We start from the raw sequence: 72,089 nt of genomic DNA, 5'->3' as shown, positions 1-72,089 counted from the left end.
TTGGAGAAGAGATAACTTATCGGTTTTAGTAGCAGATTTGCAAACAGGGATTTTAATTCCTCTTCATCCCGAATCTTACTATCGATGATTCTGCTATGATAACTGAGGCTATGAAACTTAGTCACACAAAGAAATTTCTCCTTTTGAGCTTCCCTGAGGCATAGGTCTCTGAAGAGATCATGGATGGTGCAAGTTTTGATTTTGTTTCTAGACCCGTAATCATGAACCTGAATCATATTTCTATCTATTAGATCTTTTAAATTATCCTCTGCACTCTCCTCCAAACTTCTAGATCCTATTGGTTTAAGAATCCCCTCTGCCACCCATAATTTCACCAGCCTTGAAATTTTAATCTTATGATCTTCCGGAAATATGGCCAAATAAAGGAAACATGGTTTTAGATGAACAGGTAAGTGTCTATAACTTAAAGATAGTATATGAAAACAGAGCTCACCACTTCCTGTATCTAATGCTTCATATGTATGATTAGCGACATACACCCAATATTCAATTGTTCGACTAAACTTTGCAACAAGTCCACTAACAGCAACAATGGCTAGAGGAAGTCCTCCACAATTTCTCGCAATTGTCTTTGCTACTTGTTCTAACTCAGGAGGGCAACTTTCTTTTCCAAACACCTTGTCACAAAACAAAGCCCAACTTTGATCCTCGTCTAGAAAATGTAGTCGATGAAGGATACACGAGTTAAAACTATCAGCCACATTCGATAGTCTCGTTGTGACCATGACTCGACTACCATTGCCATTATCCGGAAAAAACCTCTTCATGACATACCAAACCTCGATACTCCACATGTCATCCATTACGATGAAATACCTTCTACCAAACAAACATCTATGCAGACGTAATCCTAATTCGTCATCATTGTTTTGAGTCTTTTCCTCATCTTCCCCTACATGAACTCCGATATTTTTTAGTAGGCCTAAAAGGATTTCGTGCACCCTATATTGCTGAGATATTGTAACCCAAGCACGACGATCAAAGCGCTTCACAATCAAAGGATTGTCAAAAACATTTTTGGCGAGGGTAGTTTTGCCGATGCCTCCCATCCCAAGGATGGAGAGAAACTGGAGATTTGATGGGTCCCCAGTGAGTGTGTCCATTATTTGAATCAAATCTTCATCAAATCCCACCATAGTATTCTTGTTAATGGAAGCACCTCGTATGAAAGAACCAGCAGTCCCATCTTTTCTTGGCTGCTGCAAGATTTCGATCAATTCATGATCAGTTTCCTTAATCTTCATCACATCTTTCTTCAGAGAACCGAATTCTTCTATTACTGTCTGCAAATCTTGACACAAGAGATCAGTGGAGCTGCTCCTTTCACTTCCATCTTCAGAATCTTCAAGAATTTGATCCACCACACGACTTTCGATTATATTTTCTGCTGCATGTGCTGAGCTTACAATTTTTGCCTCCAGTGCCTGAATTTCATCCCCCCTTGTCAGCGAAAATTCCTCCAAAAATTCTTGCAGGAAAGTTATATTTTCAAGCAGAGAATCGATCTGGGCTTTCTCAAGAACACCCCCTTGGCGCGGTGGGTGTTGCAATAAGTGATCAAGAATATTTCCGAGGGAGAGAAGAGATGCATAAGCTGCCATTGTTGATTTGAGGTTCCAAAATCAATCAATCTGTGATTTCTTTGTATTAGCATTGACTTTATGGCGTTGACATTTTAATTATATTTTTATATTTCTTTCTGACAATTTGTACGGCTTTTGAATTGAATAAAACGAAATCTAAAACAAATTTCAAACACATTGAAAGTGGCCACCAGCTTGTCTAAAAATAATATAAAAAGACTTGTGGTATTTGACACGCTAGCAAATTTTTTATTTTTTTTAAGTTCAATTTTTGAAGGGTAAATTTGTTTCAAAATCTCTAAATTTAAACTCAATTTTACATTCCTTTTTTTTCAGAAAAAATTTGTGTTCAAATCCTGACCCACAAAAAATTTATGCACTTCTTGGGTCCGCATGTTTTTTTCGGACGAAAATCGATATAAAACATTGATAATATGATACTAATATATGATATTTGAATACTCATTATTTAAGATCTGATACTAATATATTATATATGATTTTTTAACAGTCAAACATGTATGCAAATATTGGTATAATAACACATTGGTCTTTTTTGGATGAACATTGGTACAAAATATTGAAAATATTTAGGGAAACTTGCTTTTTTTGGCATGTATGTTGGTCACTTTGCGATTTTAGTCCTTTATATTTTCAAATTTCAGTTTTAGTCCGCTATCTTTATTTTTTTTTTGGCAATTTTAGTTCTTTTCCCGACATGGCGCTGACGTGGCAGCAATTCAGTGCTGATGTGGAGCTGACGTGTACAGTGCCACGTAAGCATTTTCGAATAAAAAAGACCGAAATTGCCAAAAATCAAAACATGCAGGACTAAACTGTAATGAAAAAACATAGAGGACCAAAATCACAAAGTAACAAACATACATGACTAAATTTGCAATTTTTTCAAATATTTATTAATATATAATATTTGAGTACTAAATATTTTAAATCTCATACTAATATATGATTTTTTAGTACCCAAACATGTGTTATAAATTTTTAAATTTTATACTCAAATATTATCTTTTGTACCCGATTTAAAATAGTTAGTGGTGAAATATCATGTTTGTATCCATTTTAACCGGTAAATGATCTTCTATCGTGGTCCCTTTTATTTGATCTCAAAATCTTCCAAGTCTCATGGCCCGAGGTTCTCACCACTTACATATACACACATTTAAATTGTGAATTTCCCCAAATGGTTTTTAACTTCTGATATCCAAAACATATACATATCATACATTTCTTCAGGATGAATAAGATTTAAAATTTTTCAAATCAATACTTAATTTTTAGCAACATATTTGATGTTGATAACAAACAACGAGAACGAAAAAAAAATGGAAAATAGCATCATACGTATCGTCTTTATATTTTTCACAATGTTTTTAATTTTATTAGATAATTACAAGCAAAAATATTTTTTTCCTTTGTGTCCATGTATTAATACAAATTTGAAAATGTTATCTATAACACATGAATATAATACAAATCTGATTATTTTTTATATGATACTTCCTATTTTCACGGCCAAATAAAAGTAATTTTAAAGGACTTTTTTGTTATTTATCAATTTGAATTAAATAAAATATTACGCAAATAGTCGGTAATTATCATAACGTAAGGATCGGTTTATTAGTGTGAGGACTCGGGCACTAATCTCTCAAATCATAACGGTTAATTCAAGATCAAATAATAACATTTAATCTAATAACATGAAATAAGATCAAGCAATCAAAGACCTAAAACAATAAAAAAATATTATAAAAAAATTTGACCTGCGCGCGCAGGGGTTATCACCCCTCGCGCGTGCGCAGCTCAATGGGGCAGCAGCCCCCAAGGCCTATCCTGCGCGCGCGCGCGAGCAGGGGCTCGCTCATGCGTAGGCCAGACGTCCAGAAAAAAAAATAAACAGCCTAGATTGCTGTTGTCCAAGCCCTTCCAATCCATTTTTTCACATCTAAATAAGTTATGTCAATGCTACATAATCATATTCAAAAGAATAAGAACAAGTTCATGACATCTCCTCTAAGATAATATCAAAGCTAATGGCATAAGTAATGCAAGCATCTTCATAACCAAGAGAGCATGATGCTACAACAAGATAAGTTCCATTTATTCATATAAACCAACTCAAGTTTACATGTAGAATCTACAAAAGTGACTCAACTAAATTTCAATTGTAGCAACAATATAAACATCTAGATTAAAGTCTAGTCTCAAGCCTTTAATACAAACATCAAAACATGAAAGGATAAACTAAACCAATGAATTCAACATAACAACATTGGATTCCAACTCTAACATGCTTGACATTACACAAGAACATAAACTTCTTCTATCACCCGAGTCTCCACTCTAATATCTCAATCTCTCGCTTCCTTGCCAAGTCTGACTCGTTTACTCTTCAACCTGATGCAATGCACACATACAAGCAAAAAACATCCGGATAACTCATGTGAGAATAAATCTCAGTATGAAAGACATCTATATAAACCAAGTAGATATAACTCAAACAAGTAATCTACTATCACAATCATCATTTCCTTATACCCTTACCTGTTGAATATATTTCAAAGAAAATTCATTCAATAACATAAAGACTCAAAGACAAGTCGAGGGTTAAAGGATTCAAGTCTCACATAATCGATATTTTTTAAAAAAATCATCTCGTTGGGATCCCAGGAATATAATAAGGCCCAAAATCAAGCCTCCCACCTACGCTCCCGCTCGAGGTGGTAACAATCTCGTATTCCCTGGACTGTGAACACTATACTGAGAACCGTGACAAAAAGAAATCAAGTCAGATCTCTAGCCTCTCATATCCAAGTTCACCACGTCCAATAATTTCTTTTCGATTCTGTTTTCAAGGTTTCGAAAGAATTGTGGCTCAAGAAGTTTACTCTCAACTCTATCACCAATCTACCACAACTCAACAACTCAAATAAATTATCAACCATAAATCTCAACAAGTAATCATATTTAAATCAAACAACTCATATATCAACCAATCAAATCAACTAAGTCAAGTAATTCATATAGATCATATAAGAGTAAGTAAAACACCTAATCATGCATGTATGTGATTTAATAAACTCGAAAACCACCACGTTCTCGAGTTATTCTACATGTCGAGGTTAATGTCGAATCATACCTTTATCTCAATTTCAATCTCTGAACTCTAGTAACTCTTGATCAAACACAAGCTGTCAAAATTCTGCTCTTAAATCAAAATCTGCTCATATCCCTCTTGATAGTCCAAGCTCCAAGTTGATGCCACTTTGATCCAAATATTCAAATCAACTTGAACTCATCGACTTCGACGTCGATAATCGTCAACTCCCAACTTAAATAAAGTTATATAATTCATATCATAAGCTTTCAATCTCATAAAAGCGTAAACAACTTCAAGACTTGATCAATCAACCATAATTTAAACCGGCGGCGTAACTGTTCGAATTTTACAATTCCAAAGGCTTAAACATCATTCATACAACATTCTAAATCACATATCATCATCAACTTAACAACTAATCTTGAAAATGGCACCCCCTTATTTTCAGAATTTCATATCAATTCACAATCATCAACCGACAGCATAACGGACCGAAACCGGTAATTCCAAAAACATTAACATCAATATTTCTATCATATACAACTCATAATATATTCAATCCATCTGCCCAATTTCGAAAATACCATCTCCAATATTTCAGAATTCTCGAAAATCTTGCAAAAATTGTAAACATTTCCAAACAACGATCTTTTCTCAATCCGTCTTAGATATGCTATCGTCGTATATACTAGAACACATTTATACAATCAAATCTTAATTCTAAAAACATCTTAAAATTCAAACACGGTAGAATTTAGCCAAACTTACGTCAAAGTGTAGCACTCAAAGCAAATATACGATCAATTTGAAATTCTACCGGCCGGATAGAGTTTAATCGGAGTTAGAATGAAGAAATTGATTTATTTCTTCTTTGTTTCTTCTTCTCGATTATCTACTGTGGAATGAATACAAAACTTGATATATCATGCATATATGGCCACGTATGGTTTCCCCACTTGCACTACCAATTTTTCACTTTGGTCCATAAATCTCTCAATAATTGCAAATCAATCCTTACTCCATTTTTGGCTTCCAATCAAATCCTTTTAATTCCAAACTCAACATTTAAATCTTAAATCCCATAAATAATCAATTCAAATATTTTATTATTTTATTTTAAGAATCACGGAATTTAATTCTCAAAATCCGTAAATTTTCAAATTAAATACTTTCGGCTCGGAAATTACATCTCTAATTTCCATAATTTCTAAATTGAATATTTTCCAAATACGAAATTTAAATCTATAATTCCGTAATTAATATTCATATTTTCAGGGTCTTACAATTTCTCCCCTCTAAGGGATGATTTCGTCCTCGAAATCGCATTCAATCGTACTACTGAATGTCGTAGACTGTAAAGTTGACTGAAGTATTCAATCGTACTACTGAATCTCGTAGACTGTAAAGTTGTCTGAAGTAATTCTTACTTCAATTCTAAGAGCTTTAGATATATTTTCTGATATCCATTCTTCTTCTTCTTTCTGATCAAATCTGTATCGATTATTCATCAAATCATAATGAAATTTCTTTCTGAATCGGAGATTGCTCCGGAAGAACATTTCTCACTTAACATTCTGTTCAAGCTTCAAACTCTGACTCTGTATAATCTTTTTTGTTCAAATTCGGTACGGATCAATCTTTATATTCTCTGTATTTTATCAAGCCACATCTGATCTGATCGCCGATACTTTTGCAATATCGTATAATCACAAAGAAACTTTTGCTTTTCTTCTCATTTCTTAATCAAAAACACGATCTCGATATCAATCGAATAACTGTTACAGGAATTGCAATAAACATGTGGCAAAAATCTATCAGTTAGCATCGAATCAGATACTATAGTTCTGAGCATTTCCTCAAATCTGGATAGTCACCTCAGACAATCCATCGATCAAAGGGTGGCATAATGCAATCATATACAACAAAACACTCAGAACTTCTGAAAATCGACGCCACAATCTTCCAACTAAATCTAAAGTCTCTATCTCGACAATAACTCTCAACAATTCCTGTAATTTCATCATATCACCATCTTCTTATTATCTAGAAACTTATATCAATATTACAGCTAAAATCTATTTCAATACAAATCGCAAATTCATGACGATTTGAGTACTTTCGAACTAAAATCTGTCGAAAAATTATTCTTGTTTTCAACTTTAGAGTTGCTAAATTGATTCATAGATCACTCAGTCTCTTCTTTTCTGCTTCTATTACTAGAAACATAGGTATCGAAAACTCAATTCTGTCATATCTTCTTCTATTTTCTTTTGCCAATACCTATTTCCAAGTAATTCATACAACATTTCCAAACAACTGAATGGATATATTGTGAGGCCTCGATTCTAATCTTCTATTCTTAAGATAATATAAACAATTATCAAGCACCATCTATAAGATAAGGCAACAAGAAGAAATAAATTTTTTTTTTGAATGAACAGTACTGCGCTCAATCCTATAAAAGTCTAGGATCGAGCGCACCACAATTTAAAACTCTCTGCCGAAAAATGCATGGTGCCGCGCTCGATCCGGCAAAAGGCCAGGATCAAGCACACCATTTTATGAAACTCTCTGCCTCAGAAATCACAGGGGCCGCGCTCGATCCTGCAATAACCTAGGATCGAGCGCACCCCCCTTGCCCAGAAAAATTCAGAAACATGGAATGCCTTTCCTTCAAACTCAATCCAACAATTATTATAACAACATGCATCAATCCAAATTCAAACATAATCTAGACTACTCGATAAAACACGATACAACCAAGGTTCGAGTCCAGTAATTACTTCAAAACATAACTAGGTTCGCATGCATTACAAAAAAACAAAAGTTCGAATACATTCGACTCCTAATAACCAAGCCTCACTTCTAACTTCAAATCCCAGTCTATCCTCGTTGTCTCTGATTGGTTCCAGCCCCACCTGTTGCCAATAACACATACAAAACAAAGCAACAACCGGATAAACCGGTGAGAACGATATTCCCAGTAAAAATAACATATCAATTAATACAACAATAAACATGCTTTCAAGACAACAACGTAATCAATAACAATGTAATGAAATGCATGTCTTTAAACCGGGATATCAATAACGAGGTGGTGCCACGTATCCCACTCCTCTAGAGTTTGAGCAACAATAATGAGTATGCTAGCACTAGGCGAAACGACTACGACCTAGGCCACTCAATCATAGTTCCCAAACGTCTAAACAAAAAGGGCGGTTCTGCCCGCTGAAATCAACGTAGGCTCAAGATGAATGCATAACAGAAACATAAACATAAGCCACATAATCAAAAGAAAAATCAATCAACCAGACACAAGTTCCTCATGCTAGAACAAGTGTAGATGCAATATGTGATTTGAAAGGGAAACTCGAGAACCAACTGTCCCGAGTATGCTATCCCGTTACGATGACTCTTTTACCTTTCAATGCCGTAGATCCAACTCCGGATAAGCTACAAAAAATATTGTAGAAAAAGACTAAACAATCTAAACAACAAATGCGGTTAAAGGTAATTCTCTTTACCGTTCTTTGTCCAATATCTTGACGATCAAAAGCTGTTAACACCAGGCTTGACAACTCCAAACGAATCTGTATGAAGGTAAGAGTTGATCAACAACAATGATCACTCACAAGCCAAAGCTTCAATCAATACAAAAACGGTTTGAAATTCCAAAATTCAAACCGACGGCATAACGGCTATAACTGAACAAACCGGCAACGCAGACAGCAGTTCAATACTCATATCAGCCCAATTCAATGCTAATACAACAACAAAATCTCAAACCCAACAAATCACAAAAACCATATTTTCGAAAATAGCTTCCAAAAATCATAACAATTCCGAACGTCGCTCTATTTCAAAACCGACAGATAATAAACGATCAGAACTCCGCCAAGAACAACATACTCGAATCTAAATTGATTCTAACAACATACAAAAACTAGAATGTATCTGATCGTAGAAAACCTACGATAGAACAAAGCTCTCGCAGCCGTGATCGCTAATCTGCCTTCAGAAATAAATTCCAACGGCCGGATCGAGCTCGGACTGAAATCCCAAAGCTTGGAGAGGGTTTGGGGCATCTTCAATGGAGGATCTCGGTTTGGGGGAGGAAGGAGAAGACTTAGAATAGTCAACACAAGTGTATATAATATATAAAATCCAATATTTGCGTTTTAGTCCCTGAAATTTCCAAAATTTGCAAAATGGACCCTGATCAAAATCAAGTCGGCTCGTGAACTCTGCAATCTCCGATTAACTCAAATAAACTCATTTAAGATAAAAACGGGGCGTTACAATTCTCCCCCACTAAAAAGAGATTTCGTCCTCGAAATCAACAAGAACCACAACTCATAAGATAGAATAAAGAACTAAAGACAGTAAGAATAACTCACGTCATCCGAATAACTCCGGAAATTGATGTCTCATGTTAGATTATGTCTCCCAAGTCGCTTCCTCGACTCCGTGTCAGCTCCACTGTACTTTCACTAACGGAATCAACTTGGTTCTGAGTTGCTTCTCTTTCCGATTAAGGATCTGAATCGGTCGCTCAAAATAGCTCAGAGTCTCGTCTAACTCGGCTTTGTCAGGCTGAAGGATATGAGAAGGATCTGGATGATACTTTCGCAGCATAGAGACGTGAAAAACGTCGTGAATACCAAATAAATATGGAGGAAGTGCAAGTCTGTAGGCAAGATCGTCTATCTTCTCGAGAATCTCGTACGGCCCGATGAATCTCGGAGATAACTTCACTCTCTTACCGAATCTGACAGTGCCTTTCAAAGGAGAAATCTTAAAGAAAACACGGTCTCCATACTCGAAACTCAGAGTTCTACGTCTGAAATTTGCATACTTTGCCTGTCTATCTTGAGCTGACTTCATTCTGGTCTGAATGATCTTAACCTGCTCTGCCATATCTCTAAGCATCTCCGGTCCCAAATCTGGTGACTCGGACAAGTCATCCCAAAACAACGGAGATCGGAATTTCTTACCATACAATGCCTTAAAAGTAGCCATATCGATACTCGCTTGGAAGTTGTTGTTGTAAGAAAACTCAACAAGAGGCAAAGAATCCTGCCAACTAGTGCCAAAGTCTAGCACTACCGCTCGCAGCATATCCTCTAACGTCTTGATAGTCCGCTCTGACTGTCCATCGGACTGAGGGTGATAAGTTGTACTCAGATGCAATCGAGTACCAAGTGCCTCCTGAAAACTATTCCAGAAGTGCGAAGTGAATCTAGGGTCTCTATCTGAAACAATCGACTTTGGCACCCCATGCAATCTCACAACATTGCTAACATATAACTCAGCCATCTGGTCATGACGATACGTCATCCTGTACGGAATGAAACAAGCAGACTTCGTCAATCAATCGATCACTACCCAAATAGCATCGCATCCTCTAACGGATCGTGGTAGCTTCGTGACGAAATCCATAGAAATGTGATCCCATTTCCATTCAGGAACAGATAGAATGTGCAACAGACCTCCTGGTCTCTTCCGCTCTGCTTTCACTTGCTGACAATTCAAATACTGAGATACAAACCTCGCAATGTCGCTCTTCATTTTCTTCCACCAGAACTGGTTCTTCAGATCGTTGTACATATTACGACCTTCAGGATGAATACTAAACCGACTGCAATGAGCCTCTCAGAGAATATGTTGTCTCAACTCCAAAATATCAGGCACAACAATACGGTTATTCACAAACAAAACATCATCTCTAACCTGGAATTCAAACTGATGTCCCGATCTGACTTTCTCTACTGAAACCTGAATGCTCGGCTCAGATTTCTGTGCTTCTCTGATCGCAACAAACAACTCTGGCTTGGCTTGAATAGCAAACACTCTGATAGTATCCCTATCTGTTTTAAACTATAAAACAGAAGTGCAACAATCATCGATCAACTGAGAAACACCGATAGTAGAAAGATAAAAAGAACAAAGCTTTCGGCTCAAAGCATCTGCAACTGCATTTGACTTCCCCGAATAATACTTGATTTCACAGTCGAAATCCTTCAACAGATCTAACCATCTTATCTGTCTCATATTCAGCTCTGCCTGTGAAAACAAGTACTTAAGACTCTTATGATCAGAAAAGATCTCGAAAGACTCACCATAAAGGTAGTGACGCCAGATCTTCAGAGCAAATACAATCGCAGCTAGTTCAAGATCATGAACCGGGTAACGAGTCTCGTGTGGTTTCAGCTGCCTTGATGCATACGCTATCACATGCTTATGCTGCATAAGAACGCAACCTAAGCCTCGGTTAGAAGCATCACAATAGACTGTGAAACCTCCAGTACCTTTTGGAATAGAAAGAATTGGAGCACTGGTCAGTCTCCTCTTCAGATCAATAAAGCTCGCCTCACACTCTGCAGTCCAAGTAAAAGGCGCATTATTCTGAGTCAGCTGGGTAATTGGCTTGGAATTAGACGAGAAACCCTCGATGAATCGGCGATAATAACCCGCTAAACCCATGGAGCTTTGGATTTCAGGTACTGATGTCGGTCTAGGTCAATTCATAACCGCTTCAATCTTGCTGGGATTGACAGAAATCCATCTTCAGAAATAATGTGGCCGAGAAAGACGACTCGATCCAACCAGAATTCACACTTAGACAACTTGGCAAACAACTGTTCAACTCGCAAAATCTGCAATACAGTCCTCAAGTGCTCTGTATGGTCAATACGGTTCTTAGAGTAGATAAGAATATCATCGATAAAGATAATGAAAAACTCATCTAAATAGCGCTGGAAAACACGGTTCATCAAACCCATAAAAACCGCTGGAGCGTTAGTCAAACCGAACGGCATGACTATAAACTCAAAATGATCATACCTCGTTCTGAATGCGGTCTTAGGAACATCTTCCTCTCGCACCCTCAACTGGTGATAACCTGACCTCAGATCAATCTTCGAATAGACCGAAGAACCCTGTAGCTGATAAAAAAAGGTCATCTATTCTGGGTAAAGGATACATGTTCTTAACTATAGCCTGATTCATTTGACGGTAGTCAATACAGAGCCGCATAAAACCATCTTTCTTCCGAACGAATAGAACAGAAGCACCCCAAGGCAATACACTAGGTCTGATGTATCCCTTGGCAATCAAATCCTCAAGTTGTTCCTTCAACTCTCTCAGTTCAATAAGTGCCATACGATAAGGAGCTTTTGAAATAGGTTGAGTTCCTGGCACTAAGTCAATACTGAATTCGACTTCTCGAATAGGTGGCAATCCAGGAACATCTTCCGGGAATACATCAGCAAATTCTCTAACCACTGGTAAATCTACCAAAGCTGGGCTAGATTTCAGTACATCAACTGCATAGACCAAAAATCCTTCTGCACCTCTCTGTAGCAAACGAGTCATAGATAACACTGAAATCAAATAAATTCTAGATCGAGAACCCTTACCAAAGAATTTCCACTCGTCTGCCATTTCATGTCTGAACCTGACAACTTTCTGAAAACAATCGACTGTTGCCCTGTACTTGGTCAAAGCATCTATACCGATAATACAATCAAAATCTGACAGTCCAAGCACAATACAGTCGAATTCTAACAGATTCCCCTCAAAACAGAGTTCACAGTTCTTGACTAATTTGACAGAAACAATTCCTCCACCCAAAGGTGAAGTAACAGCTACTACAGTAGGTAACAAATCAGTAGGCAAAGCATGAAATAACACAAATTTCTCAGAGATAAAGGAATTGAAAGCACCTGTATCTATCAAAACATGGGCAGAATAACCGAAAATCGAACAGTTACCTGCTATAACATCGTCTGGTGCTTCCTGAGCCTGATCTTCTGTCAGAGCAAAGACACGTGCTTGCTGTTTCGGAGGCTGGTTCGCACTAGAGTTACCTCCTTTTTTGTTCTGCTGCTGAGGCTGGAAAGAGTGAACTGCAGGAGACTGCCTCTCAGCCTGAGCTGTAGGTCGAGATGAACTCCCACTCTGAGCTCGATCTCTAAAACGCTGAGGGCACACCTTAGAGAAGTTTATCGGTTGCTTACAGGTGTTAAAGTTCCCAAAGACTCCCACACACTGATCTAGTGAGTGTCTACCTCCACATTTGCTGCAATACAAGGATGATGATCCAGAACTCTGTCCTGAACCGAACTGTTTGGAACCACTGGAACTAGAAGAACTGTTCCCCTGCCTCTTGAACTGTTTACCTCTTGCTTTATACTGATCCTTTATGTTTCCCCCACTGCTTCCACCTTCATACCTCTGCTGCTGGTTCTGATTCTGAGGTGGTTGATTTTGATACTGAGATGGTTGATTCTGATACTGCCTCTGTTGATGAGGTGCCACCTGATTACCTCTCTGCCTCCACAAGCCTGCTTCTGCTCCCTTTGCGTGATTCATGACATCCGCAAAGTTGTTAGGCCTGTTGGTGTTTACCAACGTGAAGACGTCGGGGTTTAAACCATTGATGAACTGATCTGCCTTATCTTCTTCATCTCCGACAATTAGCGGTGCAAAACGCAACAGACTATAAATTTTAGCTACGTACTCTTCAATGTTCAGATTCCCTTGCCTCAGATTGGCAAACTCTGCTCCCTTATCTTTGCAATACGAGATAGGGAAAAACTGCTTAAAAAACTCAGATTTAAAAAGAGTCTAAGTAACTACCGTACCTCTACCCTCCAATGATTTCTTCGTCATGATCCACCAGCTCTTAGCAACCCCACGAAGATGATGAATGACTAACCTGATTCGTCGGTCATCGGTGTAGTCAATGGAATCGAACAACTGATCAATATCATCCAACCAACTCTCACAGTCAACTGGATTTTTTGAACCCATCAACAACGGCGGATTGAACGATTGAAACCTCTTCAGCAAGGTTTCCATAGGCGTCGATGTAGCATCCATCTCAACTGTTTCAGTACTAGCTTGCTCAGTTGTAGGAATAACTGGCGGTGTGTTTCTGTTTATCACTCGACGAGGACCCATCTGATAATCAAAGGTTAGGACACGAGATATCTCAATTGCTACAATCAGTGCCCTTACAACCGCTTGGAATAACGGATACCAGTCGATAACAGAAACAGTTATATCTCAAGTAGATCATGCTTTATAAATTAAATCACAAAACCATTTAATTCAATAATTCTCAATAATAAAGCATGCTCGCATGGAATTAAGTATACAGTTAAATAATTCAAACACATGCGAGGAGCCAATACACGCAGACTCGATCTACCCCGCTCACTCTAGTTCAACCAAGAATCTTAACTCTCTGATACCACTTAATGTGAGGCCTCGATTCTAATCTTATATTCTTAAGATAATATAAACAATTATCAAGCACCATCTATAAGATAAGGAAACAAAAAGAAATAAAAAAAAATTTGAATGAACAGTACTGCGCTCGATCCTATAAAAGTCTAGGATCGAGCGCACCACAATTTAAAACTCTCTACCGAGAAAATTCAGGGTGCCGCGCTCGATTCGGCAAAAGGCCAGGATCAAGCGCACCATTTTATGAAACTCTCTGCCTCAGAAATCACAGGGTCCGCGCTCGATCCTGCAATAACATAGGATCGAGCGCACCCCCCTTGCCCAGAAAAATTCAGAAACATGGAATGCCTTTCCTTCAAACTCAATCCAACAATTATTATAACAACATGCATCAATCCAAATTCAAACATAATCTAGACTACTCGATACAACACGATACAACCAAGGTTCGAGTCCAGTATTTACTTCAAGACATAACTAGGTTCGCATGCATTACAAAACAACAAAAGTTCGAACACATTCGACTCCTAAAAACCAAGCCTCACTTCTAACTTCAAATCCCAGTCTATCCTCGTTGTCTCTGACTGGTTCCAACCCCACCTGTTGCCAATAACACATACAAAATAAAGCAACAACCGGATAAACCGGTGAGAACGATATTCCCAGTAAAAACAACATATCAAGTAATACAACAATAAACATGCTTTCAAGACAACAACGTAATCAATAACAATGTAATGAAATTCATGTCTTTAAACCGGGATATCAATATGATAAACGAGGGATTGCTGCTGTGCTTTTGGGATCCCGAGGATGAGATCACGTAACGACTCACCGACTCTCCCAATCGAGGTGGTGCCACGTATCCCACTCCTCTAGAGTTTGAGCAACTATAATGAGTATGTTAGCACTAGGCGAAACGACTACGACCTAGGCCACTCAATCATAGTTCCCAAACATCTAAACAAAAAGGGCGGTTCTGCCCGCTGAAATCAACGTAGGCTCAAGATGAATGCATAACATAAACATAAACATAAGCCACATAATCAAAAGCAAAATCAATCAACCAGACACAAGTTCCTCATGCTAGAACAAGTATAGATGCAATATGTGATTTGAAAGGGAACTCGAGAACCAACTGTCCCGAGTATTCTATCCCGCTACGATGAATGCTTTTACCTTTCAATGTCGTAGATCCAACTCCGGATAAGCTACAACAAAAGATTGTATCAAAGACTAAACAATCTAAACAACAACTGCGGTTCAAGGTAATTATCTTTACCGTTCTTTGTCCAATCTATTGACGATCAAAAGCTGTTAACACCAGGCTTGACAACTCCAAACGAATCTGTACGAAGGCAAGAGTTGATCAACAACAATGATCACTCACAAGCCAAAGCTTCAATCAATACAAAAACGGTTCGAAATTCCAAAACTCAAACCGACGGCATAACGGCTATAACTGAACAAACCGGCAACGCAGACAACAGTTCAATACTCATATCAACCCAATTCAATGCTAATACAACAACAAAATCTCAAACCCAACAAATCACAAAAACCATATTTTCGAAAATAGCTTCCAAAAATCATAACAATTCCGAACGTCGCTCTATTTCAAAACCGACAGATAATAAACGATCAGAACTCCGTCAAGAACAACATACTCGAATCTAAATCGATTCTAACAACATCCAAAAACTAGAATGTATCTGAGCGTAGAAAACTTACAATAGAACGAAGCTCTCGCAGTCGTGATCGCTAATCTGCCTTCAGAAATAAATTCCAACGGCCGGATCGAGCTCGGACTGAAATCCCAAAGCTTGAAGAGGGTTTGGGGCGTCTTCAATGGAGGATCTCGGTTTGGGGGAGGAATGAGAAGACTTAGAATAGTCAACACAAGTTTAGATAATATATATAATCCAATATTTGCGTTTTAGTCCCTGAAATTTCCAAAATTTGCAAAATGGACCCTGATCAAAATCAAGTCGGCTCGTGAACTCTGCAATACCAAATTAACTCAAATAAACTCATTTAAGATAAAAACGGGGTGTTACATATATAACCTATTGTATTGTGCCTTTTCCAGAATGTGATATCTCATGTCTAGATTATCTGGCACAATCAAACGAATATTCATCTCAAAATCCATTATCTCTGATCTGCTATCTTGTTTTATATCTCAATCTATCATTCTCAACCAAATTCTAATCGCTTGATTTAGTCTCAATGTTGCTTTAATCTTTCCAAACTAATCTAACGTAGTTTGGATTGCAACAATCCTGATTATTTGAGTATCTTGTCTAGAAACTCAAGTACAAAACAAAGTCTTTAATCAGTCGATGAAGCATTCTTCTAATTTCTTCTTTCTACTCCTCAAGTTCTTGAAAAATAATACAATCAATCCAAAATTCTTACTGGTACTCTGAATCCAAATTTCTATCAGTTACGAGTCAAAATCATCAAAATATATTGAATGTATATACGAAATGATAAATGACTCTTGAAATTCATAATCAAAGAAACTCACTCAAGTAAAGGTCATCCAAAGAGCAAATATTCTGAATGACAAAATCTGCTAAGTGAAAACAACTCACTTGCATCTCGACTTAAAGCGAGTGAATTAAAATCAGACTCTATCAAGGAATAAGAGCCAATCAAAATCAATAGAGGTCAAATACAAAACCTCATAATCGATATCAAGAAATTCAAGAGTCATGATCTTATGATATAATAGATTCAGCAAAATCAAAGAGAAGACTCAACTGTAACTTATTTTCGTACTTATCTTATCAGATCTCTAAACTCTTCCCAAATAATCATGATTGATTCATAAACTTATTCAACACCCAAAATAAAGCGGAACCTGAATTTGGGAACTCGTACTATATTTCAAGTAACACAATCAACTTCAATTCAATCTTATTTCTTTCAAACTAAAATTCAGCTTTTCAGATTCAATTACTGATATCTTCTTTCATAGCCGTTTACCAAGGTTAGCACATAGCAATTACAGCATATAAAGGCTCAACATACAAATAATGTAACATAATCAATTACTCAACTATATCTGTATGCAATGCACCCAAATTCATAAATATGCAGGCAGATTAATCAAATCTTATAATTACATGTAGTCTCGTCATCTGGTGCAGTTTGAGCTCAGTCATCTGTAGATGCTTGTTGCTTAGGAGATGGATCTTCATTCTGATTTCCTCTCAATCCCCATGGATTAGGACATACTCTAGAAAAATGTCCCACTTGATAGCAACGATGACACTTTCCTAAAGTTCCTCGGCATTCATCGCTAGCATGTTTTCCTCCACAATGAGTACAATATTCACCGGCATATTCTGCTTTCTGACCCAGACCAAGTTGCTTCGGTCTGATAGAGCTAGAAGAGCTACTCCCAGACTTCTTGAACTGTTGCCTCAAATGCTTTAACCTCTCTTCACTTCCACTAACACTACCTCCTGCCTCATATCTTCTCTGTGATGACAAATGTGACTGAGATTGCGGTTGTTCGAAATGCTGAGGCACGATTGAACTTTCCTTCTGTCTTATAAAATCGGCTTCAACTCTTTTAGCCCTGTCAATAGCATCAGCCAATTTATTCGGTCTCCCCACATCTATCCAAGCATAAATTTCCGGATTCAGTCCATTGATAAACAAATTCGTTTGGACTTCTTCATCCTTATTCACGTGAGGAACAAATCGGAGCAAGTTGGAGAATTTAGCAACATACCCGTCGATAGTCATATTTCCTTGTTGCAAGTTAACAAATTCTACTGCTCTATCTTCTCTATATGATTTCAGAAGAAATCGTTGACAAAATTCAGTCTTAAATACCTGCCAAGAAATTACTATACCTTAGTTTTCCAGACATTGCTTCGTCGCAAACCACCAGCATCTTGCTAAATATTGCAGTTGGTATACGACTAGCTTGATTCTTCGTTCATCAGATTATTCTAAAGATTCAAACAATTGATCAAGATCTTCTAACCAACTTTCACAAGCAATGACATCTTCAATACCTTTCAAAGTTGGTGGATTATACATCTGAAATCGTTCAAATAGCACCTCCATCGGTGTGAGTGTAGCATCCATCGATTATGATATCTTACTACAATACTGATATGTTCAGTCGAAAGTAATTACTTCACTTGCGGAGTACTGTTCGGTTCAATCCAGGGTGCTTACATCACCCAATTAACCTGACTTACTTTAAAATAAGATTCCTTAGCAACACATATATTAAACTATTCAAATCATTAAAAATAATATAATCTCATTCTTTGCCATATTACACATGCTTACAACTCTTCATGCTATTCAAAGAAACATGCTTACTAGGAATTCAAAAATTCATGTGAATTTACATAATCAGGTAAACATGTAAGAATATAAGCATATAGTTTCTTCAATCAGTAAGTCATGCTCGCATACAATATATCCAAGTACGTAAAGCATCAATAATGCAATACTAAAAATGCATGCGACTCGATCTACCCCGCTCAACGTCTAACTCAGTTCAGGAAACTTACGCTCTGATACCACCTGTTGTGAGGACTCGGGCACTAATCTCTCAAATCATAGTGGTTAATTCAAGATCAAATAATAACATTTAATCCAATAACATGAAATAAGATCAAGCAATCAAAGGCCTAAAAAATATTTTTTTAAAAAAAAATTTGACCTGCGCGCGCGCGGGTATCACCCCTCGCGCGTGCGCAGCAGCCCCCAAGGCCTGGCCTACGCGCGCGCGAGTAAGGGCTCTTTCGTGCGCAGACCAGATGTCCAGACAAAAAAATAAACAGCCTAGATTGCTGCTGTCCAAGCCATTCCAATCCATTTTTGCACATCTAAACAAGTTATGCCAATGCTACATAATCCTATTCAAAAGAATAAGAACAAGTTCATGTCATCTCCTCTAAGATAATATCAAAGCTAATGACATAAGTAATGCAAGCATCTTCATAACCAAGAGAACATGATGCTACAACAAGATAAGTTCCATTTATTCATATAAACCAACTCAAGTTTACATGTAGAATCTACAAAAGTGACTCAACTAAATTTCAATTGTAGCAACAATATAAACATCTAGATTAAAGTCTAGTCTCAAGCCTTTAATACAAACATCAAAACATGAAAGGATAAACTAAACCAATGAATTCAACATAACAACATTGGATTTCAACTCTAACATGCTTGACATTACACAAGAACATAAACTTTTATTTTTTTAAAGTTAAATTTTGGAAGGGTAAATTTGTTTCAAAATCTCTAAATTTAAACTCAATTTTACATTCCTTTTTTTCAGAAAAAATTTGTGTTCAAATCCTGACCCACAAAAAATTTATGCACTTCTTGAGTCCGCATGTTTTTTTCGGACAAAAATCGATACAAAACATTGATAATATGATACTAATATATGATATTTGAATACTCATTATTTAAGATTTGATACTAATATATTATATATGATTTTTTAACAGTCAAACATGTATGCAAATATTGGTATAATAACACATTGGTCTTTTTTGGATGAACATTGGTACAAAATATTGAAAATATTTAGGGAAACTTGCTTTTTTGGTCATGTATGTTTGTCACTTTGCGATTTTAGTCCTTTATATTTTCAAATTTGAGTTTTAGTACGCTATCTTTATTTTTTTTTGGTAATTTTAGTTCTTTTCCCGACGTGGCGCTGGCGTGGCAGCAATTCAGTGCTGATGTGGAGCTGACGTGTACAGTGCCACGTAAACATTTTCGAATAAAAAAGACCAAAATTGCCAAAAATCAAAACATGCAGGACTAAAATTGGAATGAAAAAACATAGAGGACCAAAATCGCAAAGTAACAAACATACATGACTAAATTTGCAATTTTTCCAAATATTTATTAATATATAATATTTGAGTACTAAATATTTTAAATCTCATACTAATATATGATTTTTTAGTACCCAAACATGTGTTATAAAATTTTAAATTTTATACTCAAAATATTATCTTTTGTACCCGATTTAAACTAGTTAGTGGTGAAATATCATGTTTGTATCGATTTTAACCGGTAAATGATCTTCTATCGTGGTCCCTTTTATTTGATCTCAAAATCTTCCAAGTCTCATGGCCCGAGGTTCTCACCACTTACATATACACACATTTAAATTGTGAATTTCCCCAAATGGTTTTTAACTTCTGATATCCAAAACATATACATATCATACATTTCTTCAGGATGAATAAGATTTAAAAATTTTCAAATCAATACTTAATTTTTAGCAACATATTTGATGTTGATAACAAACAACGAGAACAAAAAAAATGGAAAATAGCATCATACGTATCGCCTTTATATTTTTCACAATGTTTTTAATTTTATTAGATAATTACAAGCAAAAATATTTTTTTCCTTTGTGTCCATGTATTAATACAAATTTGAAAATGTTATCTATAACACATGAATATAATACAAATATGATTATTTTTTATATGATACTTCCTATTTTCACGGCCAAATAAAAGTAATTTTAAAGGACTTTTTTTTTATTTATCAATTTGAATTAAATAAAATATTACACAAATAGTCGGTAATTATCATAACGTAAGGATCGGTTTATTAGTGTGAGGACTCGGGCACTAATCTCTCAAATCATAACGGTTAATTCAAGATCAAATAATAACATTTAATCCAATAACATGAAATAAGATGAAGCAATCAAAGGCCTAAAAAAATTATAAAAAAATTATAAAAAAATTTGACATGCGCGCGCAGGGGTTATCACCCCTCGCGCGTGCGCAGCTCAATGGGGCAGCAGCCCCCAAGGCCTGTCCTGCACGCGCGCGCGAGCAGGGGCTCGCCCATGCGTAGACCAGACGTCCAGAAAAAAAATAAACAGCCTAGATTGCTGCTGTCCAAGCCCTTCCAATCCATTTTTGCACATCTAAACAAGTTATGTCAATGCTACATAATCATATTCAAAAGAATAAGAACAAGTTCATGACATCTCCTCTAAGATAATATCAAAGCTAATGGCATAAGTAATGCAAGCATCTTCATAACCAAGAGAGCATGATGCTACAACAAGATAAGTTCCATTTATTCATATAAACCAACTCAAGTTTACATGTAGAATCTACAAAAGTGACTCAACTAAATTTCAATTGTAGCAACAATATAAACATCTAGATTAAAGTCTAGTCTCAAGCCTTTAATACAAACATCAAAACATGAAAGGATAAACTAAACCAATGAATTCAACATAACAACATTGGATTCCAACTCTAACATGCTTGACATTACACAAGAACATAAACTTCTTCTATCACCCGAGTCTCCACTCTAATATCTCAATCTCTCGCTTCCTTGCCAAGTCTGACTCGTTTACTCTTCAACCTGATGCAATGCACACATACAAGCAAAAAACATCCGGATAACTCCGGTGAGAATAAATCTCAGTATGAAAGACATCTATATAAACCAAGTAGATATAACTCAAACAAGTAATCTACTATCACAATCATAATTTCCTTATACCCTTACCTGTCGAATATATTTCAAAGAAAATTCATTCAATAACATAAAGACTCAAAGACAAGTCGAGGGTTAAAGGATTCAAGTCTCACAGAATCGATATTTTTTAAAAAAATCATCTCGTTGGGATCCCAGGAATATAATAAGGCCCAAAATCAAGCCTCCCACCTACGCTCCCGCTCGAGGTGGTAACAATCTCGTATTCCCTGGACTGTGAACACTATACTGAGAACCGTGACAAAAAGAAATCAAGTCAGATCTCTAGCCTCTCATATACAAGTTCACCGGAGTTATCCGCAGTGAGAATAAATCTCAGTATGAAAGACATCTATATAAACCAAGTAGATATAACTCAAACAAGTAATCTACTATCACAATCATAATTTCCTTATACCCTTACCTGTCGAATATATTTCAAAGAAAATTCATTCAATAACATAAAGACTCAAAGACAAGTCGAGGGTTAAAGGATTCAAGTCTCACAGAATCGATATTTTTTTTAAAAATCATCTCGTTGGGATCCCAGGAATATAATAAGGCCCAAAATCAAGCCTCCCACCTACGCTCCCGCTCGAGGTGGTAACAATCTCGTATTTCCTGGACTGTGAACACTATACTGAGAACCGTGACAAAAATAAATCAAGTCAGATCTCTAGCCTCTCATATACAAGTTCACCACGTCCAATAATTTCTTTTCGATTCTGTTTTCAAGGTTTCGAAAGAATTGTGGCTCAAGAAGTTTACTCTCAACTCTATCACCAATCTACCACAACTCAACAAATCAAATAAATTATCAACCATCAATCTCAACAAGTAATCATATTTAAATCAAACAACTCATATATCAACCAATCAAATCAACTAAGTCAAGTAATTCATATAGATCATATACGAGTAAGTAAAACACCTAATCATGCATGTATGTGATTTAATAAACTAGAAAACCACCACGTTCTCGAATTATTCTACCTGTCGAGGTTAATGTCGAATCATACCTTTATCTCAATTTCAATCTCTGAACTCTAGTAACTCTTGATCAAACACAAGCTGTCAAAATTCTGCTCTTAAATCAAAAACTGCTCATATCCCTCTTGATAGTCCAAGCTCCAAGTTGATGCCACTTTGATCCAAATATTCAAATCAACTTGAAATCATCGACTTCGACGTCGATAATCGTCAACTCCCAACTTAAATAAAGTTATATAATTCCTAACATAAGCTTTCAATCTCATAAAAGCGTAAACAACTTCAAGACTTGATCAATCAACCATAATTTAAATCGGCGGAGTAACTGTTCGAATTTGACAATTCCAAAGGCTTAAACATCATTCATACAACATTCTAAATCACATATCATCATCAACTTAACAGCTAAATCTCGAAAATGGCAGCCCCTTATTTTCAGAATTTCATATCAATTAACAATTATCAACCGGCAGCATAACGGACCGAAACGAGTAATTCCAAAAACATTAACATCAATATTTCTATCATATACAACTCATAATATATTCAATCCATCAGCCCAATTTCGAAAATACCACCTCCAATATTTCAAAATTCTCGAAAATCTTGCAAAAATTGTAAACATTTTCAAACGACGATCTTTTCTCAATCCGTGCTATCGTCGTATTACTAGAACACGTTTATACAATAAAATCTTAATTCTAACAACATCTTAAAATTCAAACAAGGTAGAATTTAGCCAAACTTACGTCAAAGTGTAGCACTCAAAGCCGTGATCGCAAATATACGATCAATTTGAAATTCTACCGGACGAATCGAGTTTAATCGGAGTTAAAATGAAGAATTCGATTTCTTTCTTCTTTGTTTCTTCTTCTCGATTATCTACTGTGGAATGAATACAAAACTTGATATATCATGCATATATGGCCACGTATGGTTTCCCCACTTGCACTACCAATTTTGCACTTTGGTCCATAAATCTTTCAATAATTGCAAATCAATCCTTACTCCATTTTTGGCTTCCAATCAAATCCTTTTAATTCATACTCAACATTTAAATCTTAAATCCCATAAATAATCATAATGATACTAAATAAATAATAATTTTAAAAAATATAATTAATTATATAATTAATTTAAAAGCGAAAAAAAAACAAAAAATAGGGGGGAGGTTGCACATGGGGACGTGCAAAAATTGCAAGTCCCCGTGTGGATTGCATTAGTGTAATACCCATGAGGTAGGGTTTAACCTCTCCTTGTTAATATTATTATTTTGTGGATTTTCAATTGAACTTTACGTGCAATGAACATGAAGCATGGAATGTTGAATCCTAATCCGATAATCAGCAGTTAAGCAGCCATGAGTGTCATCCAACTGAAGAGAAGTGAATTTGAGAGAAAATAAAAGATATACTTGTGCACAACAATTAACACATCGAAACAATAACAATTATATTTCTTAATCTTACATGTGCTTAGCGCTGACGAAAAATACCAAAATATGAAATATCGTCATACCGCATATATTGTACCGAAAAAAATTGTATATATCGAAAATTTCGGTACGATATGATATCGTACCGAAATTTTTGGTATCGGTATAAGATTTGGAAAATATCGGTATTTTCGGTATACCAAAATACCGAAAAAAATATTATAATAAAATATATTTTAATTATATATATAAAAAATGTAATAAACTATGTTTTAATTATAGAGTTTTTAAAAAAAATATCGGTATAGACGGTATCATACTGATACCGTATCAAATTTCAGTATACTGAAATTTTTCGGTAAAACGATATGGATTTATGACATATCGAAATTTCGGTATACCGACATTTTCCGTATGATATCCGTATCGTTTTTTGGTACCGAAATTTTCGATACGATATGTAGTATTCGTTGAAAATACCGATATACCGTACCGAACCACCTCTACATGTGCTAAAACTTAAGTAAATTGATGATCACAGATTCTGTCAACCACAAAGGTACCAACTACCAAGACTCGTTGTAATGGTCGTGGACACTATTGTTCCAGATATATAAATTAATTAATATATATAAAATCATAATTAAACTACAAGTTCGTCCACGTTAAATGAAAACGTTTGATATTAGTTTTAAATAAACGGGCTAATTGCATTCACATCCCATGTGAAAAGTCTAAAAGACATAAAACTCTTTTTGTAAAATTAATAGCATGCTAGACCCTATGTTTTAAAAAAATTAGCATAAAAACCCCTATGAGAGGGTATAAATGTGCCCGAGTTTGTATAACATATGGGTGAAATGTGCTACATTTTAAAAAACTGAGGGATACATTAGCCTATTAATATTTGGGGAAATTGCATATATTACCCTTGTGAAATCCCGAGTTTGCTGATAACCCCCTATGAAAGTTTTTTAAGCTAATAACCCCCTATGATTCTAAATATTTAGCAAGCAAACCTTTACAACTAAAAAATGACGAAAATACCCCCACTTAAAAAAATGATTAAGTTAATTTTTTTTATAATTTTATATTTAATTGAATAAAATAATCAAATTTTAGTTAAATAACTATGAAACTTATATATAATAATTTTATATTAATATTTTCATTTTTTTAAGCAGGGGTATTTTCGTCATTTTTTCATTATTTTTAGCTAAAAAGGGTGTGCATGATACATAGAGATAATTGCTCCAACCACCCCTATGAAAATACGCATGAGCTAATACATCCCTGTGTAACGAGTTTGAACATTTAAGCCCTTATGTTATAATTTTTTTTTGCATGAAAGTCCCTATCCGTACAAGAAAATAACACCAAATACCCCCGTGAAATTGTTGAAGAGCTAATAACACCCTGTGTAATGGATTTTGAGCAAATGAATCCCTGTGTTATATTTTTTAGCTCACTCTCCCTAAAATATATTTTTGTCTAAAATATATATTAAAATACAAAAATATACCTCCATTTAAAAATAATACTCTATCATTTTGTCAATTATATTGATATATTATATATTTCGATCCATCAAATTTGTTGTGCAAAGAATTATTTATTTTTTTTATCACTTAAAATCGTACAAATCTCAATCGATTAAATTGAATTCTTATGTAATGATTGTATTATATTATCTTATATTGGCTACATGAAAAAATGTGATTATTTAAAAAAACTAAAATGATATATAAAAAAAAATTTCTTAAAATTTTTTGGCACAAATTTTCTTAAAATTTAAATGCCATGCATTTAATTTTCACAAATAATTTGAGTGTAGGATAAAAAAAATTCACAATGAAAAACTTTTTATTTTTATTCATTTTCATAGGTAAAATAGATTAAATATATTTTTTAGTGAAAAAAAATTATCAAACATCTATTTTTTGTGTTATTATTTTTAAATTATCTAAAAATTATGTTTCGACAAAATATTATTTTTTCGGTGAAATTTTTTATATATCATTTTAGTTTTTTTTAAATAATCATAATTTTTTTATGTAGCTAATATAAGATAATATAATATATTCATAACATAAGAATTCAATTAAATCGATTAATATTTGTACGATTTTAAGTGATAAAAATAAATGAATAAATCCTTGCACAACAAATTTAATAGATGAAAATATATAATATATCAATTGACAAAATGATAGAGTATTATTTTTAAATTGAGGTATTTTTTGTTTTTTAATATATATTTTAGACAAAAAATATATATTTTAGGGAGAGTGAGCTAAAAAAAATATAACACATGAGTTCATTTGCTCAAATCCATTACACAGAGGGTTATTAGCTCTTTGATAATTTCACGGGGTATTTGGTGTTATTTTCTCATGATACATATATAGAATCACAGGGGGTTATTAGCTTAAAAAAACTTTCATACGGGGTTATCAGCAAACCCGGGATTTCACAAGGGTAATATACGCAATTTTCCCTTAATATTTCTTAGAGAGTTTTATGTCTTTTAGACTTTTCATATGGGGTGTGAATGCAATTAGCCATAAATAAACCTACACATTAGTTGAGTAAAATTTGTGAACGTAAATTTCTTCTAATACTATAACCGGGAACTAAAAAAATTGAAATAAAATAGAATTATTTCAATTATTTATTAAATAAAATATAATATTATATACATTTAAAAAATGAAATATACATGAAATACTCAAATTGATCTCTAATTATTTTCTAAATAATAACTCATATTTTATAAATAATAATACAATAAACTTTGATATAAACCATAAAATAATATAAGAAAAAAGAGAACTGTTCACTCGCCCATTGATTCAAACAAATTGACCCAATCCATTCTATCACTTAACCGTCCAATCTCTCTCGTCCCCTATCCTCAAAACATACATATATATCGTAGAGGGAAAAAATTAGGGAAGCCGTTTCTCTTCGATTTCTCCTGAAAAACCGACCCGTTCTTATAAAAACATCCGATTCTCCATTATAAAGGCGTTTTTGCTCACATAATGCCGACACAAAGCGCTGTTGTAACAGAGGATTACCACTGTTTTCTCGACTATATTTAAATATGATTAAAAAATAACATTTGTATGTAACATACAATATTAAATATTATATGGTTTTATATACACGCAATACGTGTGTGCGATTATACTAGTATTTATAATAGATTACACTACTGTATGTGAAAACTCACCGCCGCCCCTTTTAAGAATACGAAGCTGAAGATCATAATTTCCAAGGTTTCGTTGTTCCTCTTGTATCTTCTGTGCAGAAGAATTGGCTGATTCACTACAGACTGCTAATGAAATGGATCGAAGTGTTTGTATTTCTCCGATACCAAATGGGATTTCCTTTAAGCGTCTAAGAAACCCGAGTTGAAGTTTCTCCAGGCGAGGGAAGTGAAAGCTGTCTGCTGTCCACTCCACAAGCTCTGTATCATCAATTCGTAAGCACTTCAATTCAAGAAATTCTCCTTCCACAGGATTCCATTCACACGGCCCTAGGACTGAATTATACCGCAAGTTGAGAACTTCAAGATGAGGCAATGAGCCAGCCACCTTCAAATCTTCCCAACACACTCTGCACCTTTCCAAAGTCAACTTCTTGAGCGATTGTGGCAATCTGATTTGCACCACATTCACGTAACTATCCAAGACAAGTGATTCCAGATTATGTAACTTGGAAATATTGTAAACATTTTCACCGTAATCCCTGGTAAATTCCCCCAAGTAAGTAGTTCCCAGTTTTCTCAAGTTTGGGATTCTATGAACCACCTCATCGGTACAGCTGAAATTGCTTATCTGATAGAGTGTTTGCAGGTTTTTCAGAACGATAATATCTCGCCTGCCCTTTTTGCTCGGAGGATCAGGCAAATGAAACTCTCCTTCCATTTCTAGATGCCTGAGTTGTGGCATTTCCCATATTTCACCTGGTAGATTCATTGGCCACGCACTTGCAGAACCACCGATGGTAATAGTCTGCAGATTCCATAGTAGGGATAGAGATTCTAAAGTATTCGACATATTTGGATAAGATGGAGCCTTGAAATCAATGTATCTCGAGTTAACTAGTTGTTGAATTTCTTTGCAGGAATAGATACCATTGATGCAGAGTACTCTTAGCAGTCTAAAACAAACAGACAGCTTTATAGATGTGGACTTCAATTCACAACATATTAATGAACGGGTAGATGATACCGAATTCATTGCATCAAAGACCTGTTGTTGAAGTTCCTCTTCATCGGAGCTTCGCTGAATAATAAGCCGCCGCTGATTATTGATGCTTCTGGGATGACTGTTTAGGCTATGGATCATAGAGACACACAGAAATTTCTCCTTTCGAGCTTCCCTGAGGCATAGGTCTCTTAAGAGATCATGGATGGTGCAAGTTTTGATTTTCTTTCTAGACCCATAATCATTAACCTGAATCAGATTTCTATCTATCAAATCTTTTAAATTTTCCTCTGCAATTTCCTCCAAATTTCTGGATCCCATCGGTTTAAGAATCCCCTCTGCTACCCATAGTTTAACAAGCCTTGAAATTCTAATCTCACAGTCTTCCGGAAATATCGACAAATAAAGGAAACATGGTTTTAGATGAATAGGTAAGAACTTATAACTTAAAGATAATATGTCAAAACAGATCTCATCACCTCCCATATTTAACGCCGCATATGTATCATTAGCAACATAATCCCAGTATTCAAACGTTCGACTAGACTTTGCAAGAAGTCCACCAATCGCAACAATGGCGAGGGGAAGCCCTCTACAATTTCTCACAATTGTCTTCCCTGCTTCTTCCAACTCAGGAGGGCAACTTTCTTTTCCAAACACCTTGTCACAAAACAAAGCCCAACTTTGATCTCCGTCTAGAAAATGTAGTTGATGAGGTGCACACGAGCGAAAATCATCGGCCACATTTGTTAGTCTCGTAGTGACCATGACTCGACTACCATTGTTATTATCCGGAAAAAACCTCTTTATGCCATCCCAAACCTCGATAGTCCACATGTCATCCATAACAATGAAATATCTTCTATCAAACAAACTTCTATGCATACGTAATCCTAATTCATCATCATCATCATCTCGAGTGATTTCTTCATCTCCTCCTGCAAGAAATCCAATATTTTTTAATAGGCCTACAAGGATTTCATGGACACTGTATTGTTGAGATATTGTAACCAAAGCACGACGATCAAAGTGCTGCACAATAAGTGGATTGTCGAAAACATTTTTGGCGAGGGTAGTCTTGCCGATGCCACCCATCCCGACGAGGGGGAGAATTTGGAGATTTGATTCGTCCCCAGTGAGCATCTCCATTAATTGAATCAAATCTTCATCAAATCCCACCATAGTATTCTTGCTTCTGGATGTACCTCGTACGAAAGAACCAGAAGTCGCATCTTTTGTTGGCTGCTGCACGACTTTTTTCCCTTGAATTTCCTTGATCTTCATCACATCTTTCTTCATAGAATCGAATTCTTCTATTACTTTATCTAAATCTTGACTGAACTCAGTGGAGCTCCTCAATGTTTTCTTTGAAAAAAGGTTGAAATGAGTAAATATCCCTCTCCTTTGGGCTTTAGAAATTGCAAGAATTTGATCCACCACACGGCTTTCGATGATATCTTCTGCTGCATATGCTGATCTTGATATTTTTTCCTCCAATGCCTGAATCTCGACCCAACTTGTCAGCGAATATTCTTCAAGAAAATCTTGCAGGAAAGTGATAATTTGAAGCAAAGAATGGATCTGGGCTTTGTGAAGAACAGCCATTTGGCGCGGTGGGTGTTGCAGTAACTGGTCAAGAATATGTCCGAGGGACAGAAGAGATGCATAAGCTGCTGCCATTGTTGTTTCTCAGTGCCCAAAATCAAACCATGATTTGTGTATCAGCGTTACCAAAAAGTTCAAAACATCAAAAGATGCTATAAAAAAAAAACATGGAAAGTGGCCACCAGCTTGTCGAAAAATAATTATGAAAGGCTTGTAGTATTTGACACCTCACGATAATTTTTTTAAGATTAAATTATTACAACATGATAAGATTCTTAAAAGGTTTGTTCAAGGGCATGTCGTACTTGAGCAGTAGTTGAGCTGAGTCCGACGATTCAGGGCGCATACTCTAAAGCTGTGTTATGTATATTAGCTATGATGAGCATTTGATTATACTTATAATTTTATAAATTTTATGTTTACTTATTTTTTTTATGACACCGCATATTATTAACTCACAAAGCTCATACATATTTACATAATTTAAACTTTTAAACTTATAATTTATTACAAATAAAAGTTGTTATTAATAATTATTTTTAACCAATATTCTTTCCAAATGAGAAAAATTACATTAATATCCTTGACTTTCCAAAAAAATATTATATGAAAACCCATTTTAAAAAAAATGACAAAACATGAATAAAAATTCAAATAATTTAAAATATTATTTAATACATTTCATTTGGTTTTCAAATTTCTGTGTAGACAAGATCCAAATTCACCATCATTCTTTAAGTTAATTTCTAGAATTATCAAAATGAATTGGGTTTGTTGGGTTGATCCGTAAGCGGGGTCGGTCTGTCCCCTGGTTGTCCCTTTCCATCCACCTCACATAAAATAGATGGGTTTGATTGATGTTTTTTCAACCTTCTTAGAAAACAGTCTGACCCAGGTAGCCCCGCCTAATGGTTGGTTGTGCGCGGTTTGTGGTTCGACCAACACTACTTATAATCTGTTTTGACACTTTTAGCTACAGTAATTTATTCACTTTCCCTTTCCAGAACTCCGACATCTTTTAATCGGCCTACATCTTTTAATCGGCTTTTAATCGGCCTAAAGTATTTCGTGCACACTAACCCCAAGCATGAAAATCAAAGTGCTGCACAATTGACGGATGTCCGAAAACTTTCTTGCGAGGTTATAATAGATTAAATCTTAAATTCATACGTAAATTGCATTTGAATTCATGAATTTTAAATTTATGAATTTCGATTATAATTTATTATTTACAATGCAATAAATCTTAAATTTAAACTTAACTTATGTAACGCCCAAAATTTTTTAAATGATCTCATAAATCACATGATAATTAATTTATTTTTTAACCAATTTATTTTGACTAAAATTTAATAAAGGATTTTAATTATCTACTTGCGACGGACGTAGTTTTAATGATTTCCAGAGAATGATTTCGAGGTGATTTCTCAAGGAGAATATCCGAGCATGATAGAGATAATGTATGATTTTTTATGAGGTAATTTTTAAAAAGATGATCAACTCCCTTTGTTTTGAGGAAAATAAATATTATAGAAATGATTATTGGTTTCTACTCTTTCATTTTCAAAACTCACCTTTAAATAAACTTTTTTAACACTTTTAATTAACTTTTAAATTAAAAAACAAAAAGAAAGAATAATTTTTCTCTCCACTTAGAAACGCAATAGCAAAAAGAGAAAAAAAAAAAAGAGTATAAAAGATAACCTTCAACAACTATATCCACAGACATGACTCAAATTTGGAGATTGATTTAAGGAACAATCAGTGCAACATATAAATGCTCTACATGGCATGCTCAAGAATGTGGCCAATGTTATGACAAAGAGATGCCAATGTAATGGAAAGCTTGGCAAGGTTCAATCATCGACGAAATTGACCCACCACACTATATCTAAAAGAAAACTTTTACAATAATATGACTACATACTGAGTTTACTCTCTCTTCATTGTCTTTTCGGCCCACAAGGAAACCAAATCGTTCTTCATCTTCCAAGGGATTAAGGAACATATCATAAATTACGTGATAATGAGACGATTGAAATAGGAAATAATCAAATTTCGACTAAACCTGCAGTGTAACCTCTGTATCGATGTATAACAAAATTTTAGTAGAGCAAGATCCACATGGAAGAACAATTGATGCTGGTAAAGATCCTAGTGTCTGTAAGGATATTTTACTATCATTCCTAAAAAATGTAAGTCCCATTTCTTCCAACTCCAAAGAATCGACCAAGAAACAATCACCGCACCTGCAATGGTAGGAGAATTCAAAACAATCACCAGCATCTTCAACAGTCATGTCCTGTAACCTGAGATCATCAGTTGTTGCAGAATTCTGTCTCAGTATTTGCAGATGACTGTCATAAAGTGCACGAGATCTTGGATCACTGAGGATCTCCCATGCTCTTTGCACCTATAAAAACTCATTTTCAGATCCATGTTTGTGATTGGATGTTTCTGAGGTCATCTGTAGTTGTTTATCAGGATGACAGTTGATGATGGTCGTTCGGTAAGTTTTACGGATTTCTTCATAGCTAGCATCTTCCTTCACACCCATAGTTTCATAGTGGGTTTTCTGGCTGAACTTGGTTCTAAGTAGCATGACTGACCAGTGATTGGATCCAAAACTTCACTCTATAAGAACAAAGAAAATCAGTTAGAAATATCCACCAATATGATGATCCAGGTACAAAACACGGATTCGAGTAATGAATGAACGATCAACCTACACACACTATAATTGCCTGGGATAAATATTTAATCAACAAAGAAAATGGATGTACATGGAACAAAATTGATTGAATTTACTTTGTTCTCGCAATTCAATAGGTTAACCTGGATCGAAGTCTCATTTAACCACAACACTAATGATCATGGTTTCACTGTTGGCTCAGCCCACTCAACATAGACATACGAGTTAGAACCTAGAACATTGAACACTTGGAGCCAAGCTTTGGTTTTGGACAAAGTGTAATAAAGAGAATGTTAGGGCCCTGATCACTGGGCTCCACCGGCAATTATCATTTCCAGTCAACATTCAGTACATATAACTTCCAAACAATTCAAATATAAAATCCTTTGATAAAAAATACCTCAATCATAATTCTGAAATTTCTGAAAATTGACCATAAATTTCAGAACTATTATATACAAATTTTAAGGCATTCCAATACCTAAATATCCAATAATTCAACTCAAAAATTCTAAAATCCTCATATATATTCTGAAAATTCGAAATAAATTCCAGAAAAATAAGAAACTCGATTGATACCTCCAATCCGCTCAAATATAGCACCTTAATCAACATTTAAACATATATCAATCATATGATTTCGAATTAACCAAAAGCCCCAAATACGAAACCCTAATTTTCGAATTATATATGAAAACAAACTCCAAACTACCAAACAACTTCGACCCAAGGCTGAACAACGGTCGGCGAAGGCAAAATGGGCGGCGAAAAGACGGCTGCCGCAAAATGGGGTCGACGGGCGGCTCTCAAAACTAAGAAAAATGGGTAGTGAAAGGTATCCCTAGTCGACAGGATTCCGCATCAATGCTCAAATAAGATTTTCAAGCGGCGAGGCAGCTTAAATCGGAGCTCAAAGTTTCGAAATGATGAAGGATAAAGTGAAAAGATGGTGCGGCGGAGAGAGACAAAAGTTTGCTCAATACATGTGAGTCTCAACAGTTTCGAAATAAGTTTTTTTTTTTTTTTTTTAGAAGAAACCAAATATATTACTCCCGAATGTCAGAAATTATTTCGACTTTTAAGCCGCTGATGGGGAACCATTGCTGGAGGCGATAGTCTATGCTGCCCTTCGGGGGCAGTGCCCGAAGGAATTTGATGTGCAAAGGAGCCCGGGACCGTCAGATTGTCATTTGATGTGCAAAGGAGCCCGGGACCGTCAGATTGCCCTTCGGGCACTGCCCCGAAGGGCGGCATAGACTATCGCCCAAACGGGAATTAAATATTACTGAGCTGCTGCTCGATCTCGAACAACGATGATGCAAAGTGGATGCCAGCAAATATGAAGAAATCACATATTTGATTTTGGGCACTGAGAAATCAGATATCGGCAATGGCAGCTTTTGCATCTCTTCTCTCTCTCGGACATGTTCTTGACCACTTACTGCAACACCCGCCGCGCCAAATGGCTGTTCTTGACAAAGCCCAGATCCATTCTCTGCTTCAAAATATCACTTTCCTGCAAGATTTTCTTGAAGATTTTTCTCTGATCAGGGGGGACGAGATTCGGGCATTTGAGGAAAAAATCGCAACATCAGCATATGCAGCACAAGATATCATCGAAGGTCGTGTGGTGGATCAAATTCTCGAAGATTCTGCAGCCGCAAGTGAGAGGAGCTCCACTCTGTTCTGTCAAGATTTGCATAAAGTGATAGAAGAAATTGCTTCGATGAAGAAAGATGTGATGAAGATTAAGGAAACTGAAGGGAATAAATTCGGGCAGCAGCCAAGAAAACATGCGACTGCTGGTGCTTTCCTACGAGGTGCTTCCCATAGCAAGAATACTATGGTGGGATTTCATGACGATTTGATTCAAATAATGGACACACTCACTGAGAACGAATCAAATCTCCATATTCTCCCCATCGTTGGGATGGGTGGCAGCGGCAAGACTACCCTCGCGAAAAATGTTTTCGACAATCCATTGATTGTGCAGCACTTTGATCTTAAAGCTTGGGTTACCATATCGCAACAGTATAGTGTGCAAGAAACACTTTTTGGCCTATTAAAAGAGATTGGAGTTTTTGCAGGAGAAGGTGAGGAAAATACTCAAAAGAATGCTGCTGAATTAGGATTATGCCTACATAGAAGTTTGTTTGATAGAAGATATTTGATTGTAATGGATGACATGTGGAGTATCGAGGCTTGGGATGGCATAAAGAGGTTTTTTCCAGATAATAACAATGGCTGTCGAGTCATGGTCACCACGAGACTATCAAATGTGGCTGATCATTTTCGCTCGTGTACCCCGCATCAACTACATTTTCTAGACCATGATCAAAGTTGGGCTTTGTTTTGTGACAAGGTGTTTGGAAAAGAGAGCTGCCCTCCTCACTTGGAGGAAGTAGGAAATACAATTGTTAGAAATTGTAGAGGACTACCTCTAGCCATTGTTGCTATTAGTGGACTTCTTGCAAAGTCTAGTCCAACACTTGAATATTGGGATTATGTTGCTAATGATACATATGCGGCGTTAAATATGGGAGGTGATGGGCTCTGTCTTGAGATATTATATCTAAGTTACAAGCACTTACCTGTTCATCTAAAACCATGTTTCCTGTACATGGCGATATTTCCTGAAGATCGTCCGATTGGAATTTCCAGGCTTGTTAAACTATGGGTAGCGGAGGGAATTCTTAAACCGATAATCTCTAGAAGTTTGGAGGAAGTTGCAGAGGATAATTTAAAAGATCTAGTAGATAGAAATCTCATTCAGGTTCGTCGTTACGGGTCTAGTAACAAAATCAAAAGTTGCACCATCCATGATCTCGTAAGTGACCTATGCCTCAGGGAAGCTCAAAAGGAGAAATTTCTTTGTGTGACTAAGTTCCATAGCCTCAATTATCATAGCAGAGTCATCGATAGGGAGCGTCGGCTTAATATTCAACGAAGCTGTGACCGAGAGGACTTAAAATCAATGTCACTGCTGAAAGTACTGAAAATCTCTGATGAAGAAATTGTGAGATTAATTAAATCTAGATACGTTGATTTCAGTTGTCTTATGTTTGAGAATCTGTTGAATATGTTAGAATCACTGTCCACATTATGGAATTTGCAGACCATTAACATTACCGGTTACAGTTTGAGTGGGATAAATCTACCGTCTGAAATATGGGGAATGCCACAACTCAGGCATCTTAAAGTGGAAGATGGAGACTTTTATTTGCCTGATCCTCCGAGCACCAACAGCGAAAATGGCGGGGGAAATATTGTCGTTATGAAAAACCTGCAATCAGTCTATAAGATAAGGAATTTTAGGTGTACAGACGAGGTTCTTTGTAGAGTCCCAAACTTAAAAAGACTGGGAATTACTTACAGGCTATTCCCTAGTGGCCTTGGATGGGATTACTTTGAAGTTTACAATCTTTTCCATCTCCGCAATCTCGTATCGCTATCCTTAAACTGTGACAAGAAGTTGAGTTTGGAAAATCTCCAGTTTCCACATTCGCTCAAGAAGTTGACCTTGAGAAAGTGCGGAGTGTGTTGGGAAGATCTGACGGTGGTTGGCTCACTGCCTCATCTTGAAGTTCTCAATTTGTTGGATGAAGCAGTTAAAGGGCGTGAATGGAATCCTTTGGAAGGACAATTCCTTGAATTGAAGTCCTTACAAATTGAATATTCAGATGTTGTGGAGTGGATAGCAGACAGCTCTCACTTCCCATGCCTTGAGATTCTTCTACTTGGGTTTCTTGGAGACTTGAAGGAAATCCCATATGGTATCGGAGAAATACCAACACTTCGATTGATTTCATTGATAGAGTGTAGTGATTCAGCCAATTCTTCTGCAAAGAAGATGGAAGAGGAACAACAAAACCTTGGAAATTATGACCTTCGTGTTCGTGCTTTAAATCTTGGACTAGGATATGGTGGGTGCAATGAGTAATTTTGAATCAAATTGATGATTAATTACAGGCATTCCGAGGATGGCATTCCCATGAAGTTAACAAACTTGTCCATTGACGTGATCTTGAATCACTTTTCTAGAAGTCGGAGAAATTCTTGAACTATGTTTGCTGCATGATCTGAAAGCATAAATCTTTCATTTATTTACTTTACCACTGCTTGCTGCGGAATCACCTTCGATTATAACTGGAGGCAAATTTCGCAAACTTAATGGTTCCTTTTATGATAAAAAATAAGCTGCTTTGATCATAAATTTGATATGGGTAGATATTTCTGTAGATGAGAGACATTCATTCAGGCAGAGTTTGTAGCTAATCTTTGTGGGGTGTTGCAATAATTAAATGGATGATAATCATATTTCATTTTACTATCAACAAACTTATTTGTTGGGCATTTTCCTTTCCACATTATGGTGATTGTCTGCAAATCAGGTTTCTCAGTTTCATTACATTCGGTACGACGTTATACATCAAGAGCACGTGTTTCGCACGTTACATGGCTTATTTTTTTGGTCAATTAGTTGTATAATTGGATTAAAAATGATATTCGTATTAAAATAATAACATATGTTAATTCGAGAGTCTATAGTTTAAAAACATGAATATGTCATGAGCAAAAAATAAAATCAAACACTTTAGAAAAAAAATTGACACCTTGGGTACATATATTGGTCTATAGATGATAACAGAAAGAGATGGATGAATATAATTTAGAGCATTTACTCAATTTCAAATGGGTAATGTCGTTGATAATTCAAAACATATGATAAAATTATAATAATTAATATTTAAATATAATTATATATGAAATTAACGTTCATGATCAACAAATTAAAGGATGTTGTTGCTCAGACGCAGGACAGAAGATAAACGATGGAATATATGAATAAAGATGTAAACGAACCAAGTATTACGTGAAAACAATTTTAATGTTCGAGTTGGATCCTACGCTAATTTAACCACAACACTAATGATTATGGTTTCACTGTTGGCTCAGCCCACTCAACATCGGCATATGAGTTAGAACCTAGAACAATGAACACTTGGGGGCCAAGGTTTTGTTTTAGACAAAAAGTAAGAAAGAGAATGTGAGCGCCCAGATTTATATTTAATTAGCATCCAGTCAAGATTAATTAGTGTAAACAGCAAAAACGAATTAAAAATTTGTTTTAGGGTCTACCGAAAATTCGACATGAACTAGGACAAACCCGGGGAAATCAACAACTCAAAGAACAATAATTTACTCGGAAACAGTACTAAGCACATGCAAGCTGGGAAGACTTAAACACACCAACAAACAAGTTTCAAACATCATAAAAATATCGATATATGTGCACGGGGCATATCCCCGGGAAATAAAAAGACTACAAAATAACATCATAGCATCTGGGAACTCGATGAAGACAACTCGATTCACTCACTGGGCACTGGGCTCCACTGGCAATTATCATTTCCAGTCAACATTCAATACATACAACTTCCAAACAATTTAAATATACAATTCTAGGTCGAAAATACGCCAATCATAATTCTGAAATTTCCGCAAAAAATCCCATAAATTCCAGAACTATTATATACAAATTGTAAGGTATTCCAATACCCAAATATCCAATAATTCAACTCAAAAAATCTAAAATCCTCGTATATATTCTGAAAATTCGAAATAAATTCCAGAAAAATAAGAAATTTGATGGATCCCTCCAATCGACTCAAATATAACCCTTATAACCAACAATTAAACATATATTAATCATATAATTTCGAATTAACCAAAAGACTCAAATACAAAACCCTAATTTTCGAATTATACCTTCTAACAAGCTCCAAACGACCAAACAACTCCCACCCAAGGCTGAACGAGGGTAGGCGACGGCAAAAGGGGCGGCGAAAAGACGGCTGCCGCAAAATGGGTTCGACGGGCGGCTCTCAAAACTAATAAAAATGGGTAGTGCAAGGTAGCCCTCGTCGAGAAGATTCCGAATCTATACTCAAAAAAAAGTTTTTCAAGCGGCCAGGCAGCGTAAATCGGAGCTCAAAGTTTCGACATGGTGAAGAGGAAGTGAAATTATATAAAATTATATATGTTATACAGTCTACAATCATATATTTCCCAATACATACATATATCTAACAATACCTCGAAATTGGCTTCAAAAAAAAAACAACAACAACAAACAAACAAACCTCGAAATTATTATTAAATTTTTACCAAATAATTGAGTAATTCGGATCGAGCCATCACAGAAAACCCCGTGCACCACCACGTATACGAAGCTGAAGGTCGTAATTTCCAAGGCTTTGTTGTTCCTCTTGTATCTTCTCTGCAGAAGAATTCGCTGAATCACAACAGTACGTTAATGAAATTGTTCCAAGTGTTGGTATTTCTCCAATACCAAGTGGGATTTCCTCCAAGTCTGTAAGATTCACAAGTTCCAGTTTCTCAAGGCTTGGGAAGTGAGAGCTGTCTGCTATCCACTCCGCAACATGTGAATGTTCAATTCTCAATGACTTCAATTCAAGGAAGTGTCCTTCCTTCCACAGGATTCCATTCACGCCCTTTGACTGCATATTTCAACAAATTGAGAACTTCGAGATGAGGCAGTGACCCAACTACCGTCAAATCTTCCCAAGGCACTTGGCAGTTTTGCAAAGTCAACTTCTTGAACGAACGTGGAAAGCAGAGATTTTGCGGTACATTATGGACACTGTCCAAGTAAAGTGATTCGAGATTACTCAAATGGGCAAGATTGTCATAATACTCCCATCCAATGCCACTGGAGAATCGCCTGCGAGTAATTCCCAGTTTTTTTAAGTTTGGGATTCTACGAACGATCTCATCCGTACACCTGAAATTCCTTATCATATAGAGTGTTTGCCGGTTTTTCAGAACAATAATATCTCCCCTGCCATTTTTGCCGTTGGTGCTCGGAGGATCAGGCAAATAAAAGTCTCCGTCTTCCTTTTTTAGATGCCTGAGTTGTGGCATTTCCCATATTTCAGTCGGTAGATTTACTGGCGTAATACTCCAAGTACCCGCTAAGGTAACAGTCTGCAGATTCCATAGTAGGGTTAGAGATTCTAAATTATTCAACAGATGTCGAAACAATCGAGTCTCAAAATGGATGCATCTCATGTTAACTAGTCGTAGAATTTCTTCGTGGGAGTAGGTACCATCTATGCAGAGTACACTTAGCAGTTTAAAACAAACAGGCAGCTTTATAGGTTCGTATTCTGAATTACAACATATCAATGAACGGGTACATGATGCTAAATTCATGGCATCAAAGACCCGTTGTTGACACTCTTCTCCTTTGGAGCTTCGCTGAATAACAACACGACGCATATTATTGATGCTTCTGGGATGACGGTTGAGGCTATGGATCGGAGTTACACAGAAAATTTTCCTTTTGAGCTTCCTTGAGGCAAAGGTCTCTTAAGAGATCATGGATGGTGCAAGTTTTGATTTTGTTTCTAGACCCGTAATCATGGACCTGAATCTGTTAGATCTTTTAAATTATCCTCTCCAATTTCCTCCAAACTTCTGTATCTCATCGGTTTAAGAATCCCCTCCGCCATCCATAGTTGAACGAGCTTTGAAATTCTAATCTTACGGTCTTCTGGAAACATTGCCATATAAAGGAAACATGCTTATAACTTAAAGATAAAATCTTGAAACAGTCCCCCTCACCTCCCATATTCAGTGCCGCATTAGTGTTATCAGCAACATACTTCCAATATTCAACCGTTCGGCTGGACTTTGCAAGAAGTCCACTGATGGCAACAATGGCTAGAGGAAGTCCTCTACAATTTCTCACAATTGTCTTTCCCACTTCCTCTAACTCAGGAGGGCAACATCCTTTTCCAAACACTTTGTCATGAAACAAAGTCCAACTTTTATCATCGTCTAGAAAATGTAGCTCTTGAGGCGTACATGAACAAAAACTATCAGCCACGTTTGATATATATATACTAGGTACGGGTCACCTCATTTCATGAGGTGTATACCCAGATTTATATAATGTATGAGAAGAAATGTTTTCAAATAAAAAAATATATATCTTCATGTATTGGATCCATGGTTCGCAATCGCGATCGCAAAAAACGTTCGTTCCAATTCCATTGACATTTCGCGGAATGAACGTAGTTAGCGTTGCAAGATATTTTAATAATAAAAATAAAAATAATTATATAATTTGAAATATTTTTAATTAAAAAAAATTGAAAAAAATACATTAAACATTCCGCGACGACCGCGAAAACCATTTTCCGTTCCCGACATCTGCAAAATCGCCGATATTTAAAAATATAACAGTGTTATATTACACAACCGTTTTAACCTAGAACTTTGTCGTGACATCTTTCGTTCCCGTTTCGGCCGTTTCGGCCGTTCCGTTCCTGTTTTTGCAAACCATGATTGGATCGAATCGGATAACCATGTTTGACAAATTGAATCGTGAGTAATAAGACAAGTCTAATAAAAGATTTGTAAATAAATGTACAACTTTTGGTGAAATCTGAACACATTATCATTAAAATATGTGTTATGATAAATAAAAAATTTAAGAACATATTATCTTCTCATAATTTCTATTGAACTTCCTTTTATATTGAAATATAAAATTTGTCTTTATCCCAAATAAAAATATCAAATTTACTTACTGTAAAAATTTACCCATAAATCTCTGGGATGTGAGTGACCAAAACCATAAACTAAAATATCTCGAGATATTATTTTGATCAAAACACCACTCCGATGAATTTATTGTATATCAGCTTTGACTTGCACCTTCGAAGATTTTTTGAATTCCTGGATTTGGTTCAGCTATATCCATGTCATCTGCGTGAAGCCGCAATCAAGAATCAAAACAAGCTGAAATGGGGGAAAAAGACACAAATGGGAAAAAAAAGACACAAACACTCAGAGAGGAAGGGACAAGCAGAGAAACTATAAAATGGCATGCGGGGCAATTCTAACACAGTAGACTGAAAAAAAAAGTGTACTGGCTTTGGCGCTTTCATGGAACAATCTAAAGAACCAGTGAATGGATATATCCCGGTGGCATCTGGCTGCATTTTTTGTATTTGGGTATTTAACGTAATCAAATGGCAGGCTACAGGATGGTACGAAGAATCCCAATACAGTACTTGCATCTTAAAAAAGTGGGAAAGTTTCAAATTTAAACTCACGAAGAGAAAATGGACAAAAGATTTCAAACTGAAATATAATGCAAAGTCAGGGAGTGAAGTTAAAACTACTGAAGTAGGTAGTGATTCAAGAAAGTATCTTGCACAACACCGCAGCCTCACCCATACCAAGGGAGTCCTTGAAGAACTCCACAATTTGATCATAAGAAGCAAGCATACCCATGTTAAGTGTCATAACATTTACCACCGTACATCCAGCACCTTTCTAGAAAGCTAAAACTCCTTCGTTAGCACTAATACGATAAAGGGCGTGGAATGCATTAGTTTTCATGATAAGCTAAGAAATCAAGGAAACGAGAAAATAAATTGAGTGTTGGAATTCGAAATATGGTAGTAGCGCTAAGCAGGGATTTTTAGAACAATGCCAATAAATGAACCTGTCACGACCGAGTCGAAAAACTCAACTTTTATAATAATCGCCCTTTGCTAAAACAAAACACGAGAACACATTTTTTAAGTAGGTAATTAGACATCCAAATAAATTTAACAGAAGAAAATACCCTCGTCCGCTGGAGAAATAAAGTAATAAGAAAAATTCTAATCATTTCATAAGTTTAAAAAGATCATAATTTTGTGTGAATTACATTACTCAAAAACTTTCAAAATGCAAAACAAAGATGCAGAATTCAAAGTTGTTAAAAAACATAGACACGTGGTCAAAATTATTTTTTTTTAATATATTTGAAACAACTTAGCACCATTTTTCAAACACTATAAAGAAACATGTAAAGTCAATTAGAGAGACAGCCTCTTCCACTGTGCACACCCACAACGATGACAGAGCAATCAAGATTAAATCTGCATTTCCATGCAACCTAAATGAGAAAGGTCACTGTTCCACTATACACATCCAGAAAAATAAAACACAAGGAAATCAAGATCAAATCTTTACAATATGAAATTTGCTCATTTTCATTTTAAGTCTTAGATTGAGGTGACCCATACAAAAGTACAAAGATATAAAGATTTAAGGAGTTCAAAAGCATAATCTAATTATTTTTTTTAAAAAAAGAATGTAGTTACTTATATATTATACTGTCAAATCTTCATCATTAACTAATGATGTTTAATAATGAATATAGTTATAAATAAATGAAGCCACACTAACATAAATTCAAATACACGTCAGAGTATTCTTTAATGCAATCGGAGAAAGAAAACCAACGATGGCACAAAGTATCCACAATGTTTGACTAATTTCACATTCGTTGGTCTCAAATCTTTTGAAAGGAAAATAGATGTTGAACAGAAATCTGAGTAGTTAGAAAATTATTTTAAATAAATTTTGAAAATAAAGTACTACATCTGAATCGTTTACCTTAAAATATGCATAAATGAAAACAAGGGTTTCCAGATATTTCAGAAAATAAAAGCCCCAAAATTGACCAACCTAGTGGAAGAAGGATCAAAGACGGTGTGGCAGCTTGTTGTTTCAGAAAATAGAAGCCCCAAAATTGATAAACCTAGTAGAAGAAGGATCGAAGTCGAGAACCAGTGTAGATTTTTGAAGACCAGATCTAAGCAGACAGAGTAGAGACGAACGAGAGAAACGGTAATCTATCAATCCCCTTCGGGATAATTGCATTTTGACCCCTTGTGAAACGTCAAAAAAGCTGAAAACCCCCCGTGAAAAATAAATAAGCTAAATACACCCTATGTTATTAAACAAGTTACACACGTGCCCCATCTTAATATTTTAGTTTATTTAATTATATATAATTTGGTGAAGACTATTTTGCCCTTCAAATGATAATACCCTCACAACTGTTAAACGTAATCCTTCATAAACCCTATTCTTCAAATCTTCGCGATCTTTGACCACTTTCTTGCAGAAACCCTATTCTTCAAATCAATTTCCCATTTCTATTTCTTTCACGCTGTATGGATCTTTCAATTAATTTCGATGTATGGCATGGAGGTACGTTTCAAGTTAATCCCAAGAGCACATACCCCAAATTAATTTATGTTGGAGGGATTAAGCACGAGTTTAAAAAAGTTAACTTCGACAGGTTTAATTTTATGGATTTATATGCTCTGTACAAGCTTTGTGGTGGAAAAAAGTTGAATGTTAATTTTTTTTATAGAATTCCTGGTGTAGTGATTGAACACGGTTTGGTGAATATTTTTGGAGATATGGATGTGTCGAATATGTATTCGTTGTATAAGGATTCCGACTTGGTAACCATATGGATTGAAGAGACAATGCCAGAACCAGAAATGGTGTTAGATGAATTAGGAAACATTGTACCTCCTAATCCCGTGGGTTATATTGAATATAAAAAAGATGTTACAGCCTCTAGTGAAGTGAGTGAGAATGAAATTGATCCTAAAATCCAAGTCTCTGACCAGGTACTTGAGAATGAATGTAATCCTGCCTCTGACCAAGTGCTTGAGAATGAAAGTGGCCAAACTAATTGTGAGGCTCATGTTTCTGGCCAGCATTTGAATGAAGACCTTCACTTGTTTGATGATATTTTTGACAGTTATCATCAAACGCTTCCTTTTCAAAAACCAAGCTCTCATGACCCTGATCCTACTAATGTTGTTAGTGGTGCAGATGATGACATTTCAGATTCTAGCGAATTTGATGATTCAAGTGATGAAAATTATTCAAATCCATCATCCAAAGGAGGTTTGGATGATGTTCAATCGAGCACTGATGAAGATATATTCGTTGAGAGTTTGAGTACTGAGGGTGATGGCTTTTCAAAGGAAAAAAAAATTAGAAATGAGAAGAGGGGGAAGAGTAAAGTAGGTGAAAAGAGGAAGAAAAGTGAAACTACAGCTGAGTGTGAATGGTATAGTGATGGAGATGAAGATGATGTTGATGATCTTAGTATGAAGGGCTCTGATGAAGAGGGGCCTAGGCATCCAACTTTCAAAGATGGACAAGATATGAAGAATTTTTCACTAGTTGTGGGCATGAAATTCAAGAGCGCACAAGAATTTAGGGAGGTTTTGAGAGATCATAGTGTTAGACAAGGTTACGAATTAGTTTTGAAGAAAAATGAAAGGACTAGGATAACAGGTGAGTGCAAAAATGGTTGTAATTGGAGGATTCATGCGTCTTTGGTAATGGGTGGACCAATATTTCAAATCAAGACAATCTCAGGTCAGCATAATTGTGTTAGAATTAATGAGAACAAGCTTGCAAATTACAGGTATTTGGGTAGGAGAATTGAGAAGATTGTTAGAGATAATTGTGACATTAAGATTGACCAGCTCAAAAACACGATAAGGACAAAATGTGGAGTTGAAGTGAGCAAATGGAAAGTGATTAGAGTTAAGAAGGCTGCTGTCCAGAATCTACGAGGGATCAACAGTTTACAGTACCATCGACTGTGGGATTATTGTGAAACAGTGAGAAATTTTAACCCAAGAAGTTCTCTTTTTCTCCAAAGAAAGGAAGATTTTGAGTCCCCAACATTTGATAAGCTTTATTTTAGCTTGAATGCAATGAAATGCTCATTTTTAGCAGGTTGTAGGCCTATTATTGGTCTAGATGGTTGTTTTTTGAAAACAACACATGGTGGACAACTATTGGCAGCTGTTGGTAGGGATGGAAATGATAATATGGTGCCAATAGCTTTTGCAGTAGTGCAAGTTGAGAACAGAGAGAATTGGGCTTGGTTTCTTCAAATTCTGTTGGAAGATATAGGAGGAATAGGAGAAGATAGGTGGACTTTCATCTCAGATAGACAGAAAGGATTAGTAGAAGCATTGAGAGAACTTGTTCCTAATTGTGAGCATAGATATTGCTTGAGACATATGTATCAAAACTTCAAAAAAAAAATTCAAAAGTTTAGAGTTGAAAGACTTATTTTGGAAGGCTGCTACAACAGGAAACAAGAATCAGTTTGAGGAGCTACTGAAGAAAATTGAACAAGTGAATCCTAAGTCAAATGAAGGTCAAGAGACAGCATATGAATGGCTGAAGAAAATTCCAGCAATTCATTGGGCTAGAAGTCATTTTTCCTCAAGATGTTTGTCTGACTGTGTAGTCAATAATTTGTCCGAGTCATTCAATAGTTTCATTATAGATGCAAGGGATAAGCCTATCATAACAATGCTTGAGTGTATTAGAAACAAGTTGATGAAGAGAATTCAAGTCAAGAAGACTGGTACGGAGAAATACATTGGTCAGATATGCCCTAACATTTTGAGAAGGATTAACAAGAATCAGAAGTTTTCCAGAAACTTTTTTGCTATATATTCTGGTGAAAATGAGTATCAAGTTCAGTGTTTGTCAGTACACGGAGTTTTAACACAACACGTGATTGATTTGTTGAAGAAGACTTGTACATGTGGGATGTTCCAGTTATGTGGTTATCCCTGCTCTCATGCATGCACTGCTATTGGTCATAGTAGGTTGAGATTGGAGGATTTTGTACACAACTGTTACAGCAAGGATGAATATTTAAAGGTGTACTCACACATGATACATGCTGTTCCAGGGGAACTTGATTGCTGCAAAACACCGTATCAACCACTTAATGCACCTGTTTATAAGAGCAAAAAGGGCAGACCTCAGAGAATGAGAAGGAGACAAGTTGATGAGGAAACCAGTGTTTCTACAAGAAAGGGTCTTACTCATACATGTTCAAGGTGTTTGAAACAATCTCATAACAAGTCAACTTGTAAAAATCCAATACATCCAAGATCCAAATATTTCAAGGTAATTTCATATATATATTTCAATCACATGTTCATAACATTGAATTATTTTGATAGTGGCTTCAATGCAGGGGACTAATGAAGAATCTGCTGGAACTAATACACAATCTGTTCATGCTAGGTCCCAAAGCAGAGCCAAAACTGCTAGGCCCAGAAACACAGCTGTGGGAATTCATATTTACATTTCAATCACATGTAATCATTTGAATTGCATATTCATAACTGAATGTGTTTGACATTAATTTTAATGTAGGGGACTGGTGAAGGACATGTTGGAAATCAAGAATCAGCAGGAGCAGCTACAAGTGAAGATGCAAGTGCTAGATCTATGCCTTATGAATCATTGAGTAGTACACCTCAAAGTTCTGGAAAACAAGATTTTATTGGTTCTACATCATTTGCATCAAATATATGTTCAAGTGTAAGCAATAGATTGATGGTATTGGGTACTGTGCCTCTTTTGTGTGTTGTGTTGTGTAATTTAGTGTCATTTTATGAATTTAACATGTACAAAATGATGATAGGATATTAACACTACTGCAAGAAGGGTGCAAATGAGTCATTTGAATAGGGCAAAACTACATGCAAATGCAAGTGTGGATTCTAATTCTATTGCAAAACCAACTGGAGGTGAAAGTTCCAAGGCCAGAGCCACTGCAATTGGAGATGCAACTACAAGAGGTAGAGGTAGAGCTACTGCTACTGCAATTGGAGATTCAAGTGCTTTTGGTGCAAACTCCAGTGCTAGAGCTACTGCTACTGCAGCTGGTGATTCAAGTTCTTTTGGTGCAAACTCCAGTGCTAGAGCTACTGCTACTGCAGCTGGTGATTCAAGTGCTTTTGGTGCAAACTCCAGTGCTAGAGCTACTGCTACTGCAGCTGGTGATTCAAGTGTTTTTGGTGCAAACTCCAGTGCTAGAGCTACTGCAACTGCTAGGTTGGGAAGAAGGTTGCCAAGATGGGGGCCGTAGTCTCTACATGATAGTATTTTTAATGTTTTCTAGTGTTTTGTATTAAGTCATGAATGATGGGCTACTAATTATTTTTGGTTTGTATGGAATGCAATATCTACAAAGACATAAATTGCTTTTGTTGATGCTTTATGGTGTTTTATTCGAAGTTAGAATTATGTAATGGTTGTTTTTTCTTCAAAGAAGTTATGATCTTTAGTTGAAATTATAAGACATAAATTGCTTCATTGATGAACTGAGAAATTACAGAAATTGAAATTTCATATCTAAACACTTGGATTCAATACATGACACGAATTTTTCATATTGCAACACAATGAAACACAACTCAAATGAAACACACACAATGCAACAGAATGAAACACAACTCAAATGAAACACAATAACTTCAAATACATCAACAATGGGCTATGACACATATTGTCTTCCCACTACTTGAACAAAAGAACGGTTAGCACTAGTAGAAGCAACGCACAAGCAATCCATGAAACATGGACATAACCAGCTTCAATTTCAACAGAATTTCTTCCTCGCGCAGTAGAAGTAGCCTCCTCTTCAAAGCCTTTATCTCTGTTCTTCACACCACCATAGCTATTGTAACTCTGACCTTTAAATTCACCATCAGATTCATCTCCATCTTCATTTGGAAACAAAGTATAATCATCGGGGTGACACCAACGAAAGAAACCACACAGGTTCTTCGAGCAACAGTAGTATAAAAGGCCCTTGGTTTTCTTTTTTTCGGACAACACAACTTTGATATCAGCTCTAACATTGCAAGAACAAGTTGGAGGAGTTGGGTACCTTAAATCCAAGCGCTCCAAAATGGTTGGATTTCTGGGTTTGTAAGAAGACTCCATTGCAATCTTTCACAATTGTCCCGATGGAATTATTGAAGAAGAGCAAAAAGTAGCCAATGATAAAGGGTTAAGGGCATTTACGGTACTTTGGGTTGAAAAATCTCCAAATAGCAAACAATACTCACATCACAAGCGCGTGAATATTATTTCACGGATTTAGGGGTACGTGTGCTACATTTTGTATAACATAGGGTGTATTTAGCTTATTTATTTTTCACGGGGGGTTTTCAGCTATTTGGACGTTTCACAGGGGGTCAAAATGCAATTATCCCATCCCCTTCCCACTCATTCTGTTTCTTTTGGAGCGGTGGGAGGCTAAGGGCATGACGCGTTTTCATTTTTTTACCGGTTAAGGGCAAGAAACTAGCCCATTTTACATTATTCGCGCTTTATAGTATGAACCGGCAAGAAACATGCCCATTTCAAATTATTCACGCTTTATTATAAGTATATATATATATATATATATATATATTATTTGTTTCAATTATTTTGAGAAATTGAAATAAAATCAACTAAAAATAGTCAGGGAGTATCGTTATCCATCACTCAATCAAGAAGTGAACTGAAAATTCTGCAAAAATAAAATGAAAATATAAATAACAATTATTAAATCATATAAAGGTATAAACTCATCATTAAGAATTTTATTTTTTATAAATGTTTTATCTATATAAATATTTTTATTTTCATGTGTATCATTTCTTAATTCTTTGAGTTCATTTAATTGTAATTTTCTTATTTTAGATGCATCATTAAATTCGTATTAAATGCTTTAATTTCACAATAAGTTTTATGTTCAATTTCAACCAGTAGATCATGACAATGCTTACAAAAAACTAACATATATAGTGACATCTCCAGTGATGTTTATGCTCATATGCATCACTTATTCTTAAAGACCAATCCTTTTGATTTTGATTGACTATTTTTTTTCAAAATTTATTTTATTTTTTTAATTTTCAAGTTCAACTTGACTATTTGTTTGAGGGTAATATGGATCAGAAACTTTATGTGTAATATTATATTTTCCTAAACAAAACAGAAAATTATTTATTTATAAAATGATTTCTTCCATCACTGATTATTGATCTAGATATTCCAAATCGACTAAAAATATTTTCTTTAAAAAAATTTATCACAATTTTATAATCATTAGTTCTACATGCAATTGCTTCAATTCATTTTGAAACATAATCAACATCCACTAAAATGTAAGTAAATCCAAAGATAATGAAAATAGACCCATAAAATCTATTCCCCAACTGTCATATATTTCAATAATCATGATTGAATTTAAAGGAATCATGTTTTGTTTTGAAATTATTCCATTTTCCGACAATTTTCACAAGATTTGCAAAATGAATGCGTATCTTTGAAAAGAAAACCAATAAAATCCACATTGAAAGATTTTTGTAGTTGTTTTATTAGATGAAAAATAAACTCCACATGCCTCAGAATGAAAAAAATTTAATGACCAAAATACCCCTCTACAAATTTTTTTGATTTATTTATTTGTTTGAGAAAAAAATTCTTTTTAAAAAATAAAAGTTATAAAATGCAGCCATTTCATCTTATTTGCACCTATTTCCTTCAGAAACTAGGTACACCAACTTCATTGCAGACGAATAGGAGTCCGCCTAACCACTCGCCACAAGAGACAACTTTTGGAAAAAAAAAACTTCATTGTAGACGACCTAAAAAATACACACAAAAGTTCTAGATTTTTTGTTTAGTTTTGAGTTCTAGTAATTTTGAGAGGTTTGGTCTGGTCTCCTTCTCATGTATTTCTTCTTTCATCTAATAAATGGGGAGGGATCTGCCTAACACACACACACCACCCCCGGCACAACAGACGGCTTTTGGAAAAAAAATTCATTGCAGACAACCTAAAAAATACACAAAAAATATGTTCAATTCATAACTTTCAAATATTGTTATTTTCCCTAATCGCCGCCACCGTCCACTGCCATCAACTCTTCTTTCAAGCTTTCCCTTCCACGAGTTCCATCCGAAGAAATAACTATCTGATTTGATTTATGGAGAGAAGAAAATTCATTTGGTCTATGGTGGTGGTAGTATAGTATTGATGGGGAATATCGCCAAAGCAGCATATGATGGGAGAAGTGAAGTTTTGGGTATTATCCCAACAAATTTGATTAATCTTACTGGAGCAGTAATAGGGAAAGAAATGAAAGTGGATAATATGTACGAGCGGATTAATTAAATGATTGAACATTCAGACGCTTTTGCTTTGCCAGGAGGTTTTGAAACTTTGGAGAAAATTTTTCACACTGTCTATTTAGAACAACTAAATATTCACCATAAGCCAATCGATTTGTTAAATGTTAATAATTATTATGATAAAATAATATCATTTCTTGACGATGTTTTGGAGCATGGATTTATATCACAAGCATCGAGAAAGATGTTGATTTATGCTACTGATGAAAGCGAGTTTATTAATTTACTACAAGGATTTACTTATGAACCGGATCTACTATTATCTCAACTTGATTGGTCAACATCCAAGAGTAAAAAAAAAAATATTGTAATTCAACAATACGTTTTCCATCATGTTTTTAAAGCTTTATAAGGTGTGCTATTTTCTTATTTTTTTTATTCTTCTTTATTTATTTATCTTTTTTTTTTTGGAAAAAAATAAATATATTAATATAATAATAATAATATTTATTTTTTTCAATGACAGAGTAAGGAGTCAAAAACTCCCCAGACACATTATTTATTGTTTATTATATACAATATATTAGATTTTAATATTTCATATATATTTAAATTATAAAATACTAAGAAAATTTAGTATTTTTGTATTTTTGTAATATTTATATTTCTTTTTATAAATTTAAGAGAATATATATATATATATATATATATATATATATAATTGATGAAAAATAATTATAAATAATTATAGAACTGTTTGTTTTCAAATAAAATATTTTCTAAATATTTTATGAGTATATAGATAAAGTGATATTGATTGAATGATTAGTAACATGATTAATTGAAGGAACTAATTTGTAAACGTGTAATATATACTAACACAAATTTTGTGAGTGAAAAGTGAGCATTGAGAAAACAACTTATAAGATTTTATTGATTATTAAGAAATGAATAATCACTATATTAAAACCATTTAAAAAAATCATGCAAATAAAAATTGACTGCAAAGTTGTTTGAAGTTTAATTGTAATGATATAGAGTATTAATATCATTACTATAAATCTCAATTGAAATTCTTAATAGATATACCTCATATATATATATAATAATAATAATAAACTTTGAAAAAAAATTGTTACGTTTTTAAAGTTTATTGGAGGTATTTGGTTATGTCTATTAAAAAACTTTGCAATCAAAGGTATTAGTTAAAAAAATATGGGTTTGTTCTTTGTAAATTATCATATCTTATTTTCAATATTAGATTATTTGATTGTCTGCTTTAATATTAGACATTTTCAATGAGCGTGCAATTCTCATCCAAATCCATGAGTGAAAAAAACTATTTATGAAATATTTTAATACGATTGAATATGGAGTTAAGATTTTTATATTAAGAATCTTCATATTATATATGTTATGAAAATATTGTATATTATCATTTTAATTATATTATTCTCAAAGTTTTTAGAAAATATATATAGAAGATATATGTATATATATAATATTTTGATATAATGTGAAATATATATGTATAACAAATCTAATTATATATTAATATATTAGTCGATAACAAGATTTATAAATAAACATATGATTTTCTTAAAAGTGTATGTCTTAAAATTTCAAATTTTGAAAATTTGAATATATATATATATATATATATAAATAAGGAATAAAAATATAACTTGTGATTTTATGATATTTTATTAATAAGGGACTAGTAATAAACTGGTTTGGGGTATGATGAAACTTAAAATTATCAATTAATTATATGTTAAAAGTTTTATTTTAAAACTTAAGTTTCATTAAAGTTATAAATTATATTATTTTAGTGTTATGTGTTTATATTTAAATATTTTACTAAAAATGTTGTATTTTAAGATTTGTACAGATCATTAAAAGTAAAGTACTCAAGCTACAAAGGTCATATTCGAGTAATTTCAAATCCTGTAGATTCACTGATGAGACATCTATAACTTTGTAGAAGACAAGAAGTTCCTACTATTAGAGTAGATGTCCTAAAAGTATAATGTTGGTTAGGGATTTTATTGCGTCGGTAATAATAAACAATTTTTATTTTAATATAATTACTCTTTTATTCAATTTTGGTATTTATTTTATTTTTATACTCATACAAGCTGTATAGATAAAACCCTTGAATATACTATAATAAATAAATATTATTTTTTAGTTCTATAATATATTTATATATATGTGTGTGTTATAATTTTGTTAGTATTTCATCTAAAAAAATTATATAATTTTATTTATCCTCTCAAAATAGTAATATATTTTTATTTATTTGAATTAATTTTACAAAACTGAGAAACATAATCTATCGAATGTCAACCTCAATTTTTTCATGCAATATTTGATCTTTAATTTTTTATTCTCTTCCCTCCCCTCCCCTTCATCTTGTTTAAAGGCTACAAAATAAAAGGTGTGTTCCTTTCTTTTATTTTTTTACTCTCTTGAATTATAACTTTTTTTTCAAGTTTTGTGAGACGTTTTTTTTTAATAAAAAAATCCATTTTCATTAATGTTTTATTATCGGATTTTTAAACAACTTTCTTTGTTTCATTTATTTCTAACATGAACTCGAGATAATTTTTAATATTTTGAAATATACCAATTTCTTTGTTTTTTTTAAATATGTAATTATATTATAAATATATTCAGAATTATACTTCATAATATGATGATAGGTGGAATTCTTAATGATTGTTTGCTAGTGTATATTGAGAATCAAATTTTTGAAAAGTTCGATAAGTTCGATATATTTTACTTGTAGACGTAGATGATTTTCGTGATTTGCAAAGAAAATTTCTAAATTCTAATAGATTTGAGAAATAATGATATATTTATAATTTTTTATGATAAATATTTATTTAGTGTTTGATACAAATATAATATATTTAAAATTCTTATTGTTATATATAATAAATATTTGATCTTTCTCGAGTTTGTTGTTGGCTCCCCCTGGTATCTAGTTCTGGCTCCGCCCCGGGCTGTACACCATTAGTCATGTAGTAGCCCAGCTCCTCTTTACAAGATTAATTAAGTAAAAATAGTTAAGCATGTATTAGAGTCTTAATTTGGAATTAATTGGTCAATTTTTGAAAATTTGGTCAAAGTGAGTTCGGAGCGTCCGAACCAGGATCAGAGGATCCGAACCACTTCGGAGGCATGAGCCAAGGATCGGAGGCTACGGATGGTTCGGAGCGTCCGAACCCAGATCGGACCGTCCGAAACCTGTTAGGCCATGCAAGGGATGATGTGTCAATAGACTCAAGACTAGCCGAACACGTAGCATTTCGGAGCGTCCGAACTCTGCCTATAAATAGCATTTCGGAGCGTCCGAACTCCGTCTATAAATAGGTCATATGAGGCCTCATTTTATTCACACAATTCATACTCTCCTCTCTCGGTATTTAGGATTTCTAAGTGTTTTGGGGTGTTTTCAGCCTTCCTAGGCTTGGTCCGGGTGTTGACGAGGCGCTCCGAGGTTGCTGCGAAGAGGTGACCAAGTTCTGTGGCAGCCGTCATTAGAGGGCTGACGACGGATGCAAGTATAACTATGGATCCTTATAGTAAATAGAGAGTATGATATAGTTTAGTTAAGACTTTTAGAATAAAGTTATAATGCATGAGTACTTTGCATTGTAGTACGAACGATAGGCTTGGACATAGAGTTGATCTAGCTTGCTTTAGTATATGAGGTACGACAGTATTATTCGAGATATCCAAATTGAGTATATATGTATTATGTGCTTGCATGTATATGTGATTGCATGACTTATATGATACAACATGTCACGATTGTATGTTGCATTCATGAGCATCTTGAGCCTTATTTATAAAGGTATCATGTAGTAGCCTAGTAGGGCGCTCACTCTATGAGTTTGTGGATGGTTGGATACGTATGTCTTGTGTCAGGTCACTAGAATGGTTGGAAACTTGCACTAGTCTCAGGTCATCATTATCAACTGAGTATATGAGTCACCTCCTGAGACGACGGCACAACGTGCTATATAGCATGGGCCCGGTATATGACCTTGTTCTTGACTTGAGAGTTTTGGTACCTGTTTTTACTTGCATACATGCACGTATAATACCGTATACTCAGACTCTCGTACTGAGTTTTTCATGCTCATGTCTCGTACCTTGTTGTATCTGAACATCCTATTCCATGGGACATGTCTGCGATTGGATGAGGCGGGTGGTTCTAGGAGAGATTAGGCGATTGATGGCCAGCAGGGATATTGTCTAGGCTTATGATTGTTGAATTTGGGTTGATACAGTATTCGATCTGGTTGTATAATAATTATATTATTTTCATTTGGGATTTATTTATGTTTTTCCGCTGATACCTTTGATTATTTGAGTAATTATGAAACGACCCTAACCTCTAATTTAATTTTAAAAAAAATGAGAAGGAGGAATTTCGAAGTATTATTATTATTATCACTATTTTATTTTTATTTTTATTTTTTTAAAAAAAATTCGGCATGACCTATTTGTTTATAATCAAACTCACATGTCCCAAATCAGCATTTCAAAAATAAAAAGAAAGACTCTCAAAAGATAAGAACATAACACCATAAACATAAACATCTGTTTGGATTCAGTCCCAACAACAACAAATTGAGAAGAGAAAAATAGGTTTACATGCCTAGAAACCAATACAAGGAATCACATCCTGCTAATAAACTGGAAGATAAACAACTGTAAACAATACTCTATTACATACATCTCATATGCGGAAAAGTGAAGGAAGCGACGGTCATGGGTGCGCTCCGCCAGATGCTATCAACCAGGTGATCATGCCCCTCAGTCACTGAGTAATCATCATCACCTGCACCAAGCAAATGTAGTGAGTCTAAAGAGTCAACAAGAATATGGGGTGAAATAACGAATAATAAATATACATGCGCACATAATTAAAAATATCAGATACTGAAAATACATTGTCTTTTCCTAACTGAAACTCTAGCAAAAAGAGTACGTGAAAACATTGCATGCATGACTGAATCTAACTGACTGAAGCTAAACTCGATTTGAGAGCGCATAGCAAGACTGAACATGTGAACTGAAGTGACTAAACTGGGAATTAATGAACTGATAAACTAACTGTAAGCTTATAAACTGATAAAATGATAAAATGATAAACTGATAAACTGAATAACTGATAAACTGATAAGCAAATAAACTGATAACTGAATAACTGATAAGCTGATAAACTGATAAACTGTGAACTTAGATCATTGATTGTGGCCCTTTTCTTTAGTTTTGATCGATCAATGTTGCAGTATACTATGCCGGCAAGGAAGTTAGGATTTCTCTCAACCCTTCTTGCCCCGTGTTGGTATGGAAAACCAAGATTTCTCTCAACCCATCCATACCCTGAAATGCCATACCCTGAAATGGTAAGGGAAGCCAAGATTTCTCTCATCCCGTCCAAACCCATGAGGTGGTAAGGGAAGCCAGGATTTCTCCCAACCCGTCCATACCCTGAGTTGGTAAGGAAAGCCATGATTTCTCCAAACCCGTCCATACCCTGAGTTGGTAAGGAAAGCCAGGATTTTTTCCAACCCGTCCACACCCTGATAAGTCACAATCAACTCTCCTTAATAAAAAATACTTTCTTCTCTGACTTAACTCAAAGATTTGGAATGAACTCAAGAAATGACATTCTTTGAAAAAATTTACTCGATACTCAGATAAACTAAATAAGATGGTTGACATGGATGGTGATTTAGGTGACAAACCATAGCTAAGAATCTAAAATTTACTTTTTGGCACTTAGGACGTATCCCGAGCATTCCACTTGCAAAGCTTAAAACTTATAAAATTCTTAGTCAAACGGCTTCTGCTTGAAACCACGAGTCCCACGCACTCTAAGCTAAATTAGGAAGTCATCCTCAAAGAATCATTCTTATCCAGTCATTTCTGGCAACAAAATTTTCGGACAGCAGCACTTAGCGACTAAATTCTGCGCCTCATCAATCATTAGCCTAGAACTCAACCAAAACTTAGCCGAATTGATTCCCATGACATATTCATAACATCCTGGGCTAATTCCAGACCCGAGCCCTTAACCAAATATGAGTCTAGCACTGGCATAAACTACCATTCTCGGACAGCCCTGCTCCATGACAGAAACTGTGCACTCTTCCCACTTGACTCCGTTATAAACCTTCAACACATACTCCACTATGAATCCCAACCTATAACCTAACAACTTGACCACCTCGAGACCCCACTTAGCCACTAGCACTGCCTTACCAAAGCCTAGTGACTCAGAGTCAGGCCCTGCCCCTGACCTCGAGCCAAAACCCACCCTTGAACCTCAATCCAAACCAAAAGTCCTACTCGAAGCAGCCCCTGCCCTCGAGCCAAAACCCAGCTCGCGAGAGTCCTGGCCAGTCCCCCAGAAACCAAATTTCTTCCACCTACAATCAACAACCCTTTTTTTTCTCAAAATGGCAGCCACAACACACAACCATGGTGCTACCATGTGAGCTACATTCTTACCCATGGAAGCTCCTATATCACCATCCAAACAACAAGCAAGACTCGAATCAACACAAGTACAAACACCAAGAGAAGTAAAAAATAAGGCAGAAGAAAGCAATGATCAGAAACATCTCACCCACATCTATCCTTTACAAGAAATGCGACATGAATCAATCTCAAGCACAAACAATACACCCTAAAGGCAGAAGAAAGCAATGATCAGAAACATCTCACCCACATCTATCCTTTACAAGAAATGCAACATGAATCAATCTCAAGCACAAACAATATACCCTAAAGAATTCTGGGGTGTCGAACAGGCCAAAGATAAAATATCTAACATCTCGGTTGGCCAACAAGATTTACAAAAAAATCGAACAGGCATCCTATTGATGTGATTATCACAAAAATGACTACCCGGGTGATGGGTAAAATCCCGAGCGGAAAAGATAGATGGATATTCCCCCAAAAGAAGGAATCCCTTCTTCGAAGTTATATGAGTAGTTTTTAGAAAGTGAGTGTACCCTGAAAGACTTGACACTTCCGCCTTCCCAGGATTGGTTTTTATATTCGCCCAGCAAGACCCTCAATCATTATTGGGTATGGCCCTTCTGACTGATTTTAGGGTGATAAGACGGTTATCACGTGTGATTTAGACCCTCCTGATTTCCGGCAAGAGCCTATTCCTTCGGATCGTGATTAGCAATGATTTGGTCTGTGATTTGGGTTCTGACATACTCCAAACAGACGTGGCCATTTCTTGGCCCTAAAAATAGGAAATCCGGGCCCCACCGTTTTCTCTTTCCTTTTCTACCCTCCGTTACCTCCTTACCCGGTGTTCTAGCTCCCCTGACTCTCACCCCGGGATACCTTACCCCGAGATACCTTACCCCGAAACAACGCTGTGTTTGCTACACCCCGGGATACCTTACCCCGGGGTACCTTAATATTACATCACCACACTTCCCAAAGATAGTCGGGCTAGGACCTGTTCTGCTGTCCCGAGGAAACAACGCTGTGTGCGGCTACACCCCGGGATACATTACCCCGGGGTACCTTACCTCGAGGTATCCTAATATTACACCACCCGGGGTAAGATATCCCCGGGACGTATCTCGAGTGGTCTCGTCAACCGGGGTGATGTCACTAGCCTTACGTCAGCCCTAAACGCTTCGTAGTGCGCTTGTCAGAGAATTTGTCAGGAGTCGCTTCAACTTCTTGAGCACGCTTCGCGTATCTCTGCCGTCCAATTTAAAATATACGGCTTAGATTGCCTTGGCCCTTTTTACATAATCCTTGCGACTCCTTTGTTCTTTTTTCCATCGCCTTCCTTCCTTACGTGGTTGCTTTCTGGTTTTATGCAACTTTCTTCCGCTCCCGTCATCCGTCCCTTAACCTGTAAGTGCTCTCCTTCCTTATGTCTACAAGTACCTCTTCTACCTCTGGGGCGAATGCCAAAGGCTCGCCTTGAGACGAAGCGCCAAGCGGTAGCTCGAGCGACGCTCGCTCCGTTTCCGCTCTTCCTCTCCGCCCCCGTCGTTCTAAAAAAGCCTCTCTTTCTCGCCCTAAAACTTCCACAGCTTTGCCTTCCCACGAAAAGGGAAAAGGAAAAAATAAGGTGAAGAACCCCACCCCTCTTTTATCCGCCCCCAGCATTAGGCTGGTATACATATCTTCCATGCACCCTTTCCCAAGGGGCTGCAGAGGAACTACGTGGCTCAGGGGAAATCCCTTCGTCCTACTTCTTGTTCCGACCTTTACCTGGGAGCACTCCCGATACCCCCCCGGCGGGGTGCTATACTTTTTTCCAAGATCAAATTCGCAGTGGTCTTCGATTTCCCATTCCTCCCTTCTTCTTGGCAGTTGCCGACTTCTTTAAAGTTCCTATCAATCAATTTCACCCGAATTCATTTCGGATTACGGCCTCCACTTACATCCTTTTCAAAATGCACAATTTGGCCATCACCCCTCTCATTCTTCACTACTTCTTCACATGCCGGTTTAATGAAGGGGCTTTTTCTTTGGCTGCCCGGCTAAATTCCTGTTTTATTTCCGATATTCCTTCTTCCCTGAAGGGGTGGAAAGAAAAGTATTTCTTTATTCGACCCCCGAATCCTTTTACTTTTAGGACCGGGTTCCTGTCTAGTCTTCCCCCCTAACCAGAGCTCCCAGATCACTACAAAGTTGAGGAGCCGTATGTTCGTAGTTTGGCGTTGGTTGGCCACAAAAACTTTTCTTCCCCTGTTCTTTTAACAGTGAAAACATGATAGCCTACGGGTTGAGTACCCGGGAGGAAGATACCATTAACCAGGTGATCGATGCTTACTGTGTCCCGGGTGCTCAACCTGGTAATCTCTGGATTCGTCCCCTCTAATTGCTTTATCCTTTTTACTCCTTCTGTTCTTATCGTGGTCTTCTCCTTGCAGATCCCTCCAACATGATGAAAGAGGAATTTGCCAAACGCGCTGCCGAGAGGCAAGCTGCACAAGAAAGAACTCGAGCCCTAGCCGAGCAGAGGAAAAAGGCCCTGATGAAGGAAGAAAACCGTGCCTTGGCACGGCCGCCTTCCCCATCTCCTTCAGCTCCTGCTTCCTCCCTCCAGAATACTGGGGCCCCGGAGGCCCGGGCTCTTATACTGGCCCCTCCTCAGCTGGAGTCTCAAACTCAACTATCCTTGTCTCAAGAGGATCTGGAAGATGAGATCCCACTCTCCAATCACAAGAGGAAAGCAGCTCAGGTGTCCGAGGTAATTGACTTGAGCGATTCAGAAAAGGCCCCCTCTCAGAAGGTTCCAATTCCGCCTCTCCAGCCTTCCTCAGTGGGTCCTCTAGTGTCAGGCTGGGAAACCCCTGCTGCCACCTCGGAGCATCTTAGCCATGTTTGGGGTGGTCCGCCGAGTGCCGCTGCCTGGGGACCCCGGTCCCCTTCTTCCTATCGGGCACGGTTTCTTCCAAAATTGCTCAGCTCCAGAGTCTATTGTCTCCGGAGGATCATTCCCTGCTGTCTGCCCGTGATATTGCTTCCCGGTTCTCCGAGGATATCTCTCACGCCTATACGGTAAACCCCCTCCTTCCTTTATTCAAAAAAGTTGTTGCCTTTATGCTTTGATTGACCTTTTCCTATTTTTTTTTAAACAGGGCTTGTGCATGCTGACCCATGCCCTGGATGAGGCTAACTCAGAACGGGCTAAAGAGAGCAACCGGTGCGGTTCCTTTCAAGAGTGCATTGCTCAACTCCGTTCCCAGGCAGCCCGATTCCAAGAGGCTCATGAAGCGGAGATGCGGTCTCTTCAGGAGTCTCTAGAGAGCTCGCAAGCGGCCCTGACTAGGACTCAGGAGAGTTGGAGACAAAAATTATCTGAAGTTCAATACCGCCGCTCTTCTGAGATCCAATCCCTCGAGGCCCAAGTGGAGCAACTTACCCGGGAGTTAGGCCAGGCTATGGAGGAGAGAGATAGGGCTAGGCAGGAGGCGGAGGTACTCCATGTATCGGCCACGAAAATGCAAAACCAGCTGATTATTGCCCGTACAGAGGCAGAGATGCATATTTCCTCTACTCGGGATGCTGCTCAGGCTCTAGAAGAATGCTCTAGTGCAAAAGATGAATGGTGGGCCTCCTTCCTCTCTTCCAAGGAGTTTGAGCAGACGGTGATAGACAAGTCCTTTGATTTCGTCACTCGGGGCTTCGATCTCTGTTCTGATCAGTGTGAGGCAGCTGGCCTGATGCGAGAAGGAGTTCCAAATCTTGATCTGGCCATAGCCTCCTTACCCTCTGACCCTGAGAATGAAGGAGAAGGGCCCCAGGCAGAGGTAGACGCCAGCAAAGAGCAGAAACCTCAAGAGGGAGCCGACCTCCTGGGTTAGATTTAGGCTACTCATCGGAGCTTTAGGCTTAGGATCCTAACTTTTTATGTACGTATATTCGGTGTTTAACACTAAACTTTGATCTTGTTTCACCTCTTTAATTGAATGATTTCTCCTGTATTCCTGACTGAATCCCCCGTTTTGATATTTTTTATTCGTGAGTTTCAAACATGCGGGTGGTCCATTCCCCCGGGAATTTGTGATGACTGGGCGCCTGGGATCCCGAATCTTTTGGTTCCATGGTGATAGACCACCTGGACCTTATATGACTCGTGAATTACCAAGGGCCACTGAGTACCAGGGTGGTAGATCACCTGGGTTTTTAAGTGCCAGGGTTGTAGATCACCTGGGCTTTACATGGCTCGTGAATTACCACGGGCCTTTGAATACCAGGGTGGTAGATCACCTGGGTTTTTAAGTGCCAGGGTGGTAGATCACCTGAGCTTTACATGGCTCGTGAATTACCACGGGCCTTTGAGTACCAGGGTGGTAGATCATCTGGGTTTTTAAGTGCCAAGGTGGTAGATCACCTGGGCTTTACATGGCTCGTGAATTACCACGGGCCTTTGAGTACCAGGGTGGTAGATCACCTGGGTTTTTAAGTGCCAGGGTGGTAGATCACCTGGGCTTTACATGGCTCGTGAATTACCACGGGCCTTTGAGTACCAGGGTGGTAGATCACCTGGGTTTTTAAGTGCCAGGGTGGTAGATCACCTGGGCTTTACCTGGCTCGTGAATTACCACGGGCCTTTGAGTACCAGGGTGGTAGATCACTTGGGTTTTTAAGTGCCAGGGTGGTAGATCACCTGGGCTTTACATGGCTCGTGAATTACCACGGGCCTTTTGAAATTCATAATAGATCAAAACATATTTTTTATTTATACAACCATCAGAGAAATAATTTACAGGCGCGCATGTATTTTTTAAGGATAATAAGACTTAAGATGCATAGTATTCAAGGGCCTCTGTAGGACCTTGCCCCGGCTGTCCTCCAAATACCAGGCGCTCCTTCCTATCCTCCGAATTACTTTATAAGGTCCCTCCCATTTGGCTTCTAGATTTTTTACTTCTCCCGCCGGGTTAACTTTCTTCAATACCAAATCACCTACCTGGAATTCCCGGGGTTTGACCTTTTGATTGAACGCCTGAATTATCCTGCTCCGATAGGCTTCCATCCGAATAGCAACCCGTTCTCTTTTTTCTTCAATCAGGTCTAATTCCAGCGTCCTGCCTATGGTCTCCCCCTCCTGATGGGCTCTCACCCGGGGGGAGATCTGTCCGATCTCTACTGGGATCACGGCCTCGGACCCGTACACCAAGCTGAAGGGTGTTTCTCCTATGGCCGTCCTGGGGGTAGTGCGGTAAGACCATAACACACCAGGGACCTACTCCACCCAATTTCTGCCAACGCCAAAGAGTCGGGTTTGTAAAGTTTGGATGATAGTCCTGTTAGTTGCTTTCGTCTGTCCGTTGATTTGGGGATACACCACAGAAGTGAATGCATGCTTTACCTTCATCTCTGTGCACCAGTCCTTTATTTTCTTTCCCTGGAACTGCCTCCCGTTGTCCGAGATAAGCTTTCGGGGTAAACCAAACCGGCAGACAATGTTCTTCCAAATAAATCCCAACACCACCTCTTCAGTGATTCTTGCTAATGGCTCAGCCTACACCCATTTAGATAAATAATCCACTGTTAATAGTAAGAACTTCTTCTGCCCGGGGCCTATCGGAAATGGTCCCACGATATCCATGCCCCATTGATCAAAAGGTCAGGATGCCCACACCGGCTGTAACTCCACCGCGGGCTTACGAGAAAAATTCCCAAATCTCTGGCATCCTTCACACGTTTTGACGACTTGTCGGGCATCCTGCTGCAGGGTAGGCCACCAATATTCTGCCAACAGGTGCGCCAAGACAAGCTCAAAGCCCCTCCATGATCCCCGCAACAGCCTTCATGTATTTCCTGAAGGACATAACCCACTTCCCCTTGGGCTAGGCACCTTAGTAAGGGACCCTGAAAAGATCGCCGATATAACTTTTCATTAATCAAGGTGAATCGAGTTACCTGCCTTCTGAGACTCGGGGCATGCGCCTCATCCCCAGGCAGGGTCCCTGTCTGCAAGTACTCCACGAGGGGCACCATCCAGGATCTTTCTGAAGCCTCTTCTTCCTTTCCTTCAATGGCCATCACCGATCCGGACTGTTGTATCACCTCTCGGCAGTCAATACCAGTGGATATGATGCTACCCTGGCTAGGGCATCTCCCTTCGCATTATGCTCCCTGGGGATTTGCTCAATGCTCCAGCTGGAAAATTCTTCTCCCTGCTGTTTGATAAGTCCCACATACTCCTGCAATCTCTTCTCCCTGATGCCAAAATTCCCTGCACTTGTTGTACCACCAGTTGGGAATCCGAATATACAATTACGTGTCTGTCTCCCGCCTCCCAAGCCAATTTCAAACCCGAAACTACAGCTTCATACTCTGCTTCATTGTTTGATTTGAAAGATGAAAATCTTACCGCCACTTTGGTTTTTTCCTGAGTGGGAGAAATGAGGATTACTCCCACCCACTCCCTTCCAAACCGCTGGCCCCATCCACAAAGATTCTCCACACCTCCTCCTGTCCAAAAGTGATGACCTCGGTCAAGAAGTCAGACAAAGCTTGTGCCTTAATAGCTGCCCGGGGCCTGTACTCCACATCGTACTCTCCCAACTCTACTGCCTATTTGATCAATCTACCTGAAGCCTTCGGTTGAGTCATCACCCGACCCAAATGGCTATTGGTCAGAACTGTGATTGGGTGCGATAGAAAATAAGGTCGGAGTTTTCGGGCAGTCAAAACAAGGGCCAGAGCCATTTTTTCTATTTCACTGTACCGGGTCTCGGGCCCCTTCAGAGCGTGGCTTACGTAATAAACTGGCTTTTGATCTCCTCCCTCTTCCTTTATTAACACCGTGCTCACTGAAAACTATGTCGTGGAGATATAAACCCACAATCTCTCCCCAGGTTTGGTTTTAATCAGGATGGGCAGACTTGCCAGATGCTCCTTTAATTCCTGAAAAGCCCGTTCGTAGTCCTCATTCCATCCGAACCTCTGAGCCTTCATCAGCACCTGAAAGAAAGGATGACTCATATGGGCCGACCGAGCAATGAAATGAGATAGGGCCGTGACTCTTCCCGTCAACCGCTGTACGTCCCTAATGGAGGAATGGGATGGCATCTCCCTCAGAATTTTTACTTTCTCCGGGTTTACCCCTATTCCCCTCTCGGTCACTACAAATCCCAAGAATTTCCCGCTTTTTACTCCGAACACACACTTGGCCGGATTAAGCTTCACCCCGTACCTTCGCAAGGTACCGAAGGTTTCCTCCAGGTCAGGAATAAAATGGTCCCGGGTCCTGGATTTCACCAGAATATCATCTACATATACCTCCACATTCCGGCCCAACTGATCTTGTAAAACCTTATCCATCATCCTTTGATAGGTGGCTCCTGCATTTTTTAACCCAAAATGCATAACAGTATAACAAAATGTTCCTCCTGACGTAACAAAACTGACCTTATCCTGATCCTCCTTAGCCAAGGGAATTTGATGGTATCCCTGGTAGGCATCCATAAAGCAAAGTAGCTCATAACCAGAGGTAGAATCTAATAACTGATCAATCCGGGGCAGGGGATAGCAGTCCTTGGAGCATGCTTTGTTTAAGTCTCGGAAATCCATACACATTCTCCATTTCCCTGTACTCTTGGGAACTAGAACTACGTTAGATAACCAAGTAGGAAACTGTACCTCCCTGACGTGTCCCGCTTCCAGAAGCTCCTGGACTTGCTCAGCAATGACCTTGTCTTTTTCTGCCCCAAAGTGTCTTTTCTTTTGCCTAACAGGCCGATATCCTGGGAGGATATTCAGCCTGTGCTCTGCTAAATGGGCCGGAACTCCAGTTAGCTCTTTAGGAGACCAGGCAAACACAACCGTGTTCTGGGCCAAACACGCCTTTAACTGTTCTGCCAAAACAAGCTCCATCCCCCGGGCCACTCGGGCGATCTTCTCCGGCTGTCCGGGCACTACCTCCACCTCCTCATACTCCTCTTTTACTTCTCCTACTGCGCACACCTCTTCTTGCATGGAACCATCTCTTCTTTCCATCCTTCATGCTCTCTTGTTATTCCCCCGGATGGTGTCCGCATAACACCGTCTGGATGAGTGCTGATCTCCCTTTACCTCGCCCACTCGATCCCCCACCGGGAATTTGATCTTTTGGTGGTAAGCGGATGCGACGGCCCGAAAGGCATTTAAAGCCGGCCTTCCCAGGATGATATTGTAGGAAGATGGGGCCTCCACCACGGTGAAGAGAGCCATAACAGTCTTTTTTGAATCGCCCAATCCTAGAGTAATAGGCAGCCGCACTTCTCCTTTAGGCCGAATAGTATGTCTGGAAAACCCATGTAGGGACGTTTTTACAGGGTTAATCTCACACTCCCGCAAGTCCATTTGTGCAAATGCATCCTGGAAAATGACGTTCACCGAACTCCCTGAATCCACAAAAACCATTCTTATGTCGTAGTTAGCCACCTGCGCTTGGATGAGTAAAGCATTGTTGTGGGGTAGACACACTCCCTCAAGATCCTCAGGCCCAAACGTAATGACCGGATAGGCATCTGGTCTCCAGGCTTCGATTCCCAGGACCTCTCTTTTGCTCCAAGACTTCCGAGCTCTATTAGAGTCCCCATCAGTGGATCCTCCCGAAATCATATTAATCACCCCCTGGAAGATCCCTCCCGGGGTCCTTTGTCAGGCCCACGTGGAATTTCCACCCGGGCCTTCGTGGGATCGGGCCTATCGCTTCGCGGAGTGTCGAACCGGGGTACCCAGGGGCGTCCCCGTTGCATTTTCTCCACATGCTTTGTTTCGTCAGGTACAGGCTACCTCGGCTCCACGGTGAGCCTCCGGCACTCACTAGTGTCGTGGGTGTTAACCCGATGTATCGAGAAATATTTTCCCGGCCTCTTGGGAGGCACAGGCTGGATATTCTCCTCACACAAGTGGACCTCTTGATCTCGGGCTACTCTGTGAGGAGCATAGGCGGCGAGCCTTCCCGATGGGTCATTCCTTCTCCTCCCTTGATTGCCCTGGTTCCCTTTCTCCTTATGTTCCTCCTTCCGGTTCTTCTCCCTCTTCTGCTTCTGGGCTTCCTACATGTTGATATATTTCTCGGATCGAGCCAAGAGATCCTCAAAATGACGGGGTGCCTTTTTGACCAAGGACCGGAAGAATTCTCCCTCCTTGAGCCCTTGCGTGAAAGCAGTGATTTTGGTTTCTGGTGCACAGGCCGGTACTTCCAAGGCCACTCTATTGAACTTTTTAATGTAAGCTCTTAGAGACTCCTCGCTCAGTTGTTTTATCTCGAAGAGGCTGAGAGTAGTATTCTTATACCGCTTGCTGCTGCTGAAGTGTTGCAGAAAGACTTCCCGGAATTCTTTGAAAGTCTTAAAGCTACCTTCCTCCAAGTTCTCAAACCACCTTTGCGCAGAATCCACCAAGGTAGTTAGGAATACCTTGCATTTAATTTGGTCCCCGTAGCAATGCAACATCGCTACATTCTCAAACCGAGCGATGTGTTCCTATCGATCAGCACTGCCGTCATATTCCTTGATTTTGGCGGACTTGAAATATACCGGCAATGTCTCTGCAATGATTTCCGGGGAGAAAGTACAGCCCAAACTTTTGACCCGCGAAGATTCCCGCGGGTCCGTATTTTCCAGCTTTTGTATCTTATGTTTCAGCATTTCCAGTTCTCCTGCCATGGTAACATTTACCGACCTCGCATGCGAGTTTCCTTCCTCCTCCACATGTATGCCTCTGCTCTTCTCCCTCTCTTTTTCGAGCCTCGGTCCTTGCTCTTCCTCCCCTTCTCCTCCTTTGTCCTTCTCCTTCTCTCGGCCCTCTTTTTCCCCTTGTTGTATCGCCATGATTCTTTGTACAGCCGTGTCCACCATAGCGTTCATTTGCTCCTGGATTGCGGCCACTGCTCGACGAGAGCTTTCAGGATCATCAATGATGGTCATATCCACGTCTTAGACTCACTTTCCCACAGACGGCGCCAATGATGTGATTATCACAAAAATGACTACCCGGGTGATGGGCAAAATCCCGAGCGGAAAAGATAGATGGAGATTCCCCCAAAATAAGGAATCCCTTCTTCGAAGTTATATGAGTAGTTTTTAGAAAGTGAGTGTACCCTGAAAGACTTGCCACTTCCGCCTTCCCAGGATTGGTTTTTATATTCGCCCAGCCAGACCCTCAATAATTATTGGGTATGGCCCTTCTGACTGATTTTAGGGTGATAAGACGGTTATCACGTGTGATTTAGACCCCCCCTGATTTCCGGCAAGAGCCCATTCCTTCGGATCGTGATTAGCAATGATTTGGTCTGTGATTTGGGTTCTGACATACTCCAAACAGACGTGGCCATTTTTTGGCCCTAAAAATAGGAAAGCCGGGCCCCACCGTTTTCTCTTTCCTTTCCTACCCTCCGTTACCTCCTTACCCGGAGTTCTAGCTCCCCTGACTCTCACCCCGGGATACCTTACCCCGAAACAACGCTGTGTGCGGCTACACCCCGAGATACCTTACCCCGGGGTACCTTAATATGACATCACCACACTTCCCAAAGACAGTCGGGCTAGGACCTGTTCCGCTGTCCCGAGGAAACAACGTTGTGTGCGGTTACACCCCGGGATACCTTACTCCGGGGTACCTTAATATGACATCAACTATAAATCAGAAAATTCGAACAACACGCAGAATAAACAAGCACACAACGTAATAATCCACTTGGTGGCCAAAGAAATCTATAAACTTGCCTCACGCTTAAAAAATATCAAAAATTGGGGAGGGGAGCTCGGCAGCTGGAAATCGAGCTGGAAAATATGATGGAACTTGAGCTGCTCGCCTAGAGGGGTGTTTTCGCCGGAAGAAATGGAGCTGGCGGCTGCCGGAGGCTGGATATGGAAGAAAGGAAGTGCCGATCGCCTTGGGAGGAAATGAAGACCGAACAGGGAAGTTTGTATCGACCAGCTTGAGGGAGGGGAAAAGTATTTGGGCCGATGCAATTGGGTAGGGTGTAATCCCTTATTGGGTCGGGTAAGCTTATATCTTTAAATGTGTGAGACGATAATGCATAATATATAATATATAGTTTTATATGGTGCGAGTAAAAGTGTTAGGCCCAAATTCCGCAAATACTCAAATTTGAAAATTTAAGAGTTAAATACTTAAATTCTAATTATCGGGTTTGAAAATGCTAATTTTGGAAAAATTTCAAAAAAATTAACTCATGAATGCAAAAAAGCGATTCTTTGACACCCGAAAAATTCTAAAATAACATTCATCTACTTTTCTCAATTCTCACAAATATAAACTCTTGAGATAATATCTAGAAATTTACCGCCGAAAACCGATACCGAAAGTCATTGAACTCAAAAATCCCAAAAATAATCAACTTAATAATATTTGAGCAATTTAAATTTAAAAGAATTTAAACAATAACTTAGAAATTAAATTCAATACATTAAATATTCTGATGTCACGACAGCGAGTAGACTATTTAAATAACAAGCAAAGCGATTAAAATAATTTAAACAAACTAAATGTATGTTTAAAAGTCATTTTAAATAAATATACGAGCGGAATAAAAATATTTAAAACGACTCAGACATTTAAAAATATTTAAATAAATAAACTAGACATTTAAAATAGTTTAAAATTACTAATATCTAAACTTAAATTATTATAAATAAATAAGTCGAGTAATTAAAATCTTTTAAATATGCAAATCTTAAAATCTTTAAAAATATTTAAAACAAATAAGCGATATAATAAAATAATTCAAATGAGTAGACTTAAACAATTAATAAAAATAATTAAATAGTTAGTACAAAAATATTATTTAAATAAATAACTAATATTTATTAACACATAATTCAAATAAAAAATTTGAATCAATTAAACTTAAAAATAATAAATCCTAATATTTATTAAATTTAATTCATGAGATTTAGTAGATTAGATTTTTAGATACTATAAATTAAGTTAAATGCATGTTTAAGCTTTTGATTAGTAAGTAATAACAGCGCGAGTCACTACAACTCCTTACGACCTGAGACAATACAGATGTTGTACATGCTAGGATTGTGATTTGACTCGTTTACAGACTCCGTGAGGGTCATCGAATGGCGAGATTGGGCACAGTCACGACACATGTAGGAGTCAGTGCATTGTAGTCGGGAATTCACTGCACACCTACGGGTGTGGATATCTATGTGATCTTATGAGATAATAGTACATGAAATATCTAGCCAGAATATGAGATGTGCAGTAGGGTAAAGTTGTTACCTAGTTGTACATGCGAGACCACTATAAATGTAACGCCCCGTTTTTTTTTATCTTAATTGATGTTATTTGAGATAATCAGTGATTTCAGAATTAGAGAACCGACTTATTATTAATCAGGGACCTTTTTGCAATTTTCGGAAATTTCAGGGACTAAAACGCAAAATTGAGTTTTGTTATTTAAACTAGACTTTGACTAAGTCCTTGGATCACTTCTTATTCACCCTCTCCACCGTCTCTTCCATTGTTGGACGCCCAAAGCTTGTCCAAGCTTTTTTGATTTCATTTCTAGCTCAATCCGTCCGATAGAATTGATTTCTGACTTGATATCTACGATCACAGCGACGAGTGCTCCGTTTGGAAGTAAGTTTATTTTAATTCTGAGAAGTTTGAATTTATTGATGTTGTCAGAATTTGTTTATATTCGAAGATGATGATTATGAGTTACCAGTGATCGTATCTAAGACGGTTCGAAGATCTAACAACGAATGAATTTGTTATGAATTTTCTTGTCATTTTCGAAAATCATGATTTTTGTGATGTGTTGGTTTTGAGTTGGAATTGATGTTTGAGGATTGAAATGAGTATATTGAGTTGTTGTTTTGATGTCTGCATTTCCGGTTTGATCAGTTACAGCCATTATGACGTCGGTTTGAGTTTTGGATATCGTTCGAGTTTGATTGAGTTTTGATGTCGATTTTGATCACTATAACTTCTTCTGATAGATTGAATTGAAGTTCTCGGAGATTGTGAGCCTTGCAGTCTTGATCAGTTTGGAAGAGTTGAGCTGGTATAGTATCGACGTCCTTCTATATCGATTAATGAACTTGTTTGATTGACTTGAGTTAATATTGATTGAGGAATTGTTGTTTTCATATTGAAGTTTTGGGAACGAAAAAGAAGAGGTATAAGACGACTTAGAAATAGAATAGGACGATGAACTTGAATCAGGATTGATTCGAGTATCCTAGACGAAATCACATACTGCATGTTTTGATTTCTTAATTGATTATATGATTGAATTAAATTGAGTGCATTAGATTACATATGCATTCATATTGAGCCTTGATTTGTTCAATTTGAATTAGACGATCTAGGGATTGTAGTCGAGTAGCTTGGTAGGCGATTTACTACCTTGTCGAGTAGCTCACTATAATGCTCTTGAGTCTAGAGGATTAAAGCATGTCATGTCCACCTCGAGAGGGGAGTCGGTGTGATTGTTGGATGTTTTAACCTCGGGATCCCAAACCGAAGAAAGAAAGAATAAAAGAAATTCATTGATTATCTGAGTCTGATAATCCAGAAGTTTAAAGACATGCATATCATTTTAATTACAGTATTGGATTGAATTATTTGATTATATGAGGATTGAATTCTTATATGGATTGATATGTTATTTGATTTCATGTCATTATCTTTTACTGGGAATATTATTCTCACCGGATTATCCGGCTGTTGTCTTTGTTTGTATGTGTACTTGGCAACAGGTGGGGCAGGAACGAATCAGAGACAACATGGCTAGAGGATTGAGAGAATAGAGTGAGGCTTGGATGTTAGGAGTCATTTATGTAATTGAACTCCTTTTTGTATTGAATAAGTCCAAACTAGATGGACCTTATTATGCATGTTATATTTTGTGAGGTTTGTATAACTCAATACTTGTTGTATATTGTTGAATAGGATTTTGGTGTTGTTATTGTAAATTGTTGGAATTGGAATTGAAGAAGAAAAACCAGAACTTTTCTGGGCAGAGCGTCTCGCTCGATCGGCAGATTCTTACCGATCGAGCGAGCACCATTGCAGCGAGGCAGTGTTTGGGAAATTTATTGCCCGCTCGATCGGTGGGTCCTGAATTTTTGGCAGTGCTTTGGATTATTTTGGCCCGCTCGATCGGTAAGATTTTACCGATGGAGCGAGCACCCCTTTTAAAAAAAAAAATTTCTTTTGTCTTTCTTTAATCTTATGCTTTGAATTGAGTTGATTAATTTAATTACCCTGAGATTGTATGATTAGAATCTAGGCCTCACATTAAGTGGTATCAAAGCGATAAGATCTTGGACTGGAATTAGAAGAGAGCGGGGTAGATCGAGTCCGCTTGTTTCGAATTCTCACATGTGTTTGAGTTATTTAATTGAGTTATTAAATACAATGCGAGCATGCTTTATTGATTGATAATTAATTGAATTACATGATTGTGTGATTTAATTTATAAAGCATGAATTGATTGAGATATGAACTGTAATCATTCATTGGATCCGAGTTCCATCTTTTGACTTGAGTAAGAAGATCAGAGGTTGTGGGACACTGGAATTTTGAGATTGAGATATCTGTGTTCTAACCCCTTTTGTTCTATATGGGTACTCGAAGAAGATTGAACATGAATACTCCACCGGGTTTTGCTACTACTGAAACTCCGCCTGTAGTGACTCCTCAGAATAACCAGGGCGATACAGTTGAGAATCAGATGGATGCCACGGCTACCCCTATGGAAACCTTACTGAAGAGGTTTCAATCCTTCCGACCACCGATTTTGAGAGGAACGGAGAATCCCATGTATTGCGAGGGTTGGATGGATGATATAGATGAACTTTTTGATTCTCTAGACTACTCCGATGACCGTCAAATTAGATTGGTTATTCATCAGCTGCACGGAGTGGCTAAGAAATGGTGGATCTAAACTAAGAAAGCCATGGAGAACATAGGTACTCTTGTTAACTGGATTCTATTCAAGACTGAGTTTTTTAAGCGATTCTTTCCAGTTTCCTACCGTAAGGATAAGAATGCTGAGTTCTCCAATTTGAAGCAAGGCAATTTGAGTATCGAAGATTATGTTGCCAAATTTGACAGTCTACTGAGTTTTGCTCCACACATTTCTGACAATGAGGAAGAGAAAGCTGATCACTTCATAAATGGTTTGAACCCTGATATATTTACTTTGGTCAACATCGGGAGGCCTAATAATTTAGCCGATGCTATGGACCATGCCAAAGGTGCAGAAGCCGAATTGATAAGGCAAAGAGGGAATCAATATGCACCTCAG

The 72,089-nt window shown here is 37.2% G+C and overlaps 5 protein-coding genes, 1 long non-coding RNA gene and 1 pseudogene across 8 annotated transcripts in view; 1 reads left to right on the top strand and 6 right to left on the bottom strand.

Annotated features, from left to right (window-relative positions):
- LOC140864772 (putative late blight resistance protein homolog R1B-16) overlaps positions 1-1,628 on the bottom strand; it is a 12,251-nt gene extending 10,623 nt beyond the window's left edge. For all 3 annotated transcript variants that reach the window (XM_073269123.1, XM_073269121.1, XM_073269122.1), the window contains exon 1: positions 1-1,628. This exon is cut by the window's left edge and continues 2,191 nt beyond it. In XM_073269123.1, coding sequence (XP_073125224.1) covers positions 1-1,622 — 1,622 coding nt within the window. In that variant the 5' untranslated portion in view covers positions 1,623-1,628.
- A 19,515-nt stretch (positions 1,629-21,143) lies between these two features.
- On the bottom strand, positions 21,144-23,346 carry LOC140867623 (uncharacterized). The gene is made up of 3 exons (XR_012145208.1): positions 23,229-23,346; positions 22,509-22,700; positions 21,144-21,375 (listed from the first exon to the last, which is right to left on the bottom strand). It is a non-coding gene; the product is annotated as an uncharacterized lncRNA (long non-coding RNA).
- Positions 23,347-27,123: 3,777 nt separating this feature from the next.
- Positions 27,124-29,808, bottom strand: LOC140862124 (putative late blight resistance protein homolog R1A-3). The gene has a single exon (XM_073265130.1). The coding sequence runs from the start codon at positions 29,806-29,808 to the stop codon at positions 27,124-27,126; it is 2,685 nt and encodes an 894-aa protein (XP_073121231.1).
- A 1,754-nt stretch (positions 29,809-31,562) lies between these two features.
- Positions 31,563-38,448, bottom strand: LOC140866049 (uncharacterized; annotated as a pseudogene).
- On the top strand, positions 33,816-36,365 carry LOC140862123 (putative late blight resistance protein homolog R1B-17). Its single transcript, XM_073265129.1, has one exon. The coding sequence runs from the start codon at positions 33,816-33,818 to the stop codon at positions 36,363-36,365; it is 2,550 nt and encodes an 849-aa protein (XP_073121230.1).
- Positions 38,449-38,622: 174 nt separating the features above from the next.
- LOC140862122 (putative late blight resistance protein homolog R1A-3) lies at positions 38,623-40,647 on the bottom strand. The gene is made up of 5 exons (XM_073265128.1): positions 40,623-40,647; positions 40,073-40,288; positions 39,876-40,001; positions 38,999-39,615; positions 38,623-38,946 (listed from the first exon to the last, which is right to left on the bottom strand). Exons 1-5 carry the CDS (start codon positions 40,645-40,647, stop codon positions 38,623-38,625), a joined length of 1,308 nt encoding a protein of 435 aa, XP_073121229.1.
- A 24,160-nt stretch (positions 40,648-64,807) lies between these two features.
- On the bottom strand, positions 64,808-65,410 carry LOC140862121 (uncharacterized). The gene has a single exon (XM_073265127.1). The coding sequence runs from the start codon at positions 65,408-65,410 to the stop codon at positions 64,808-64,810; it is 603 nt and encodes a 200-aa protein (XP_073121228.1).
- Positions 65,411-72,089: the final 6,679 nt, after the last annotated feature.

Source organism: Henckelia pumila, chromosome 4 (assembly GCF_033568475.1).
Source record: "Henckelia pumila isolate YLH828 chromosome 4, ASM3356847v2, whole genome shotgun sequence".
In the NCBI taxonomy this organism is placed as follows: Eukaryota; Viridiplantae; Streptophyta; class Magnoliopsida; order Lamiales; family Gesneriaceae; genus Henckelia; species Henckelia pumila.
This window is presented reverse-complemented; position numbering and strand designations above follow the sequence as displayed.

Bases quoted from the DNA above. Each gene is read 5' to 3' on its own strand.
- LOC140862121 (XM_073265127.1), bottom strand. From the start codon at position 65,410: ATGATTTCGGGAGGATCCACTGATGGGGACTCTAATAGAGCTCGGAAG.
- LOC140862123 (XM_073265129.1), top strand. From the start codon at position 33,816: ATGGCAGCTTTTGCATCTCTTCTCTCTCTCGGACATGTTCTTGACCAC.
- LOC140862122 (XM_073265128.1), bottom strand. From the start codon at position 40,647: ATGGTTTTCGCGGTCGTCGCGGAAT. The intron at 40,289-40,622 runs GTTTAATGTATT...TACATTTTCTAG, and splicing joins TTTCGCGGTCGTCGCGGAAT to ACGATGATAAAAGTTGGACT. The intron at 39,616-39,875 runs GTCCATGATTAC...GTTGTAATTCAG, and splicing joins AAAAGATCTAACAGATTCAG to AATACGAACCTATAAAGCTG.
- LOC140862124 (XM_073265130.1), bottom strand. From the start codon at position 29,808: ATGGCAGCAGCTTATGCATCTCTTCTGTCCCTCGGACATATTCTTGAC.